Raw genomic sequence first — 72,089 nt, 5'->3', positions numbered from 1 at the left:
GTAGTAGAGTAACATGCGGTGTACCACAAGGGTCCTTGCTAGGACCGTTATTGTTCTCCTTGTTCGTCAATGATATGCCAAATAGACTGCGACGCAATGTATCGCTATATGCAGATGATACGTGCCTGTTTACGTCTTCAGAGAACATACCTGAAATTGTTACTAAACTTGATCACGATTTAAACAGTTTATCACTGTGGTTAAAGCAAAGTAAATTGTTAGTGAATGTGAAGAAATGCGAACTGATGTTCATAGGAACGCAACAACGTTTGAAATATGTTCAAAATGATCTGGCTAATTGTCATATTTATATTGATGGTAATGAAATTAAACAAGTTAAATTTTGTAAATATCTTGGGGTGGTCATTGATCACAATTTAACATGGAACAAACATATTGATCTTGTAATGAATAAGGTTGTGAAGAATATGTACCTGTTTCGAAGACTACGTCCATATATTGATAAAGATGTTGCTTTGACATTCTTTAAATCTTTAATTCAATGTCATTTTGATTACTGTAGTTCTGTATGGAGCAACGCTAGTAAATCGCTTTTGAGAAAATTGCAAGTTCTTCAAAATCGATCTTTACGAATTGTTATGAATGTTGATTATAGATATCCTTCAAATTCATTGTACACTGTACTGAAACTCGACCGTCTTGATTTACGGTGGTGGAAACAGATAGCATGTACTATGCTCAGAGCTGTGTTTAACTTTTATCCGCCATATCTATGTGAGTTATTTTTTTACCGTGAGTTAGTGTATCGTACTAGGTCAGGTGAAAAGAAACTACAACTTTTTCGACCAAAAACTAATTATGGGAAAAGATCCCTATGGTACAGAGGAGCTAAACTATGGAATGATTTAAATTATCAGGGTATAAATTCTATCCTATCCTACAAACGATTCATCCTGACATGTAATAACAATTCATTTTGAAGTGGCAGTAATTAATTATTTTGGGGTTTTGGGGTTTGGGTTTGGGTTTTGGGTTTTGGGGTTCAGAACTGATCTGGATTAAGGGTCATGGGGTAAAAGGTCATGGAACTCATTACATATAAAAACGGAAAAAATGTGTAGCGATGGAGGCATTCTTTCTTCTGTGTGAATAATGTTTTTTGTTTTTTTTTTAATAATGTAATGCATATTATATTGAAATGTATTGTGTGTATTTCTAAGCATATTGCATATATTGTACAAATATTTTTTCTATCTCTTTCTTATTCTTTTTACGTGTGTTTCAATGTTTGTACATTTTAATGATTGTATGTGTTTGTTTTTTTTTTTTTTTGTTGTTGTAATACTGTATATGGTCGGACCCCTGTGAAAAACAGCTCTTAGCTGACCAGGGCTATCCGTCCCATGAGTGGAGAATAAATAAATAAATAAATAAATGAAATGACTCATTAATTCTCTCACCAAAGGAATATTCCCCCAGCGATGACCTTTTTTGGTTTATCTTAAGCACCCATTCTCTTCTTCCTACTACAAACAAATACGAGCGGGCGATAATCGCAGCTTCCTCATCATCAAATACGGGGGCCGCCATTTCATTGTTTGTTGCCATGGTAATGGAATAGATGGTCTACAAATCGAATGACATCCGACACGACATTTATGGGCGTGTTGTGCATAGTGTGAACGGAAAATCGAATGTCGTGTCGAAGTGTCGTGTCGTTATGTCGTGTCGTGCTGTCGTGTCGAATGCAATGTGAATGCACCTTTACGCGTTGGCATCATGGGAAATAGCGTGTGTTTAGCGGCTTATCACTGACAAATGGATTTTCCGCGTACATATACACGTGGCTGGACGTGGTTAGACGTGCTTTGGAAATGCTTCAGCATTGCAACAGCCGCCAACGGCCATATCCCGTACAAAAGCACGGCCAAAACAAAATTGATTTGGCCGTGCTTTTGGACGGGAAATGGCCGTCGGCGGCTGTTCCACTGCTTTATTAAATACAGTTGTTGATTTGAGGTCATCCCAAGAGAATGACTAGCACGAGTCATACGGCCCACGATTTAAACATTGACAGAAAGTCCACGGGTTATACAGCCCATGAGCTCGACACGAGGCAAATAAGGCCCATGAGTCCGGCACTAGGCAAAAAGGCCCGCGAGATATTAAAGTGAACATCAAAATTTGGCACAGATTTATACTCTGTGTTTATGCTAGAATCTAAAATTCATACGATGTCTGCGGTAATGCAAGCACTTTTGGATGGATTTGGGAAAAATCGGCGAAGGTTTTTCTGACGTCAAACAGTAGCAAGGCCAGCGAATGCTGACAATGACCTTTGGCGAAGTGTTCGGGGCGGGTAAGTGCCTGAGAGACGTGGAATTTTACCTTCTATTTGAAGATTATTTGGTTATTGTTGATGTTTTAAAAGCAGATCATTCAAAATGAAAGATTTACTTTGCAAATGTTAGATTCACTTTGCACTGGCATGGCATTTATTCCGGCTAGATACCAATTAAACGCTCACCAAGGAAAACAGTTACCCCTTTGAGACCGGGCGTTTTCTTCTATCGCTCCTCGCCTATGGAACTTCATCCCATATTTTTTTTTTCCGTGAAATTGACATGGTAAAGCACTTCAAAACCTCACTCAAGACTCAATTTTGTTTAAGCAGGCATTTAATTGCTAACTTTCTTGTAGGAATCTGCGCCTTTGAATGTTTCTGTATACAACAGATATTTGACACTATACAAAAATCATCATCATCATCAGCTTGTGCATTATCTACATGGAGGACGTAGTCTGCTCTTGCTTGCTGATTCCATTCAGTGACGTCACAAATATCAGGCGTATTTTGCGAGATTCTTTAGGTTTTCGAAATAGACAGGAGAATGGTATTCTCCTCGATTTATGTTGCACAATTTTTTTCCGTGAGGTCAGGAATTGTAATAACTGGAGCAGGCTTTAAAACTCTATTTGCAATTTCACGAAATGTTATTCATGTTTAATATCTTTGAATGGGGGGTTTAAGCCCCGTGATGTAATGAGTGTCGAACTCGTGGGCCTTGTTTATTTAGTGTTGGACTCTAGGACTGTTTTTGCCTAGTGTTGATTCATCGGCCTTATTTGCCTCGTGTAGTGTCGAGTTCATGGGCAGCATGGCTCGTTAGGTCTATGACTCGTGGGCTGTACGACTCGTGGGTGTCGAACTCGTGACGTGCACCCGTGAATTTTCCTTTCCTTTGCAGAAAGCCTTATCATCTATCAATCCAAAGAACGAATACATTTCCTCCTTTTTTCTGTTTGACATGAATTTGTGATATTTCTAATTATTTCAAGAATAACTCTACCTTTCAATCTAATGAATCAAAAGAATAAACGTTCATTTAATGTATACAAAGCGGGGTCTCTGTTTTTCGGTCTGTTCTTTTCTTTCCCATCATCTATAAGAAACCCAATGTCTCTGTTTTAAGTTTTTGATCATAAAATACTAACATCGACTAAACTGCAAATGTATAAAGATGTATAGTCACTATCAATTAAGAAACAACGGAATATCACGACTTAATTTCGGTTAACCTACAAATGGCGATGAATGATTCATTGTGGAAAAGTGCAAACCCGGAAGCGGTTTACCACTGCAGGGACTTTTAAACTGAAGAAAACTATCATTCAGCAAAACTTTCTGTCAGGAAAATCATTGCACAATCAAACTTATCTTTTACTTGGCCACTAAGACCAGGCGTCCACTAGGGCGCGGACAAGACGTGGAAAGCAAATTTGTTAATTCCGCACTCATTCGGCAACCAAAAGTGGAAGTAGCACTCTTCGCTCCGTGTAAACTTTGTTTTTTGTTGCGTTCTTTTCAGAAATCATTTTCATTTGAGGGATTTTTAATAGTTGCTCTATACAGTGCATCGTTTTGTTCGCTTTAAATGTGACCGCCCAACTCAAAATCCACAAAAGTGGAACTAAGTCAAAATCTTATACCGTGTGTTTGTATATATATATATATATATATACATATATATATCTACATCTATATATATATATATATATATATATATATATATACATATATATATCTACATCTATATATATATATATATATATATATATATATATATATATATATATATATACATATGAAGAGTTTGTTCGCAAAAACCGATAAGTCCATTTTTGAAGATTTTGAAGTACGGTCTCTGTCATAAAGTATAAAATAATACCTTTTAAATGATATATTGGTCACCACATATAAAGGTACATTTTTGAAGTTATGGTCAAAAGAAGCAAACATTTTCTTATTATTCTCCTTTTTTTCTTGACCTTCTATCGCAAATATCTCCATTTGGCAAATATGGACTTATCGGTTTTTGCAAACAAACTCTTCATATATATATATATATATATTATATATATATATATATATATATATATATATATGTATAGCAATAATAATGTCACAACAGAGGAATACATTAAATGCCAATCTTGATTTTAATTAAAAATCCGAATTTTCGGGGGTCCTCCCCCTTCGTCAGGGATGACAGTGCGAATGAATTTTCACCCACCCGAAAATTCGGATTTTTAATTGAAATCAAGATTGGCCTTTAATGCATTCCTCTGTTGTGACATTATTATTGCTATTTCTAGTACTGCCAATACGCGGAGCAACTACAATATTGTAAATCTAAAAATTCTTGATGTTATCGCAGTTGTTTAGTTTTCTCGTAAGTTTTTTTTTTCAAGGGCATGGTTCTTTCTTATATCTAAGTTTACATAATATATACAGGCTTAGACTAACTTTTTTTCCCTCTCTCTCTCTCTCTCTCTCTCTGGTGTCCTATACGTAGGAATAAAAACACATACACGCACGAAACGTAGACTGTGCTATACAATATTTATAATTATTAGAAGATAGTTTGTTTTTTATTTTGCATATAAGCCCCTGCTTTTCTTCTTACAATTTTTTATTGCACTAGCTGTTATCACAATTACATACGCATAAATGGTATCTTATGCATTCTGTTCCATGTCGGTAAGCGTAATTGAAACTTAACTCTCTTTCCACTCCTTCAGAGACAGCTGAAAAGCTTTGTGGACAACGCCTTTTTATTCCTTGAAAAGAGAAATAATCCTCACGAACGCAAATTCACCGCACAAAGGCAATAAACAACTGCCTTAATTGATTGTTTGCTATGATAACCAATGATAATGTGATGTTAATGTTAAGTGCATCTATTTTTACATAGGAAATTAGCCTACAAATGTCCATTAAGATTACTTGCGATTCTTGAGTTCAACTGACCTCCTCTATCTTATATCTCACGCAAATGTGGACAACCAAGCAAATGATGAAAGATTCGTCACGTATATTTCTGATTCGTCACCATGTTGCAGATATTTAAACAAGCACATTTCAAATAGGTGATTTAGATGACACACAAACTGTAACTTCGGAAACCATTCATTCAAAATCTTTGTACTTCGACGTGTCATACCTGTGTTAGTTCCAAAGTCGTTCGGTATTTGAACAGCATTATTACCTTTTCTATGCTAGAATGCTAACTATCATATCATATGCTAAAATGTAGCAGAATTTTCATGTCATTTCTATTGAAACTGCGTATATGTTATTTACAATTTCTTTGCCGTTCTTGTGATGGGTTTGGGTAATGAATGGTACAAAATTTTTACCATCGACAAAAATCCAGAAACTGATTAACTCTGTCATGACTCTTTCAGAAAATATACCAAATTAAAGTCGATCACCTATTTTGAGTCCTCACGTAAAGTTGGAAGTGACAACTTTGTGTTGATATTGTGATTTTTATGCTAAAATATAGGAAAACGTTCATGTCATTTCTGTTTGAACTGTGCATATACAGTCCGACCTCTCTATCCGGACATGTAGGGACCTGAGCTAATGCGGATAAGGGATTTGAGACTCAATGTTTAATACGCGCAGCTGCCGACGAACTATCGCCTGTACCGTGCCTTGATTTAATGATAAATTTTTCTGTCCATGTTCCTACGGTGATGGGGGGGGGGGGGTAGTAAATGTCCGAATGCATGTTAGAAGAAAATTAGATGTAAATGTATCTTCATTATATTGAGAATGATATTTAATTCATGTGGGTTCGTCTAGGAATTTTGTTTGAGTTTGAAATTCCCATTTTCCCCGTAATTATTAGATTGACACACACAAAAAAAAAAAATCACGCCGAGATCGCATCCGGATAAAGGGACGCCGGATAGGAGAGGTCGGACTGTATGTAATTGACGATTTCTTTGCCGTTCTTTTAATAGGATTATGGTAATAATGGGCACAAACTTTTCATCATTGAAAAGCACTCCAAAAGCTTATCAATTATTTTATTACGGAACATATGTCAGTTAAAAACATTACACATATTAATATAGAAAAACAACCATCATACATACAAGCGTGTACATCGTTACGATAACATTATTCACTCCAGTCCAGTGATGAAGACAATACCGTGAGTGAATGGAATTCTTTAAAATCATACCCTATTCTTTTGGTCTCACGTTATAATTGTTACGGTTTTAGCATCACATACATGTATCAATTTAACATGAGTTTGATATTCATACGTTATCTATGTAATCATGAAATACATGGTTTAGTAATGGATTCATTCTCATCTCACTGCGACAATTTGGTTATCAAGTATGAGAACTTGTAAGTTTATTACACACGGATGCATGCATTTTTCCTTGTATATGGTGATTACATTAACTTCAATTTCTGTCTTGCTCGTGTCACCCATCACCCTGTAACAGATTACTATAGTGACAATATAGTCTCCAAACCGCGTTTCATTTAAAATTATTACAGACCTGTAATATACATCTCTTCAGTTTGTTTGTTTGTGTGTTTGTTTGTTTGTTTTTGGTTGTTTGTGTGTTTGTTTGTTTATTTATTTATTTTTTTTTTGGGGGGGGGGGGGTTGTCAGTTGAGCTGATAATACGCCGTAATCTTTGTACATGTACACGGATGTAAGCACAGTTATTACCATGGCTTAATCCTTGAAAGCATGAAATCTTAGAGGAAAAAGGAAAAATGTTAATAATAAGCTACTTGGTTGAATTTATACACTATATTACATCATCAAACTTTAAGATATCCATCAACACTATAATGATACATCCAAAAAAAAAAAATTAATCGCTATCTGAATCATTTTGTTTCTTTTGCAATTTTGTCTATTACTTTAGTATAACATGTCGTTCATATACTTAATTTGCATATTGATTTTAGCAATAAAGTGAAAGATTTCAAAATAACGGTCACAAATATATTATACTTTCTAAGAACTTGATGATTATTATGTGCTGTTTCGGTATATACATTCTGTGAGAACTCATAGTGTCCTCTTTCAAATAGCCACCTACATATTAGTGTAGTTCATATAGATTTCTTCCTGCATCGTTGGTTCTGACTCAACCCTAGAAGCTCCTCGTGTTTTATCCACCTGTGCATAGAGCTCCTCACACGGTGGCGGTTCTACGATCGAAATGCTACCTACTGTTTTGTTCACCGTCGCGTACATGTCCTCTCGGGTTTGGGATCTTGACGTAAAACTCTCCGGGTTCTGAATCTCAGTGTCGTGACAATCATTGAAGCTGTCCCCTTCTATCATCTTAGAACGAAGATCATTGGCGAAGTCTTTTTCATGATTCAACAGACTATAATCTCCGGAGTCGAAGGCATCAGGACATCGCGGTTGCTTGTTGGTATCAGTGTCACTTTGTTGCTCCGGATTCAGTTGATAGTAGAAGACGTCTTCAGAAGGCATGGCTTTTATGGCATCCTTGCTGGAACAGGGCTTACTATATTTTCTGTCAGGGTAGATCTTATGCTGTGAAGTTTGACCAATAGGTGACAGACCAGGGTTGTGACTTCCTGTTCTGTCGTCAGGGAAAGCATGATTGAGGCGATCGTACTCGCTTTCTGTAGGCATTTCGGATGAATCGTGAACTAACGTCAGTGAATTGTAATAACTGTCATCAAACAAGCACGCTTTACCAGTGGATCTAATGGCACCATTCATCATCCCGTCCGATTTACAAAGTTCTACATCCTGGTAGTCATTATGATCTCCATAAGCACACGCTGGTTGGTCCAGCGATGTCTCCTGCAGGCCACAATATTCATTATCAGAAGGAATATTCATTGAGGTCAAAGAAGTGCCGATGCCGGTATTTATGTGACTTTCGTCAGGAACTGTACAAGGGAAGCCACGATTTATGCTGATAAAGGTAGAAAGCCCCTCGTCTATCTCTTCAGCATCTTGGTAGATGTGACTAGTGTGCCCGAGATGGCCCCCTCTGTCTCCGACGGTGTTGTCCAGAATATGTGGCAAAAAGCTACCAGCTGTTGTAGCATTGGAATTGGTAGCGTCCGACAAAACGGTATGATCCGTCGTGATTGGCTCTTGTACAGAAGTGTCGATGGGATTCATCTGAAGCTGCCCGCCATTTGGGTGAACATTTGGCTGATGCGAGGTTTGCGATCTCCAATGTCTGCAATTTAATGGGGAAATTGAATTTATGATTTTACGCATGTGACCGTGCATCGCAAAGTCACCAAAAAGTCGCCATACATGGATTTTTAGTTAAGAGTAGATTGTGGAAGAGCAGAATCTAAGATTTAAAATGAAATATAAACGTCAGTGCAAACAGACTTGCCAAACCAATTTAAACAATGGAAAGACAGGCACACTTTGCAAAAGTGTGTACTCAAAAGAGAGGCTTTAAACTTTAGGGTCTATAGGCAAATGCGTAATTTCCCCCAGCTGTCTGCAATGAATGGAACAAAGAAAAAAAATATAAATTTCCATGAAAATCACAATTAAGTGGTTATCAAACTAAACTGAAAGTTTGCTCATCATTAAAGTACGTTATATTTATGGCCAATATAAACTTCAAATGCAACATTAGTGTGATTTCAATTATTAGAGATGAAAACTGTTTGAAGGGTTTCTAGTGTTTTAAATAGGTAAATCTGAGAAAGCCTACATCAGACCGAAACAAAGTATTTGAAAAACTGCAAAAGAATCATGGTGCGCAATCACATAGTATAGTGTCGTTGTATCGACAGCGCTTGACGCGTGACCATGTAGTTTAGCGTAATAAAGTCGGAAATCCTAGAGCTGACAAAAAAAGAGGTATATTCATTTTGCCCTTTCTTCGTGTTCACCCGTGCCACTTTACTTTTGATTAGGTTCATTTCAATTTGAAGGTCTAGTAAGCTTGACTGCCTATTGTTATATCATTCGAGGCTTTCTCCCTGCACACTATTCAGACGACTGGTGAGAATTTTCAATAATTAAAGACTCGGTAGCACTGGAAAATGTGGGTGTCCGATTGAATCGGTCTTAATTCGCTGCCCACCGAGGCATATTCGAAACAACGAATAGTGCTCGTCAGCCAGTTGTTTTAGGGACGATTCTAGTCAAGATTTTTCTTCTCCCCTCCCTCCCCCCCCCCCCTTTTTTTTTAGGCTGAGTATGTACTTGCACATCAGTGATCAGTGATAAAACTGTGCACAATTTGTTACGGGGATTTTCGAATATACCCGAACCGGGCCCGCCTTTCGAATCCATGTATCCCCACGATACGGGGTCTTTAAAAGATGTAATTTTTATTTCAAAAAAAAATAGTATTTACGAGATCAGCAAATTAAATCAAGATGAATGTCTTTTATTGTTTTAAAACAATACCACAAGGCTGACTCAATACTTGGACTTGGACTGGGAGAGATACTCATCTCGTATGATAAGCCTGCATTCACAAATTGGCAGTCTAACCACTCACACTCGCTTGACAGCCTCCAAAATTCAACTCCACATCATTTTGTCTTTGCTTGTTTTTCTGTGTTGTCCGTATCCTTTTCTCTAGTTTTTTGACTGTGTATACATAGGCGGCTCCTTGCCATTGATTTGGTGGTGGTTTTCGTAAAATATGTTGAAAAAAATACTGTATCGATTAAAGTTTTGGGCGACAGATGGAATAATAACATTATAAAATGTCTGGCGACCAGAAACTCGGGTTTTCGTGGTAACAAGTCCACCCACCAAGAGTTATGTAAAAAGAATACAAATCAGCAAACTTACTTCAATATTCATGTGCATTCAGTAATGTACACTCACTTCTGAATATGCTTTATTTGTTTCCTGGGTTGCATACAATGATTCCACACCCTAGATTTACAAACTAGTTTTCACAAAAATTCACACCCCCATTTCCTTACATCCCATATAATAGTTTGTATTATTAAAAAAAGTCACCTTTTCTTTTGATGTTTCCACAAAGCCATTATCATGGACAGTATGACAAGCACGGCGAAAACAACACCAAGAAGGGTTCCCAGGATGTAAGTAATAAAATTGATCTCATAAAGTTCGGTATCTGGTTCGGTATCTGGAAGATAAATCATTTAGTGAGTCCATCGTCACCTTAAAAATCAATGGAGGAAGAATTTGCTCTCGTAGGTTTTTTTTTTTCTTCTCTTTTATGATGACTATAGGCAGAAATTACGTTTGTTTGTTTTTATAATCAGATCAAATCATTATGAAGAGAAATAGTTCTATTCTGTAACCTGGCAAGATTTCTCATTTTGCTGAATTATCGCAGTATACTAACATTTAAAAAATTGTTTTTTGCTGTTGACGAGTGACTGTTAAGATAGCATGAGATGAGAGACTTCAGAAAATCAGATTATTCGTGCCCGGTTTGAAGTGTTGTACTCATAGAAGTTCACACACTTGAAGGAAAGAGCATAGGGGAATTATTACACAAATTCGTATAAGCAGATTCTGAAGTGATTACTGTAGTCGAAATGTTTACCACAACAGTTCCCAAGTCCCCGATTTACATTCAGGCAGAGCATTCAAACCTGACCAAAACTGTAAACGAATAAAGGATTAACAAAATTTTCTGTAAATGTTTACTTTGCATAGGCAGACGTAATGTACTTGGTCGCTTTTGTAAGCCATATTCACGATTGGAGCTTTTTCAAGAAAATGCATTTCTGTTCGACCAACGCAATGTGTTCTATGACAGTAACGATACCACGAAGACCTGATAAAGTCGTCAGACATAATATGTTTTTTTCAGTCCCTGTTGAAAAAAAAAGAAAGCACATTACAACTTGCCATTTCTTCATGGATAATGGGTATTCTGACTTTTGAATATGCATCGTCTTTCTATCTGCCTTGCTTTACTGTCTGCGGCTTTCTTCTTATAATGCGTTCATTGTTTAGATATGAACTCAACTCACAAACTTTCATATAAAAAAAGAACTGGGCAAACGCTTTATTGATTCCAATGTTATTTTAGTATCAGACTTTTTTGTCATCATAAATAAAGCAGTAGCACTTTCATACCTTGAATTTAAATTCAAATAAAATGATGTCGAATTTACCATGAATTGTCACCCGTGGTTCGCTTTTGCCATAAAAACATGTTAACAAAAGGATTACCCTAAAATGTAGATCAGTTGCAGCAAAATAGTTTTGACGAAATTACTGCCAGTGAGAAGGGGAAAATGCAGTAAAAAAAAATCCCACTTGCTATATGGGTTGAATCAATTCCTAAACTCACGTGACGAAGAAGTTACAGTAACTGTTGTCTCTCCAAATGACGTCAGAACTTGAATAGTCGGTCTATGCCCTGTGCATTTTAATCAAAACACAGGCAATACTGACAGTATATACTAGTACATGTTGATGGGAAATCTCCTAATCAGTTTGTACTTTTTGTGACAGCACTTTTCTGTGCAATATTACAGTTTTCACACTTTCCAGATCGACAATACGTACATGCATATACAGAACAATTCTTGTATCTGTCAGATATCAGACTTATTTGCATGGTGATCAAAGTACAACAGTACCTGTTTGTAGTGTATGAGTGCTCACAAAAGAGAAGTCGGCATTTTATTGAATTCATGTGATTGTCTTTGTTTTCTAACATGTCTCAAATCAACCGTTGCAGTCAAATGAAATAATACCACATTAACAACAACTGAATTTCGAGGAAGATGAACATTTCTCTCTAATATTTTTGATATTGATTGATATTATCTTTCACGTCATCTTTGCTGTTGTTGTCACGGTTTTTCAAAAGCGGTTAGAGGCTGGTCGAGATGTGCTTCATGAGCATGCTATTATTATCTATTGTAATCATCATAATCATAATCTTTAGGACATTTGTTATAACACAAAAATTTTGTTCACGCGGATATGATGAGCTATATAACTGCAAGCCTTGGTACTTACCATTAGACGTGTTTTGCATACTTTGTGTGGGCTTTATGCTGATGTTGACATCTTCCCACTCATCGTCTGTGAACAAAAGACCCACACACAAAAATAGTGACAACCACATAAACAGAATTCGTCCCATAGCGTAGCATAAAATGTCACTCGGAAACTTCACGGACTTAAAATGTTGTCTTATTGAAACGTAGTGATGAAAGCGCTGTAGTAATCTGTCATGAATCACTTGTTGATATTAAAATACATTTCACCTCTTTCTGTATGTTTTCTAATATAGGCAGAAAATATCCAGGGGCATTTTCAAAAACGCATCATTCTCATGAACATAAAAGACCGAAATAAGACTAATCTTTCCCAATGGTTTACATGTTAGGGTATAAGAATCTGTGCATTACGAGTTGTATGATTTTAATTGAATAAGTTTTGAATGATACAAACGCATTCGATTTACTTAGTTCAATTGTCCCATCAGATGTGGAAGTACTAATTCAATGTCGTCACAATCATTTGTCATTCTTCCACACTAATTGGTGGCAGATCACTTTGAAATGCTCCAGTGGTTATCAGAGATTAGGCAAGACTATACTGTAGAAGGTATTTGCACGTCACACCGTTTGTCTCCTTTCTGGCTTCACGGCAAGACGGAGTTGAAGTGTTCCAAACAGGGAAGTAGGTCGACCGCCCTGGTAGTCCCATACACTGCATTGTCGCACTCCCGTTCACGACGAACTCTCTGCCACAAGCGAGAGTTATCTTGGACCCGAAGCGTGTGATATTCGAGTCCCAAAGACCGTTAGGCACAATTCCCGGATGATCACAAAACCCAACGGAGACTTTCAATGAATAAAGAAGGCAGGGATTAACTTGCCATAATCAATTATATATATATATATATATATATATATATATATATATATATATATATATAATCATAATAATAATCAAGGAGAATATATTACAATATATCTTTTTCCTACAACATAATAATTCACTTTAATAGTCCCTTGGACCGACGCGACAATGAAGTACCCGCGGATCTCAGATCAGAAAGACCAGCACCCCCCCCCACACACACACACACTTTTATTACACGTAAAAGGAAAATGTATGACTCAATCTTATTTTTCCAAGCCATGTATAGAATCACTAAGAAATATGAATAATATACTTACCCATATATTATACATGATAATTAGTCCTTGTAGTTTCTGTAATCTTAATGTATGGTGCCATCAACGAAGATAATAAAAAATCAGTGATAATAAATTGATCAGTGAACACTTGTAAACTAATAAAAGACTCATGTATTATATATTTACCAGGGGGTTTGGAATAACTTCTTATTTCAATTAAAAGCAAATACGTGTAATAACAAAGTACATTTTATGCCATCAGTGAGAACAAATTTGTGCTTTTACAATGATCATTGAAGAAGTAGCAAATACAGCAGCTACCGAAAAAAGAATATAATGATATATAAATATACTGAAGATCATTTTTTATAAAATATAAAAGTTATAAAATTTCGAAGTAATGTGGCATTACAGATTTTAACTATCAGGACCAATTAACACCGACTACGTTGACTGATGTTTGGCTGCATTTATTTCACTCTCGGTAAAGAAAAAAAGGTACTTCTGATACTCACGGTTGAATGAATAAAATTGGTTGGATTCAAGCTGTGTCCTGAGAGGACATTGCCAATTGTGGGAAAAGCTTCCGCCAGAAAGGACGTTTGTATACACTTCTGACTGGAAACATATGCATCCCTCTTGGTGCAAGACAGCAACGCCATTATTTACGGAGTTTTCATAACAGGTAGATATACACTCTTCGTCCGAATGAACGCCAAATCCAAAGTTAGAAACGGCCTGAAATTCCTGTTCGTTATCCTTGTAGCATCCGAGAAATCCGGGTTCTACGCAGTTTCAAAATATGATGATGAAAACCAGCAAGCGCGGCTTATATAATATCATCCTTATCATTTTTCATGCAGGTGTCATTGACTTTAGATGATTAAAATAGAGATAGAAAAGATACAGTCAATGGAAATAAAGAGCATATTCAATTTAAGGAAGGGGAATCATCCAACAAAGGGGATTTTGTAACTGCATACTGGCATAATGATAAGGGTTTTTTCTCACAGTTTAAACAAAATCAAGTTCATGATATGTGTACGTAAACGTGTTTGACTATATTGCGATATATATATATATATATATATATATATTTTTTTTTTTTTGGGGGGGTGGAATAATTTCTTTATTCAATGAAATGTTTAATATACATGACCAGGTCAATTATTTAGATAATTGCAGGTATACATCGAAAGTTACAAATCACAATTGTAAGAATATATAATACAGATGACACGCGTGAAAATAATGCGCCGATTTCAAGAATATAATATTTAACACTAACTAATATACAATTATATCAATTCCATAAACCAAATATATATTCATACAAACATGTAGACTTTAAAACATTTCAAGGAGGATTAAAGATTAAGGATCTCCATTTGAGGTTTTCTTTCTCAAACAGTAACTCTAAAAATTGTGTCTCTATCTTTTCCTTCCAATATTTTGCAACATCAACTTCGAGTGCCAATGGTACCCGACAAGTCAAATCTCCTGACGTAATCATCTGAAAATCATGAATATTGTGATTCTTTTTTTTTTTATCTTTTCGATTTCTTTTTCAAAACACGAGCCAAAAGTGTGTTCACAAGTAAAGAGTGTATACGCATAATTATTCAAGGATTCTGTATACGTATGTCTTACCTCGGCATTTGAGCCTAACAGCTCTGTTTGAAGAACACTCGGTGGTTGTCGATAAGCATTCATCCAAACGTAGAGATCCTGTACATTGGTATCGAGGACAATTGAGCTATGCAATAGTTTCTTAATTTAGAGCTCACGATTTATTCATAGTAATGAAATTCTTGCGTAGAGTTGTTTTTATTGCAACTGATTGACAAATTGCCCTATAATGTACATCGACGTAAATATATGCACAGAATTAATCAGTTTTTAGTAGTAGCCACGAAAGAAATCATGGGCATACATACTTGGGCAGGATTTGAAGTTACGACCTTCTGATCACCGTACAGGCGTCTTATCCACTAGACCACTGAGCTTCCGCCCGAGATTTAGTGCTGGTTTTATTACTTATAGCATGCGGTGGGTACTGCGTATTTATTCAAATCAATAAAATTCTTGAGTTTTTGTTTGTTTTGTCTTGTTTTGCTTTGTTTTGTTTTGTTTTGTTTTGTTTTGTTTTGTTTTGGGGTTTTTTCTTGGGGGGGGGCGACTGATTGACACACATCGACGTGAATATCGTGGCTGCTACTTAACACTGATTCATTAGGTAGTTATCAACGTTTATGTCAGTCAGGTTCAAGAACTCACGATGTTACTAAGAGTCAGCAAGAAATGACCCATGTAATGGAAAATTGTAATGATGTTAACAGTAGTAACCGAATAAGACGGGAATTTTAAAAGAAATCAAGTTATGACAATGAAAATAAATTGCACTATTCGGCAACTATTGAGTGATGAATTTACCATGTGTTTTTAATCGAAATAATCTTGATCTTTCAGTGAGGTATTGTACACTCGAGTACGCATCGAGTACTACGAGTATTAATTTCATTGTCAAATTCTGTAGTCACCGTTCGAACACGATAGGCGTTCAACTCTCCTCCCTGCTGCTGTATGATTACTGGTCAAAATCTGACCAGAGAACTCCTTTGCCGCTGGAAAGCCGAGCTCCTCACAGACTAGTTTTGCAGTTGCGTTGTTAAATCCATCAAAGCAGACATAGTTGTCTGATCCGGTGACTAGTAGGCCGTCCAGGTGAGAGGGTCCGTCAACCAGCTTCACCGACGGTGTTCCTTGAAGATTGATGAACAGTAGTTTCATGCTCTATTGCTTCAGTTTATTGGTATAGTACTGAATGGAATGCTCCATTCAAACATGGTATGAGTATTGAACGAACACTATTGTATTGAATGAGCACAACGTGTTGCAGGGTATTAGAGATAACACGGAGAATGATGATTACGCGTTTTGTTATAGAAAGTCAATGAATGAAATTCTCTCTACCATGCCTACTTTGCCAAATGTTTTATTTACATCAATTCATCAAAAGAGTAGTCATTGTCAATTTTATTTTGGATATAATCAAGACCGCTGAACTTTAACCCGGGGAAGCTGCGCGTGTAACCTGATAATGCTAATCGGAAATGAAAGAACACACTAATGAATATTATGATTATATAGTGTAATAGCTGAAGACATGCCTATGGTACACAGAATGCCTATTTGTCCAGATAGAATATCAACATAAAGAATGTCTTACAGAAAACTTTTGCCAGGTCTCTAGATCTGTCAACAAAGCTATAATACAAAATTAATTCATGCAAATGACTTGTTTTGTAAGTCACACTCTATTCTTACTGCATCCACTCTACAAAGTGGCAAATGGATGCCTGAATACAAAACATTGTCCCCTTTACGCGACTTGAATTTTATAAAACCTAGGAGGATCAAGAGAAGGAGTCCAACTGTCTAATTCCCTTTGAACCCATGTCTATATGAAGGCATTAAAGTAAAAGTCTGAGTATGTTCCAAACTGGATAAACCTCAACCGGGTCTAGGGCAATTATCCCCTGGGCACTTACCCAGGACCCTTCCCCGACCCTAACCCCAATCCTAATCCTGAACCTAATCCTAACCCTAATCCAAACTCTAACCCTAAACCCTTACCCTAACCTTAATCTTTACTCTAACCATATCACTAACCAGTATTTAGCCGGGGGTAATTGCCTTTGGGGGTAATTGCCTTGATACGCCTCATCCACTATTTCTCTATGGAAGATACGTTTAATGATGGTAATAACTTTTCCTTTAACTCATCCCTTGGTATAAAAAATGAGCGACACACAATGGTATAAAGACACGGGAATGCGCTAACAGAAATTGCGCAAAGATTGATGAAATAAAAATAAACATCACTCAACTGGGCACTTCCGGGCAATTACTTAATAATAATAATAATAATAATAATAATAACAATAATATAGGTTTTCCCGGCCAATTTCGCACTTTTGTCAGTACATTTGATAAAAGGTTCATTCAATTTAGCGAAAATCCTCGTCACTGCACATTCTGTCATTCAAAATTTCAACTTGTTCGTTCAATCTAGCATTTCGATCAATGAAATTCGCAAATGTACCTTTCGAATTCGTAAAACGGGCATTCAAATTGGCACGTGCTCTTCAGTCATTCAAATTCGCCAGAACTGGCGGAAAATGGTATTTCAGTCATTCAATTTCGCGTATGGGCAGTCAACTTCCAAACATGTTCATTCACATTGGCGTAATGTTATTTCTATTTTGAAAAGGTGAGAACCGTGATTTATACGTATTTAAATGTGAATTTTTGTTTCATCCACACACTGTTAAGTATAGTAAAGGTATCCTTGACCCTAAATAACTCTGAAAGTCTGTTGTTCTGTAACGCCCCTCTTCTTTCATACATGTTATCAGAACTATACATGCACCAGCTGTACCATAGATTCACTTCACTTTCTTATGTCCAGTTATGGCAGCACGACAGGCGTATCTCTCAAGAAGACAGGGAAAGAATCATAGAAGCATTTGAGGGTAATAACCTTGACAAATCGATGGCTAATTGATGGCTAGAGCTGATCCAAGAACTTTATTCCTAATGATGATTAACGCAATACAGCACCCACCAAATGAAAATAATGAAACATCCAGATGAAAGAAATAATCACGATGTAAATTGAAACCTCCTTCTCCCGATGAATGTCAAAACAAATTTAAGATTAATGTATCTGTGAATGAAATAATGCTATCGAACATTATAAACACATACACATATTTTGAAAGTACTGTTGCAAAGGTGATATCAGAATAAAGAATGAATACGAAAATATGAAATGTTAAGCTGCTTGCAAACAATACCTATGATGAATGAAAATGGAAAAAAGGAATAAAAAACCACAAACGTGTCTGCTAAATTGACTACAGAAAATGCGAAATTGGATGCCCAAAAATGAATTCGAGTGAACGAGCACAGCGTATACGTGATCACGTGACTATATCATGCTAAATTGAATGGTGCTTGTCTTACGAATTTGAACTGAAAAAGTGCTGATTCGAATGATGTTAAAGGTAAAGTGAATGCTCCAAAATGAATTTGAATGAAAAGATTATAAAATTGAAATACCGAACATGCCATCTAGGCCAAATTGAATGCAGCAATTAGGAATTGGACTGATACAAGTGCGAAATTGGCCGGGAAAACCTATAATAATAATAATAATAATAATAATAATAATAATAATAATAATAATAATAATAATAATAATAATACAGGGTATTTATAATGCGCCAATTCCATATAACTAATGTGCTCAAGGCGCAGTAGGAAAAGTGAGTTTTACAGAAACATGCACGTGAAAATGAATGCCACAATAATAATGATGGAAAAAAAAAATCATAACATACGATTCTACTGAAAAACGGTTACGAACAAATGAGTCTTGAGTGCAACTTTATAGGAGTCGACATTCGAACGGATAGCTTGAGGCAACTGATTCCACAGGTAAGGTCCAGCATGTGCAAATGACCGATCCCCCCATGATTTCTTCGTTTTTGGAACAACGAACAATCTACAATCGGATGACCTTAAACATCTGGGAGGATTATAAAATGTCAGCAAATTAACATTGTACTCTGGGGCAGATACGTGTATGCAATGAAAAACAAACAGTAATAATTTAAATACAATGCGAGATTCAATGGGTTAACCAATGCAATGAGGACAAAACAGGGGTAATGTGAGTATTTCTTCTGGTAAGGGTAACAATACATTTTCCGACCCCTAACCTGCACTAGAGAAGAATTTGCTATATAACTGTATATTTGTACTTTTTTATTTTTATTTTCTCTTATGTTCCGGTCATTGTTGTACCCGTGCTCCCCTTCTCAATCTTAAACTCGTTTTTAACCGGGACCTACGCTCAACAAGCTCGCTTTTAAGTAGGTTCCTTCATATTTCTTTAGCATTCATTCACAGATTCCATACTTAACAGATCGACCACTGTTATGTTATACATAATTTTTGCAATATTCTATGTATGTCATGTATTTCATTTAATTTTGTTATATATGATGTAATTTTTCATCGAGAAATATGAAAATAAATTGAATTGAATTGAATTGAATTGAATACGAGCTGCTGAATTTTGCAATTTTTGTAACCGTGAAAGTTGAAATTGTGGTAGCTGAAATAGGATTGCATTACCAAAGTCAAGTCGGGACGATATAAGAGCATGAACTATTTTTTCTGTGGCTGAACAAGTTAAATACTTGCGAATAATGCCCAAATTGCGTAACTGATACCTCACGGATTTACAGACAGCAGAGATCTGAACAGACATGGACATTGTAGAATCAAATAATACTCCAAGATTTCTACACGATTTAGATGGAGCGATAACCACATCATTATCAACAGTTAAAGAAGGAAGACTGGCCTTATCAAGTAGAACTTTGGAGCCAATAGATAACAACTCCGAATTTTCCTGATTTAACTTGAAAGAATGAGAGCTCATCCACTTTTTGACATTATGGATACAAGCCTCAAGTTTCTGAAAGATGTCAACGACATTGGTTTGTGTAGGTAGAAATGATATATACTTGTATATCTGGATATCATCAGCATAGCATACTAATCTATAAAGAACTATACTGGGAGACTGCCATATTAGTTTTATTTGTCGGAATTAAGCGGAAAAGTGATGAAATCGGTTTTCCAGGAGGTTGCACTTTCAAACACTCGTCTTTCACAACACACACAGCTTTGATCCATACTTTTGCGTATATTTCTGGACGGAATTTACTTTCGTATTATACGTTTTATCATGAAGGCGAAATCTCATTTCAGTTAATGAATAATGAGCAATATATCTCCTACAATATTTTAGAGTTCGGAAAAGTGATGAAATCGGTTTTCCAGGAGGTTGCACTTTCAAACACTCGTCTTTCACAACACACACAGCTTTGATCCATACTTTTGCGTATATTTCTGGACGGAATTTACTTTCGTATTATACGTTTTATCATGAAGGCGAAATCTCATTTCAGTTGATGAATAATAAGCAATATATCTCCTACAATATTTTAGAGTTCGAGATGAATTTTAATTGAGATTGCTCAGAAAGATAATGGTTTCAAACCTATGACAGGAAAGGCATAAGCATGATTTTATTCATGTGAACTGTTCTTGTGCCTCTATTCTCGGAAACTTACAGCTGCTTTAATAACTATTAGCCAGGTGGAACTCCAACCTCCTTGGTAAAACATTGAAAGAAACTTTTTTCAAAGTCGTGAACACAGGCTGCTAACGTGGATTAAGATTGAATAATATCTATATTGCAAGCAATTCATGAGAAATATCATTCTCTCTACAGTAGTTTTCACTGAAGTAGGCACAGATACTATTGAATGCGTAAAGTCAAAATTTGTTTAGTTCACGTAGCCACCGAGGAAGAACTTTACAAAAGGAAATAGCCACTGCTATGACGGTCTTTGGTGAGTGAAAGTTCAATGTCACACACACACACACACACACACACACACACACACAAGAGAGAAAGATCACGTTCCAAGAAAAGAATAAGAATAAAGAGAAAGTAATTTGCGACAGTAGTGAAAATCATATACAGATTATATAGATATTCATATTTATATACTCATGCAAATAAACACTATAACAATATACAGTACTTACCCCCGTAACAAGTCACGTTGATCTTGAATTTAACTGGGTAGGTATATATAGTGTATCCATTGCTTCACTCGATGGGTAAGAGATAAAGTGGAGGAAGGCTGGTTTTGACCGAGAATTAGGAAATAAGTCTTCGTGTTTGATATTTCATCGATAATGTTGAATGCCGTGATTTGGTTGTTAATGGACTCCAAGGTAGAGACAATTCGCCGTCCAAGAGGTGCCCGTAGAACCCAGCTATTACCGTTTAAAACGCAGTTTCTGTCACACCATATCTCACGTTCCAACGGCTTTCCCGAACAGTTAAAAGTAAATTCAGCTGGAGATTGAAAAACAACAACGCAATGATAAACAGATCTTGTGGAATTTTGTTTCATAAAAAAAAGAGAGAGAGAGAGAGAGAGAAAGCACTATGAAAATATTTATAGGAATACGGATATTCAGCAAAAGCTTTAAAAACAATTTACCCTACGTTCTATTTCTAGTGGTTCTTTCGTCTTTTTAGATGTCATAAGACAAAAATGTTGTAGACTTTAACCAGTGTATCTCAATGAAAATTGTAGTGCTTTCAGTACTTTTGAAAGTCTGAATAAAATGTTAGGTATACATACCTGCCGTTTGTAAGTCTAGCGCTGAAGAATTCACGAAAGGACAGCAAAAGATGAAACAGACAAACCAAAACCAACCGGACTGCATTCTTCCTTCCATTGCGAGAAAAGCAATATGGAAAAACGATATCTGACTATGGTAATTCTCAGAATACTAATGCCCACGCCAAGGCAGTCTAATTTACTGCATAATGAAGGTATACGATATATTTGTTGTTCTATTATCCTTCCCTTTGTTGTAAAATGTAGAATTGAGCAGTGTTCACTTCTGCTTATTTTGTGCCTGCTGATGCCCTTCAAAAAGTAGAATCAGATTTGCTCAAGTGAGACTGCGCAACTGCACGACCACTCCCTGCGTTTACCTTTCGAAGTTGAATTGTGATATCTCTTCATGTTTCCAAGGCCTTCAAGGAAGTAGTGCATTAAGAAATGCAGTAACCACTTGAAAATGTCAATCAGATGTTCTCTTTGCATTACAACAGAAACTCCGTCCCTCGATAGATATGATTAGTTTAATTACTTTTGTTTCTGCAATTCTTTCTGCTTTATAGGGCAATAATGGCTCATGTCCTTTAACAATCTGCATGCCTGATATCTACACTCTTCACTGCGTGTGATTCAAATCATCGTGCCAGATGTTAGTTTTGAACATCAAAGCAATTTATGTAGGATGTTATGATCAGTATAACTTGGAGATGCTTGGGGTGGTTAGAACTTTAAGATGATCTTCTTCCGACCTTCTCTCAAGGCATCTTGAAGAAAGAAAGGCATTTTTAAACATTTTTAGCCCCTGTATGAAACTCAAAATTGTTAGGCAAGTGTGATTTAAAAACAATAAGTATTAATACAGTTGTTGATTTGAGGTCATCCCGAGAGAATGACACGCACGAATCATACGGCCCACGAGTTAAGCATTGAAAGAAAGTCCACGGGTTATACAGCCCATGAGCTCGACACGAGGCAAATAAGGCCCATGAGTCCGACACTGGGCAAAAAGGCCCACGAGACATTAAAGTGAACATTAAAATTTGGCACAGATTTACACTCTGTGTTTATGCTATAATGTAAAATTCATACGATGTCTGCGGTAATGCAAGCAATTTTGGGTGAATTAGGGAAAAATCAGCGAAGATTTTTCTGACCTCAAACAGTAGCAAGGCCAGCGAATGCTGACAATGACCTTTGTCGAAGTGTTCGGGGCGGGTAAGTGCCTGAGAGACATGGAATTTTACCTTCTATTTGAAGATTATTTGGTTACTGTTGATGTTTTAAAAGCAGATCATTCAAAATGAAAGATTTACTTTGCAAACGTTAGATTCACTTTGCACTGGCATGGCATTTATCCCGACTAGATACCAATTAAACGCTCACCAAGGAAAACAGTTACACCTTTGAGACCGGGCTCTTTCTTCTATCGCTCCTCGCCTATGGAACTTCATCCCATGTATTATTTTTTTTCCGTGAAATTGACATGGTAAAGCACTTCAAAACCTCACTCAAGACTCATTTGTTTAACCAGGCATTTAATTGCTAACTTTCTTGCAGGAATCTGCGCCTTTGAATGTTTCTGTATACAACAGATATTTTGACACTATACAAAATCATCATCATCATCAGCCTGTGCATTATCTATAGGACGTAGTCTGCTCTTGCTTGCTGATTCCATTCAGTGACGTCACAAGTATCAGGCGTATTTTGCGAGATTCTTTAGGTTTTCGAAAAAAACAACAACAGGAGAATGGTATTCTCCTCGCTTTATATGTTGCACAAATCATTTCCGTGAGGTCGGGAATTGTAATAACTGGAGCAAGCTTTAACACTCTATTTGTAATTTCACGAAATGTTATTCATGTTTAATATCTTTGAATGGGAGGTTTAAGCCCCGTTTTTTTATATCCAAGTGATGTTTTATTTGGTACTCAACATATAACATTCTTGAAGTAATCACAGCTGAGAGATACATGACAAAGAATAAGTTTTGTTCAGCTTCTTAATTATACATGCACATTTTTCTCTTGTGGTATGTTGTCTGTGTGGGTTTATAATGGAAAGGAATGTTAAAAGCTGACATGGTAACCGGAAGGTTGCTAACGAGATGCCGAGTGGTAAGCGCATATACACAATCTAAAATTATTGAAATCTAGGCCTATGCCGTATCGACAAAAACACAAGAACAACATGAAACATGAAAAATGACAATGCCATGGCGAAGCATTTAGTGGAAAAAACAAACTAAAGCTCAATAATACCGCTGAGTGGTTCCCATTTCCCGTTATGCACATTAATCTGTCCTTGTCTCTTTGCAATATAACACTCTTCACAATATGATTTTGTTAACATAGCCTTAAAAAAGGACAAACAGGGAATAGTGTTGTTACATCTGCTTGCATAAATACACCTTTTTCCTATAAGTAAAATATGGTTTACCAATATTTTGTTTATATCATTCTCTATAATTTCAGTTAATACCGTCTTCACATTAAGGAAAGACAAATCTATAATCGAGAGAAAAGATGTTATTATTTAAGCCCCGTGATGTAATGAGTGTCGAACTCGTGGTCCTTGTTTATTTAGTGTTGGACTCGTGGACTGTTTTTGCCTAGTGTTGATTCATCGGCCTTATTTGCCTCGTGTATAGTGTCGAGTTGATTGATTGATTGATTTTATTTCCGCAAAATAAAAAAAAAATATGTACATCACTTCTTTTTGAATAATACAAAGACATTTTCACAAAAGTACTTGAAACTGCGACTGGATAGCCCTACTCAGCTCCGCCCTCATGGTGGAGCTGTTCTACCGAGGGGTCCAGAAGAAAACACACTCGGTATATCTGAAATTAACATGCAAACTTGTATCATCAAAAACTACACTACACAGAATTAAAATAACATCCACTACTACCTTACAGTTATACGAACACTATTACCATGATGGCAATAAACCAGATCAATGAATTTAACAAATATACATCTATGCTTCAATGAAATAGAAGAAGAAAAAAAATACATCTACAAATACACTTAAATTGAAAATTTGATACTATTATATAAACACGATCCTCTATAACTAAAAGACTTGCGGCAGTATTGAGTTTCGGGTTTTGGAAGAACAAGAGTACTAACAGAACGAAAATTATATGGCGTATCAGAAAATCTAAACATCTCTTTTAAATACAGTGGAGAAAATTATTTATGGCCTTAAATGTCATGGAATACAAATGATCTTTGCGCCGGGATTCTAATGTTTGAAGGTTCATCAGTGTATGAATTTCTTGATTTGAGACATATTTATAAGGGTGTTTACTCGAAGAATTATTCTCAGTGCCCTATTTTGTAATTTTTGTAGTCTATCTGTGTGTTTTGCCGCCGATGATCCATAGATAATATCGGCATAATCAAATAATGGGAGAATGAAAATTGTATAAATCGAGTTCAAAGTTGAAGTATTTACATAACTCCGTAAACGGCCCAGAAATTTCACCAGTTTGACAATATTCTTACACATTGTATCTATATGTATATCCCATTTTAGCTGTTGATCAATCATAACACCGAGGTATTTCACAACATCCTTCTGTTCTATTATATTTCCAGAAATAAATAATTTTAATTTATTACATTTACTTAGATTATATCGAGAACCCAGTAATATGCATACTGTTTTTTTTCACAATTTACACTAATCTTATTCAAACACATCCGTTCATATATGTTCTGCAGCTCAGAATTCAATACACACTCTATTTCATTTACACTTTTTCCCGAGCAATACAACACTGTATCATCTGCATACAAATTTACTTTACATCGTTCAATATAGTCAACCAAATCATTGACATAAATGATAAACAGCAGTGGTCCGAGAATTGCTGTCTGGGGCAAATTATTTGTATAGGGCCCCATTTCTCTCTCTCTCTCTCTTCTTTCGATCTTTAAAATAATAACAACAACAACAACAGAATTGAGCCCTGAGGCACGCCGTAATCAACTTGTTGTAATCGTGATCTCGACGAGTTTATTTGAGTGCAAATATGTCGTCTCTTCAAATAACTTTCGAACCATTTTAAACTTTCCCTCGACACCCCTATTTTACAAAGCTTCTGAATAAGCAAATCTGTGTCCACAGTGTCGAATGCTTTACGTAGGTCAATAAAGACTGCACCGACATAGCAACCGTCATCTATGGCCCGATACCAGTCATCCGTGACCTTTAACAATGATGTGACAGTTGAGTGTCTTGACCTAAATCCAGACTGTTCCTGGTTCAATATGCTATTCTGTTTTAAGTAGAGAGACAGCTGTGACTGGACGATCTTTTCCAGAACCTTTGAGAGAGGTGAAAGAATTGAGATCGGCCTATAATTGTTAGGCAGGGATTTGTCTCCAGATTTAAAAACTGGTATTATTTTTGCACATTTCCACCGATGAGGAACGATGCCCTCTAACAGTGACCGATTAATAAGGTAAGTAAGTGAATGCGCTATGCCAGATGCAGATAATTGTACAATTTTAACTGATAGACCAGTTGACTTTTTCGCTTTGAGTCCTTTGATGACTTTAAGTACCTCTTCCTCATTTACTACGTGCAGAGTCAAACGTGATTGTGTTGAAACTTCATTTACAATACATCGTTGTACATGAGGAATTTGTGATGCCAGATTTACACCAATATTTGCAAAATAATCATTAAAATCATTAATTCGTGCAATATCATCATCGACTGAATCAGGCGACTTAGATCTACTGCCTGATGAGGTTAATTCCTTAAACACGTCCCATGGTTGATTTGGCCTAGATTTGTCTGACAGCCTCTTTTTATAGTAGTTCTTTTTCGATTTCCTAATCAGAGAAGTAACTTTGTTTCTTATCGTCTTGTATTCTTCCCATAATTCATCATAATTAGCTTCTGAAATATGTTTATGATTTTCATCATTTCCATCCAAAATACGCATATGTACCTTTTTAGCTTTTCCTTTTAACTTATCTCGTTTTCTTATTAATACAATAATCTCCTTAGTCATCCAAGGTGAGTATTTATTCCTGACACGTGTCTTTCTCACTGGCATGTGTTTATTCACTACCTCAAGGAAAAGCTCTTCCCACACTTTAACAGCATCATCAAGGTTTGAAGTATCTTCTACAATACTCCAGTTTTGGTTTCTTAAATAATCCAAATACAATTCAGTATCTATATTTGTCATTTTCCTGTATATTATCGTACGCGGGTTACATTTATTAGTTTTGCATCTCCATAACAAATAAGACATTGAGTGGTTGCTCAGACCATTATGGATGACACCATACGTACTAACCATCTCTGGGTTGTTTGTAAGGATATAATCTATCAAACTCATTGAGTTACTCGTGATTCGTGTAGGTTCCGTAACATTGATTTCATGTAATGCAAAAATATCATGAATTTGTTTTAAAATTCTAGTTTGTATTGACGGTGGCGTTTTTGATAGATCGCAGTTTAAGTCACCCATGATAACAATATCAGTATTAAAAGAATCAACAAAAGTCAGAAATTGTTCATACAAATCAAATGTATCATTTCCAATGTTTGGCGGTCTATACCATGTAACAAATGTAATTGCCTTTTCATAATCAAACCTTATGTGAATTGGTATTACTTCAAGGTTTGTTATGTATGGATGATTTAACAATTCATATTTCATATCGTCTCGTATATACACTGCAACGCCACCTCCATTTCTATTTCGGTCTTTGCGAATCAGATTATAGCCTTCAACTTTGAGCTCATTATCCGAGACAGAATCATCTAACCATGTTTCATTTAGAGCTAAGACTTGCACATCATTTTCGAGTAATATACGCCTTATCTCACATAAATTTCGTAGTAAGCTACGGATATTCAACTGTAAAATCTTGACACCTTTGCCCTTTAGTGCTGCAAAATGTAAGGAATTTTTCATTGGAGAATGAATTATTCCATTTTCATCATTATCAGATAGTTCAACATTATCAGATAGTTCATCATTGATACTCTGTTCTTCTACTGAAGTCTTCAACGGAAGGTAGGTAAATTGACACTTTGAACATTTCCAGTTCCAGAACTCAACATTTGGATTATCATAATCTTTAACACATATACCAGCACATTTTATGTGTAGCCACTGAGAGCATCGTGTACACTGAATTCCTTTTTGATTACTTCGAACAGATTTTTGACAACCAACACATGGATACTTGGGTCCCATAAAAATTAACAAAGGGGGCTTCTTTTCCTTAACTGCTATAAAACTGCTTTACAGAAAAAAAGTGGGGTCTTAGAGTCTATTTAGATCTTCCTTGTCATGAACCTGTCGTATCATTGTTCCACCATTCGTAGTTGGGACCAACACTAGGATGCGACCGTCTGACGACCATGCGGCTTTGACTCGTGGTACCCTTTTCGCAGATTGGAGAAGTTCGGAGTTTTGCTTCGTGAGGTTTTCGTCGATTCCGATCCCTGTCCCTTTCAAACGTCGTCGCTTTGACATGACCTCGCTACGTGTCCGGTACGTTGTGAACTTCACGATGATCGGTCTCGTAGGTGTCTTGCGACGATTGTTGCCTTCGCTTTTTTCCAGCCCTTGTCGCGTTTGGATACGGTGCGACCTGTCGATGTCATCAGCCTTCAGTTGAATGCCCAGGTGTCGGGAAAGAGTATGCCGCGGACTACCTCGGTTGTGTTCTCCGACTTTGATTCCGGTACTCCAAATACCATCAAGCAATTGCGTCTGGAGTATTGTTCCAAAGTGTTCAGATTGTCCTGCAGTTTCTTGACGACAGAAGCCTGTGTTTCAAGATTCTTTGTGAGAGAAGACACCTCATTTGTCCTCTGATCGAGCTTGGACTCCAAATCCATTATCTGCCCCTCGGTCTTTTCAAGTCGATCAACGAACTCTCCAAGCTTCTTTTCAATGGCCTTGCAAACCGCTGACTCAATTGCCTCTACGAAAGCCTTGCTCTGAAAAGATTCTTTGACTATGTCACGAGTAATCTGCTCTATTTGTTCGACCGTAGGCTTCGATGTCTTAGACATTGTTCGGTTCCCAGACAAGATGGCGTCGAAAAAAGCACACAATGTCAAAGCATATATCTCTGTGGCATATGAAACACTCAACCAAAACACGTTATGTATTCCATCATACCGACAAGAACCACAAACAAGAGTTGAAGTGTAAAATGCCACACGAAGTATATAGTAGACTTTATCGTAGCGGTATGTATCAAACTAAGTCGGGACTCAAAATTCTTGTCGCAAACTTCAATCAAGTGGCGAAGTCGAAAGACAGCAACATGTGGGACTACACATTCAGATATGTGACGCTGGACTTACTCAGTTTGTCAGCAAAACTTGCTATTTCAGGCGAAGAACATGTCTCTCGATATCCAGCTTGTAGTAGATTTGTTCACATTTTTATCCCACAAGAGCACAACGACCGTCCAGGTTGAAATGTTATAGAATAGGCGAGATTTAGATGAAAATATCACCACTTATGTCTCATCACGTCTCACCACGTCTCACCACTCCTCGAGCATGGCTCGTTAGGTCTATATAACTCCTGGGCTGTACGACTCGTGGGTGTCGAACTCGTGACGTGAATTTTCCTTTCCTTTGCAGAAAGCCTTATCATCTATCAATCCAAAGAACGAATCCATTTCCTTCTTTTTCTGTTTGATATGAATTTGTGATATTTGTTATTATTTCAAGAATAATAAATAAATCTATATGAATCAAAAGAATAAACGCTCATTTAAAGTATACAAAGCGGGGTCTCTGTTTTTCGGTCTGTTCTTTTCTTTCCCATCATCTAGAAACCCAATGTCTCTTTTTTAAGTTTTTGGTCATAAAATACTAACATCGACTAAACTGCGAATGTGTAAAGATGAATAGTCACTATCAACTAAAAAACAACAGAATATCACGACTTAATTTCGGTTGACCCCAAAATGGCGATGAATGATTCATTGTGGAAAAGTACAAACCCGGAAGCGGTTTACCACTGCAAAGACTTTTAAACTGAAGAAAACTATCATTCAGCAAAACTTTCTGTCAGGAAAATCATTGCACAATCAAACTTATCTTTTACGTGGCCACTAAGACCAGGCGTTCACTAGGGCGCGGACAAGACGTGGAAAGCAAATTTGTTAATTCCACACTCATTCGGCAACCAAAAGTGGAAGTAGCACTCTTCGCTCCGAGTAAACTTTGTTTTTTGTTGCGTTCTTTTCAGAAATCATTTTCATTTGAGGGATTTTAATAGTTGCTCTATACAGTGCATCGTTTTGTTCGCTTTAAATGTGACCGCCCAACTCAAGATCCACAAAAGTGGAACTAAGTCAAAATCTTATACTGTGTGTGTGTATCTCTCTCTCTCTCTCTCTCTCTCTCTCTCTCTCTATATATATATATATATATATATATATATATATATATATATATATATATATATATATAGCAAACAATAATGTCACAACAGAGGAATACATTAAATGCCAATCTTGATTTTGATTAAAAATCCGAATTTTCGGGGGTCCTCCCCCTTCGTCAGGGATGACAGTGCGAATGAATTTTCATTTTCTGTGAAAATTCATTCGCACTGTCATCTCTGACGAAGGGGGAGGACCCCCGAAAATTCGGATTTTTAATCAAAATCAAGATTGGCATTTAATGCATTCCTCTGTTGTGACATTATTATTGCTATTTCTAGTACTGCCAATACGCGGAGCAACTACAATATACATATTGTAAATCTAACAATTCTTGATGTTATCGCCATAATCGCAGTTGTTTAGTTTTCTCGTAAGTTTCTTTTTTCTCATGGGCATGGTTCTTTCTTATATCTAAGTTTACATATATTTGTATATACAGGGTTAGACTAACTTTTTTCCCCTCTCTCTCTCTCTCTCTCTCTCTCTCTCTCTGGTGTCCTATACGTAGGAATAAAAACACATACACGCACGAAACGTAGACTGTGCTATACAATAATTATAATTATTAGAAGATAGTTTGTTTTTTATTTTGCATATAAGCCCCTGCTTTTCTTCTTACAATTCTTTATTGCACTGTTATCACAAATACATACGCATAAATGGTATCTTATGCATTCTGTTCCATGTCGGTAAGCGTAATTGAAACTTAACTCTCTTTCCACTCCTTCAGAGACAACTGAAAAGCTTTGTAGGCAACGCATTTTTTCCTTGAAAAGAAATAATCCTCACGAACGCAAATTCACCGCACAAAGGCAATAAACAACTGCCTTAATTGATTGTTTGCTATGATAACCAATAATAATGTGATGTTAATGTTAAGTGCATCTATTTTTACATAGGAAATTAGCCTACAAATGTCCATTAAGATTACTTGCGATTCTTGAGTTCAACTGACCTCCTCTATCTTATATCTCACGCAAATGTGGACAACCAAGCAAATGATGAAAGATTCGTCACGTATATTTCTGATTCGTCACCATATTGCAGATATTTAAACAAGCACATTTCAAATAGGTGATTTAGATGACACACAAACTGTAACTTCGGAAACCATTCATTCAAAATCTGTACTTCGACGTGTCATACCTGTGTTAGTTCCAAAGTCGTTCGGTATTGAGCAGCATTATTACCTTTTCTATTTCATTTGCTAGAATGCTAACTCTCATATCTTATGCTAAAATGTAGCAAAACTTTCATATCATTTCTATTGAAACTGCGTATATGTTATTTACAATTTCTTTGCCGTTCTTGTGATGGGTTTGGGTAATGAATGGTACAAAATTTTTACCATCGACAAAAATCCAGAAACTGATTAACTCTGTCATGACTCTTTCAGAAAATATACCAAATTAAAGACTGACTATATAGGTTGAATTATGTCACCTATTTTGAGTCCTCACGTGAAGTTGGAAGTGTTGATTTTGTGAATTTTATGCTAAGATATAGGAAAACGTTCATGTCATTTCTGTTTGAACTGTGCATATACAGTCCGACCTCTCTATCCGGACATGTAGGGACCTGAGCTAATGCGGATAAGGGATTTGAGACTCAATGTTTAATACGCGCAGCTGCCGACGAACTATCGCCTGTACCGTGCCTTGATTTAATGATAAATTTTTCTGTCCATGTTCCTACGGTGATTTGGGGGGGGGGGTAGTAAATGTCCGAATGCATGTTAGAAGAAAATTAGATGTAAATGTATCTTCATTATATTGAGAATAATATTTAATTCATGTGGGTTCGTCTAGGAATTTTGTTTGAGTTTGAAATTCCCCTTTTCCCCGTAATCATTAGATTGAAAAAAAAAAAATCACGCCGAGATCGCATCCGGATAAAGGGAGGCCGGATAGGAGAGGTCGGACTGTATGTAATTGGCGATTTCTTTGCCGTTCTTTTAATAGGATTATGGTAATAATGGGCACAAACTTTTCATCATTGAAAAGCACTCCAGAAGCTTATTAATTCTTTTATTACGGAACATAAATTATATCAGTTAAAAACATTACACATATTAATATAGAAAAACAACCATCATACATACAAGCGTTTCCATCGTTACCATAACACGAGATAACATTTCACTCCAGTCCAGTGATGAAGACAATACCGTGAGTGAATGGAATTCTTTAAAATCATACCCTATTCTTTTGGTCTCACGTTATAATTGTTACGGTTTTAGCATCACATACATGTATCAATCTAACATGAGTTTGATATTCTGTGAAGTTCATACGTTTTCTATGTAATCATGAACTACATGGTTTAGTAATGGATTCATTCTGATCTCACTGCGACAATTTGGTTATCAAGTATGAGAACTTGTAAGTTTATTACACACGGATGCATCCATTTTTCCTTGTATATGGTGATTACATCAACAGCGTAATGGTTACTATTTCACCGAGTGCTATTATCATTCATTTCAATTTCTGTCTTGCTCGTGTCACCCATCACCCTGTAACAGATTACTATAGTGACAATATAGTCTCCAAACTGCGTTTCATTTAAAATTATTACAGACCTGTAATGTACAGCTCTTCAGTTTGTTTGTTTGTGTGTTTGTTTGTTTGTTTGTTTGTTTGTTTGTTTGTTTTTGGTTGTTGTTTTTTTTTTGGGGGGGAGGTTGTCAGTTGAGCTGATAATACGCCGTAATCTTTGTAAATGTACACGGATGTAAGCACAGTTATTACCATGGCTTAATCCTTGAAAGCATGAAATCTTAGAGGAAAAACGAAAAATGTTAATAATAAGCTACTTGGTTGAATTTATACACTATATTACATCATCAAAATTTAAGATATCCATCAACACTATAATGATACATCAAAAAAAAAATTAATCGCTATTTGAATCATTGTGTTTCTTTTGCAATTTTGTCTATTACTTTGTTATAGAATGTCGTTCATATACTTAATTTGCATATTGATTTTAGCAATAAAGTGAAAGATTTCAAAATAACGATCACAAGTATATTATACTTTCTAAGAACTTGATGATATGTGCTGTTTCGGTATATACATTCTGTGAGAACTCATAATGTCTTCTTTCAAATAGCCACCTACATATTAGTGTAGTTCATATAGATTTCTTCCTGCATCGTTGGCTCTGACTCAACCCTAGAAGCCCCTCGTGTTTTATCCACCTGTGCATAGAGCTCCTCACACGGTGGCTGTTCTACGATCGAAATGTTACCTACTGTTTTGTTCACCGTCGCGTACATGTCCTCTCGGGTTTGGGATCTTGACGTAAAACTCTCCGGGCTCTGAATCTCAATGTCGTGACAATCATTGAAGCTGTCCCCTTCTATCATCTTAGAACGAAGATCATTGGCGAAGTCTTTTTCAGGATTCAACAGACTATAATCTCCGGAGTCGAAGGCATCAGGACATCGCGGTTGCTTGTTGGTATCAGTGTCACTTTGTTGCTCCGGATTCAGTTGATAGTAGAAGACGTCTTCAGAAGGCATGGCTTTTATGGCATCCTTGCTGGAACAGGGCTTACTATATTTTCTGTCAGGGTAGATCTTATGCTGTGAAGTTTGGCTAATAGGTGACAGACCAGGGTTGCGACTTCCTGTTCTGTCGTCAGGGAAAGCATGATTGAGGCGATCGTACTCGCTTTCTGTGGGCATTTCGGATGAATCGTGAAATAACGTCAGTGAATTGTAATAACTGTCATCAAACAAGCACGCTTTACCAGTGGATCTAATGGCACCATTCATCCTCCCGTCCAATTTACAAAGGTCTACATCCTGGTAGTCATTATCATCTCCATAAGCACACGCTGGTGGGTCCAGAGATGTCTCCTGCAGGCCACAATATTCATTATCAGAAGGAATATTCATTGAGGTCAAAGAAGTGCCGATGCCGGTATCTATGTGACTTTCGTCAGGAACTGTACAAGGGAAGCCACGATTTATGCTGATAAAGGTAGAAAGCCCCTCGTCTATCTCTTCAGCATCTTGGTAGATGTGACTAGTGTGCCCGAGATGGCCCCCTCTGTCTCCGACGGTGTTGCCCAGAATATGAGGCAAAAAGCTACCAGCTGTTGTAGCATTGGGATTGGTAGCGTCCGACAAAACGGTATGATCCGTCGTGATTGGCTCTTGTACAGAAGTGTCGATGGGATTCATCTGAAGCTGTCCGCCATTTGGGTGAACATTTGACTGATGCGAGGTTTGGGATCTCCAATGTCTGCAATTTAATGGGGAAATTGAATTTATGATTTATGATTTATGACCGTGCATCGCAAAGCCACCAAAAAGTCGCCATACATGGATTTTTAGTTAAGAGTAGATTGTGGAAGAGCAGAATCTAAGATTTAAAATGAAATATATACCTCAGCGCAAACAGACTTGCCAAACCAATTTAAACAATGGAAAGACAGGCACACTTTGCAAAAGTGTGTACTCAAAAGAGAGGCTTTAAACTTTAGGGTCTATAGGCAAATGCGTAATTTCCCCCAGCTGTCTGCAATGAATGGAACAGAGAAAAAAGATATAAATTTCCATGAAAATCACAATTAAGTGGTTATTAAACTAAACTGAAAGTTTGCTCATCATTAAAGTACGTTATATTTATGGCCAATATAAACTTCAAATGCAACATTAGTGTGATTTCAATTACAAGAGATGAAAACTGTTTGAAGGGTTTCTAGTGTTTTAAATCGGTAAATCTGAGAAAGCCTACATCAGACCGAAACAAAGTATTTGAAAAACTGCAAAAGAATCATGGTGCGCAATCACATAGTATAGTGTCGTTGTATCGACAACGCTTGACGCGTGACCATGTAGTTTAGCGTAATAAAGTCGGAAATCCTAGAGCTGACAAAAAGAGGTATATTCATTTTGCCCTTTCTTCGTGTTCACCCGTGCCACTTTACTTTTGATTAGGTTCATTTCAATTTGAAGGTCTAGTAAGCTAGACATCCTATTGTTATATCATTCGAGGCTTTCTCCCTGCGCACTATTCAGACGACTGGTGAGAATTTTCAATAATTAAAGACTCGGTAGCACTGGAAAATATGGGTGTCCGATTGAATCGGTCTTAATTCGCTGCCCACGCCTCCGAGGCATATTCGAAACATCGAATAATGCTCGTCAGCTAGTTGTTTTAGGGACGATTCCAGTGAAGATTATTATTATTATTATTATTTTTTGTTATTTTTATTTTTTTTTTTTAGGCCGAGTATGTACTTGCACATCAGTGATCAGTGATAAAACTGTGCAAATTGTTACGGGGATTTTCGAATATACCCGAACCGGGCCCGCCTTTCGAATCCATGTATCCCAACGATATGGGGTCTTTAAAAGATACCATTTTTTATTAATAAAAATTATAAGAGTCATATTTACGAGATCAGCAAATCAAATCAAGATGAATGTCTTTCATTGTTTTAAAACAATACCACAAGGCTGACTCAATACTTGGACTTGGACTGGGAGAGATACTCATCTCGTATGATAAGCCTGCATTCACAAATTGGCAGTCTAACCACTTACACTCGCTTGACAGCCTCCAAAATTCAACTCCACATCATTTTGTCTTTGCTTGTTTTTCTATTTTTTTGACTGTGTATACATAGGCGGCTACTTGCCATTGATTTGGTGGTGGTTTTCGTAAAATGTGTTGGAAAAATACTATATCAATGAAAGTTTTGGGCGACAGATGGAATAATAACATGATAAAATGTCCGGCGACCAGAAACTGGGGTTTTCGTGATAACAAGTCCACCCACTAATTATGTATAATACAAATCAGCAAACTTACTTCAACATTCATGTGCATTCTGTAATGTACACTCACTTCTGAATATGCTTCTTTGTTTCCTGGGTTGCATACAATGATTTCACACCCTAGATTTACAAACTAGTTTTGACAAAAATTCACCTTTTCTGTTGATGCCTACACCAAGCGATGGACAGTATGCCAACCGCAGCAAAAACAACGAGAAGGGTTCCCAGGATGTACGCAATATAATTATTCTCTTGACTCTCAGGATCTGGAAGATAAGCATTAACTTCAAATTCAGTTTATAATATTGACATATTTAATATATAGATACATAATATTTGTATATGTTCCTAATGTCACATTTTATTTCGATACAATTACTATATAAGAATATGATGTAATCATAATGTCTAATAAAACATCTATATTGAAATGAATTATAGATTATGTTAACATACATACTATGAAAATATTTTGGATAGTTAAGTAGTAAAGTGTATTACATCAAAATCTGATCTATAGGCAACGAGCTGAGAATTTCCAAAATTTTAAAAGAATAACGGGGGACAAAATTATTATGGTTAATTATATTGCTTATTTTATACTACACAGTATTACTTGGCCCTTTTTTGCACAATGATATGGATGTAATTTCATTGCACTTGTAACCCATTTTCCCTCATTAAGCTTTTTTTTTTTCAGGAAAATGCCTTTTCATTAGATCAACGAATATTTGCGTTATGATAGTTACAGCACCACGAAAATCTGATAATCAATGAATACGAGTTTTCTTTTTAGTTCCTGTTGAAGAACGGCGCTTTGCAACATTTTTTTTTTCATGGACATTTTTGTTATTCTTGTATCGAAAGAATTAAACACTTCTTCTCTCTGAGACAGTAACAACTTCAAAACTTGAATCCTACTCATTGATTCATGATGAATTCACTATGAACAAACGATGAAGAACCAAATCTAGTGTGTTTCCATTTAAACAAAGTGGTGAAACAAATGATGCATTTTAGGCAATAATTGCGAAGTAGTCGTAATGTAATTATGCGTATGCAATTAATGCGTTAAGAGGTAAAAGTGGAAACACTAGAAGCAGAAATATATATATATAATTTTTTTTTTTCTCACTACGGGTCGAATCAATTGCTAAACTCACCTGATTGAGACGTTTCAGTTGTCGCTCGCAATGGCCTAATGTCTTGGGTAGTCTGCGTCTGCCCTGTACATTGAGATAAACCCACTGCAATTATTGATGGTATACATGCTGATGATTTAATGTCCTGAACTAATATTCTCAAGACGGAAAATACGTTCATCATATAATTTTATTTGTAAGATAATCTGTAAGATATCTGACTTTTTGTACGTGGTGATAATAAAAGTATGAAAATTTGTAGACCATGAATGTTCATAATGGAGATGTTGGCATTGCACAGGTCGCCGACCCTCATCCCCCCCCCCCCCCCACAAAAAAAAAAAAAAAAACTGGCTCTCCCGAAACAAAAATAAGGGGAAGAGGACTCAGAAATCCTGATAGCAAAAATCAAAAGAAAAAAATCCAAAATTCCGCCATGAGATTCTTCCCCTCAAATGGAATTATGCACTACACAGAAAATTGACCCTCGACCCTCTTTGGCGCAGTCATCGCCCTATCAAACACACACACACACACACACACACACACACACACACACGCACGCACGCACGCACACACACACAGTCACATGGCCCCTGCACTGTATTGAATTCATGTCATTGTCTTGTAATTGTATGTCCCAAATTAATTGTCACAGTAAAAAAAAAATGAAGTGATAGGCTTTGCAGATAACAGAAATTGAAGCAGCTAGTCGTCATTACTCTCGATGCCTGCGAACTTCATATTAGTGAATTACCATCTTTTTTTGTTGGTGGTGATGTTTATTCAAGCGCATAGAGGCCTTCAAGCTTATCACACTCTAGAAAAATTCCAAATATCAATTACTGTTAACATTGCGATCACTTTATTATTGCACACAAAGTTTTGCTCATATTATTATATGTTACACCGTACTTGCCAATGTAGTACATACCCTGAGCAGTGCTTTCTATACTTTGTGTAGGCATCGTGGTGATATTGCCATCTTGCCACTCTGCGTCTGTGAACAAACATTCCCATCCACAAAAACAATGACAAACTCATGACAAGATGTGTGAAAGCACAGCAAAGAAAGGGTGAATTTCAGTAACTTCATGGAGTTCAAATCAGTGGTGCCTGTGGTGTCGTAATCTCACGTGATCAGGTGGTAAAAAAATCCATCTCTTTGGTATATTTTCAAATTAAGAGAAGGAAGACATGCAGTGAGCATTTCAGAGCACGTATCATGCTCACGAAGAAGATAGACCAATTATATAAAAAAAAAAAGATTGATATTTCCCAATGAATTACTTCACGGGATACACCACTGATGTGTATAATTCCGAGAAATGGGAAATTTGTTGGTAAGCAGTGTCTCATGTCAATGCATTTGAATGACTGCTAGTAATTTCAATTTTTCTCCTATCATGCCTATCAAATATGGCAGTATTAATTCCCACTGGTGCGCTCTACGTGGTGTGTTTTAAGTGAAGGCTCAAATGGCACACATTTTTATCATCCGCACTCAGATGACGATAACTCTCAGAAAGTATAGATGCTTTAAAAAAAATCCACAAAAAAAAAGTTAGGGTATAATTTGCAGTTCCTCCCTTTCAGGTATAATGTAAAATGCTGTCTTTTTATTTCTCTTACACTATTGCACAACGCAGAGATTTTTAAGATCATAATCACTGATAATATAGTCAAATTGATTTCAGGAGATGCCGTTTGTTTTTACTTTCGACTGCTCGGCAAGAAGGGACCGAAGCGTTCCAAACCGGGAAGTAAGTCGACCATCCTGGTAGTCCCACACACTGCAGTATCGCACTCCCGTTGACGGTGTAACTTTCGTCACAGGTGAGAGTTATCTTCGACCCGAAGCTCGTGATATCCGAGTCCCAACTTCCATTGGGCACAACCCCAGGATGATCACAAAATCCGACAGAGACTTCAATAAAGGAGACATGTATGGGGAATTCCAATGAGCCATGAGGGAAAACTTGAAATAATCATATCATTGCGATATATTACATGGAATAATCATTATGAAGAAAGATACTATAGTTATGTAAACAGATTCACTTTTGTATCGCTTTTGGTAAGGTTCAGATGCCTTTTCATCTGCCAAATTAACAGACTAGCTGACTAGCACAGAACGTAAACATAATTATAAACATTGATTGTATACGATAACAGTAAATATGTAGGAGTTTAATTTTGTTATTAAACATGTCAAAGATATGAACCTGACAAAGTATATTACAGGTATTAACAGTCGCTGACAACTTATACTGTCGTCATTATCATCACTGATGCTTGCCTACATTTATTTCACTCTCTGATGTCAAGAAATCTTTGCTTGTCGGATTACTCACGGTTAAATGAATGATGTCGGTCGGAGTCAAATTCTGTCGCAAGTGGACATGTCCAATTGTGAGAAAAGTTTCCGCCAGAAATGATCTGCGCATACGTTTCGGACTGAAAGCAAATGCACAATCCTTCATGCATGACAGCAACGCCATTGCTTTCGGGCTGTCTTCTACATGTAGACATGCACTCGCTTTCCGAATCAACGCCAAATCCGGTGTTAAACTCTGTTTGAAAGTTTAGTTGGTTGTCTTTGTAGCATCCAAGAAATGCAGGCTCTACGCAGTGACAGAATATTATGATTATTTCAGCCTTCCAATACCTGATACATGTACTTTGAAGTGTGCATTATGGCCAATACATTTTAACAACAGCTATCACTAGTCACAAATCATCCCTGAAATTACAGTTTGATAAATGTTTCTGTTTGAATACAGGTATTACTTTACATCTGTAGCGCCTGAAAATATCAAACACATACATACATACATACATACATACATACATATATGTGTGTGTGTGTGTTGACAGCGGAATCTATGGTTCTTAACAGTGTCTAGTTTCATTCCACCAAACACAATTAGCGACTAAAAGAACACTATGTTCGCATACATCAAACACACTAATTCACTCTTTCCATGCGACGTATAATATGCGACGTTTAGCGTTATACATAGAACCAAACGATGATTGACCGCTATATGTTCTACATGCTTACATTAATTTACTGTACATCCAAGCCGGATATTATGATTCACTATGTTTTTATTACATTTGATGTACATTCCTGCATTGAGAAGTATGAAAATAAATTGAATTGAATTTACTTGAATTGAATAATATAGAGTCACACAAAAGCATAAGAATAGGTATCAATATGTTTGCGAACGTCTGGACTATATGAATGATAAGAATATATAAATATTTTCATAAGACATTTTGAATCTCTCACCTCGGCATTGGAGTCTAACAATCCTGTTTGAGAAACACTCGGTTGCTGTCAAGCAGTCCATTACACGCAGCGAATCTGTGTATTGATATTGTACAAATCGTTCATGAAATAGATAAAGTTTGAACGTCGCATTTCTCATAAAAGTTTGATACACAGATAACGGCTCTCATGTGTAATATGTATGTAAAAAGAAAATAGCTACATAGTAACAAAACACAACGACAATATCAGCAATGAACGCAATTGGGCATTAATAAGTTTGTGTGAAGAGAAAACGAATCTTATTCTAATGAACGTTTGATTGCTGCATTTATGCCATTAAGAACTGTCATCCAGTGTCAAAGAACGTAGTCATTTGTAAGTATTATATTTCATCGTTGTGTATGTCTGTAGCAAGAAAACTCGCAGTACAGTTTTAAAAGAGTGTTTATTATATAAGGAGTTTTGAAATATCGGGAAATTAAAACTGTTGCACGTTAAGAAAACGAATCATGGCAATGACAAAAGGCCTACCTCACTAGCTTCAGTTTATGTATTTCCATCTTCAAATATATTGCAGAGTTACGTCGGACACAAAGTGTGCTTTGTAGCGATCAAGTTTATTTGATGCGATACATGCTATTCTTTCTGGGATGTGGTATACATATACATTCACACATTCTGATCTGCATGCATATAATTCTGCGGTTACCTTTACGACATGACACCACTTGAATCTTGTGTCGTGTTGCTGTAGTCATACTGGCCAAACTTGAATGACCCGTAAAGCCCTTTGCAGCCGGGAAGCCTAGCTCTTCGCAGACCAATCCAGCAGCTTTGTCGGTAAATCCATCATAGCAGACGTATTTATCCGATTCGACAACCACCAGGCCTTCAAGAGGAGAGGGTCCGTCAGCCAACTTTACCGATGATATCTCTTGAAAATTGAATGACCAAGGTTCGAAATGTTATTTAAGGTAACTAATAATCTATAAGCAATCATTCATGTCGTAGCTCATTCGAGGTGAAGACGATTATCAGAATTATGGTCTAAATCCTTCTTCGAGTTATACACTGTATAGTTTCCCCTTAACAGTTTCTCGAAAGAAACAGAATAAACAATGCGATTTATATTTTTTGTCGTTGTTTTTAATGCAGATCGCACTCTATAACTTTAATTCTCCTCCCCACATATTTTGGGAACAATATGACGAAACTAAGTAAACTTTCGTGAGTCAACTGGCATCAATAGAATCCATAAATGCAATTCATACCTGACGTGAAGATCAATAATAACGCTTATTATTCTAGAGATTATTAGCGAATGTCGAGTTATCAATCTAACATTTGCACCAATTTGATTACAATATACGGTACAATAATACATTAAGACAGATACGGATACAGAATGATGGCTATTATGTGAATTGATTTTCACAACAACACTCATGAACAACAACACAACACATGTACAACGACATTAATGAACTCTTTCTGTTTTGCTTTGATGGGCATTTTTTAAAGAATAATGACCAGGATATCTACCAACGAAGTATTCACTCACAAAAAAAAAAAAATCAAAATGCCAAATTTGCCGGATACTCCCCATTGCAATTGCCATCGAGTATCTTCCAGGACAAATTACTGTCGCAAATTTTATTTCGTATGTTTCTCTCCCCTGAGCCATAACAATCCCATGAAATAATTCAATTCAATTTAATTCAATTCATTTTCATGTTTCTAAATGTAGGAATGTACATCAAATATAATAAAATAAAGTGAATCAAATTAGCAGGCTACGACGCACAATAAATCATTGTAAACATATAAAAAAAAACAACACGACGGTCACTCTTCGTAAATTTGGCTCTCTGTATAAATGCTAGAGAAAAATGATGGAACCTGCTTAAAAGCAAGCTTGTTAAGCGTAGGTCCCAAATTCTGAATAGAGAGTACAAAAACGCATAAGGAGCACGGTTGCAACATAGCACCAAAATATAGAAAACAAAACTAAAAGGCAAGGATATCTGGGAAATGATAGATTCTTCTCAAATATACATGGTGAAAACAAATAACCACAATTTGCAGATGTTAAGAACAGTTGTTTTAGGGATGTTAACAATATGGTGTGATAATACGATTTGAACAATACTGTAAACACTCGACATGTGGGTCCTCAGAAGAGACAAGGGAAGCCTTTATAAGGGAGAGAGAACATGCATGTACCAAGGAGATTTTATACATTGGAGTTCCAACTGGGTGTAATTATTCAAACAGTTGTCAGATTTCTATTGATGTACAAAAGAATTCCACAGGCATTACAGGTGCACTTGTTTTTTGTTTCAAACAATATTTTATTTCGATTCCATCATCCATCGTTGATTACAATTCAACAATTAGTTGTGTTGCTTGCTGCGTGACATTTCAAACGTATATCAAAATATTACAAAATAATTCTTAGGACTGTCATTGTGTCAATTTCTGATTATTCTACTATACAATACACAGCAACTGCTTCACAAATATAGTCATCCCCGCAATAATTATAAGATCAATTTTTGATAATGCCCAATGGGTCAGCAATACCATTATGTATGTACAATACACATTACAAAATATATCCATTGACTGCGTCCTGTATACTCATCACAGCAGTAATTATTAGATAATGAAATCAATATTGTTGAGAGGTCAAACAAAAGGCCTGCATACCTATGTATCAGGGGTCAACAAAAAGCCTACATAGATATGCACACACATACATACAAAAACTTTACAAATCTACATGATCAGTGTCTGTACATAATCCATACCTATAAAACATTACCCCTTCATCGCTCACCCGTATAACCTCATCAACACTTCCTCCTCTAGATAGGCATACTCCAGGTATACCTCACTCCAGCACAGATGCACACACACACACACACACACACGCCCACAAACACCGAACCTGTTCACCAAACAATCAACAACAAAAAGCACAAAGAGGTAGCAATAGATGCGGAGTCCGAATCACCGTGTCATTAATTGATTCCATTTCCTGCTGTGCAAGGCCAGCGTCCCTCGTTTCATTGCTAATTTCCTTTCTTCTTCTCGACTTTCTAACATTCTTTCTCTAATTTCTCTTATCAATGGGGGCCTGCTCTTTTCCTTCGAAAATACAAATATCATCCATTTTATCAATAATATCAAATGGTTTATGAGTTGCCCTTTTCCAATATCCTGCGTTTTAATACCGACATGAACAGATTGCCAATTTAACTTTTGCATCTGGGGTAAAACAAAAACTTCACTACACAATTTCCAAATCTGATTGACTTCCCTACAATAAAAAAACAAATGTTCATAAGTCTCAACCTCAGAATAACAGAATGTACATTGGTTATCTCCTACAAAACCAAAAGAAAATAACTTAGCTTTTGTATATATTAAACCATACGACATTTTATATTGAAATTCACGCAGCTTACAATCAAGAGTAGACTTCCGAGGTCTTAGAAAAATCAATCTAATATCTATTTCCTCAAAATTATATAAACCAACTAAATTATTATATGCTGATGATGTTCCAAATCCATCCCTCATCAATGCTTTATAAATAAGTTTTGACGTTATATCCTGTATATGATATATTTTATTCTGCAAATAAAATTCAATTTTCAATTGAGTATCCTCCATATTCATTTCTTGTTTTAATGTACCCTTCCATGATAACGGTAAAGCTAAAAATATTTCAAACATTTTTCCAATCATTTCTTCACTAAATCCTAATCTTAAAAACTCCCTTCTCCCTTTAAATTCCCCATTTACATCTACCAAATGATGAACTTTATATACATTCCTAAGAAATAACTGTTTATCAAATATTGTATGTCCATCAATCAAAATAAATTTATTATTAAAGATTACCTCATTCCTTTTTGAATCCTCTTTCAGGATCAAACTTCTACTTCCCATCCAAACCTGCAACATATCATTGTAAAATTCTGGTAAAGTTAACCTCAACAACCCTAAAATCGCCTTACTATAAAAAATCAAAATACCTCCCACCGATTTAGTGAAAAACTTAAAACATAACTTCCACTTCATACTATGATCCCCTAAAATCAAACGCTTAATCCACATAATTCTTTGTGCTTTAACAAACACTCGAAAATTAATGAACTTTAATCCTCCCCTATTATAATCTAAATACAAAATATTCCTTTTTATTTTATCTCTACCCCTCCAAATAAAATCAAACACCACCTTATCTAACTCCTCAAATACCCAATCAGGTGTTACCATGAGTGAAGAGATATAAATCAGCTTTGGTAAAACAAAAATCTTTACTTGTGCCTTTGATGATCGATGTTTCAAGCCGCCGTCTTGCTGAGCAATCTGAAGATTCATTTTGAACGTTATCATAATGTTGGTCATATTTTGCTTATTTATTTATCAAATGAAATGAAATTTCACTTATTGATAAAGCATGTAAAACAAAAGTCAATCCCTTCCAGAAATTTGTGCAAAAGTGTAAGTCAGAGCTGTATCATATGAAAATGTTTAAAACTGTAGCATCCTGGAAAGCTGGTTTTATCACTTTTCCGCATAATTTCCACAAATGAAACTAATATGGAATAATCTTCAAGTATAATTCTTTATTGATAGGTATATCAAATTAGTGCCCGGGTATGCCCAGTCGAGAAATTTTCATCTTTATTTCAGCATTTTTTGCTCAATTTCTATTCGCGCATCCTCGTGTCTGTACCACCTACCTTTTATAAGAAGGGATAGCGAAAAGTAATTACCAACACAAAGACATATCTTCCTTTGAAAGTGGCTGGTGAATATGCAATGAGACACAAGTCAATTGTCTTCCTATCTGCGCGACAGATCCTGGTTGGCACATGCTTCAAATATTTTTCTAGCGGCGGCTTCGAACATCTAGCAAAGGAAATAAGGCGGTTGTGACTCCATTTTTTAGAACCTCCTTGCATGTACTAACAAAAGATTTACCAGCTAGTAGCAATGACGTGAGTACAACCAAGGAGGTTCTAGAGAATGGAGTCACAACCGTCTTATTTCCTTTGCTAGATGTTCGAACCCGCCGCTCAAAAATATTTGAAGCATGTGCAAAACAGGATCTGCCGCGCAGATAGGAAGACAATTGACTTGTGTCTCATTGCATAATCACCAGCAACTTTCAAAGGAAGATATTTCTTTGTGATGGTAATTACTTTCCGCTATAACTTCGTATAAAAGGTATGTGGTACAGACATGAGGATGCCCGAATAGAAATTGAGCAAAAAATGCTGAAATGAAGATGAAAATTACTCGACTGGGCATATGCGGGCACTAATCTGATATATCTATCAATAAAGAATTATACTTGAAGATTATTCCATATTAGTTTCATTTGTGGAAACTAAGCGGAAAAGTGATAAAACCAGCTTTCCAGGATGGTACAGTTTTAAACATTTTCACATGATACAGCTCAGATTTACACATTTGCGCAAATTTCTGGACGGAAATGTCTTTTGTTTTACATGCTTTATCATTAATTGAAATTTCATCTCATTTAATAAATAGATAAGCAAAATATGGCCATAATTGTGATAACGTTCAAAATTAATCTTCAGAATGCTGAGCAAGACGGTGGCAAGGAACATCGATCATCAAAGGCACAAGTGCGCCTGTGGAATTCCTTTGTACATCAATAGAAATCTGACAACTGTTTGAATAATCACAGCCAGTTGGAACTCCAATGTATAAAACCTCCTTGGTACAACAAAGCCAGCTGTTAACGAGTTCCAAAGTTTGTACATTAGGAAGAAGTATACTAATGTGGAGGAATTAAAGAGCGCAAACAGCGAGGCTCAACTGATTTGAATGACAACAACCAAGCACAGCAGCAAAACGTGCATAAACAAGATAGAGAGAAATTTCAATGGACTTACGCAAATGTATTGTGTCTTAATTTGTATTGGGATATCGTTTCAGTATTTCTGTCCTGTATATATAATTGTTTGTCAATCACTGAATATTTGTATACTGTACATAAAATGACATTTTGATACATTGCAGTATGGCTTCGATGAAAATGAGGCATATGACACGGCATTCAATAACTTTGTATACTTTCACTTTACTTCTATTTTATGTCACTGTTTCATCGCGTCTTTTACGTTTTAAGACTTGAATAATTTATTGTTTTTAATAGTAATGTGTGTCAACGGAGTGCGTCCTCGCTGTAGATTTTCTTGTTTCACTCTTTTAAAAACACGATGATTAAACCACACGTCTTTTTTGCAATTATTGTCAACTCATCCCTAGATCTTATGTTCTGTCATGCAGATGGAAACATCAGGTTTCGAGTAACGGAGGGAAAACAAGTGTTGGAGTAAGTAACAGTCAGTGAACAGTTGTGTTCATGATGTGGAAACTACACTTACCTTCGTAACACTTCACGTTCATGTTGAATCTCACAGGGTAGACATATATACAATAACTGTAGCTTCGTCTGATGGGTAAGCGATAAAAAGGAAAAATACTCTGAGTCTTTCAGTATCAGGTTCCGAGATGTCTTGTTTGCTATTTCGTCAAGTCTTTCGAATCCAACCACTCCATTGTTGATGGAATTGAGGGTATAGAAGATTCTCCTTCCACGGGGTACCTGCAGAACCCAACTATCACGGTTGTCAGCGCAGGTTCGGTCACACCGTATCTCCCGTTCTGGAATCCCCGAACAATTTAGACTGAAATCTGCGTGATGATAAGGATAACAAATGGTTCACGTAAATCAATGAATTATGAGAATAGCAATAAAAGGAACAATGAAACATTCCTCATGTATTCGAGCTGATGTCAGTTCGGTGACATGATTTAAAGCACCGAATCATGTATTATTTCTTACCAAATTCTTTGAACGCATTCGTCTTCCTGGAGGTAATAGCCCATTTGTTAAGTTATATATCGTTTTTCTTTCAAAAGCGTAGCAGATAAAAAAAAAGATAAAGGTTAACTTAATAGAACCTAATTACTAGTGGGAATTTTTAGAACAGAGGTTCAAGCATATCTGATATAACATCCCATTCTTGTGTAAAGACTGACATGCTTAACCCGGTGAAGTGGTCCCACCTTACATCCAACTGGACCCCATGGAAGACCAGCTTAACGTAGCTGAATATGGGCTATCCAGCCATCTTCTCAGATGGAAAATGAACACACAAACAAACAAACAAACAAACAATAAGAACTGAGAAAGAGAGAAATGTGCGAGGTATGTCAATGATGGAATGAAAATTAAAAGGTATACCTACATGTATTAGTTCCCAATGCTGAGGACTTCATAGAAGGATTGCAAAACGTGAAATGAGCAGAAATCCATACCAGGAATATCATTCTTTCCTCCATCGCGAAAAAGGGGGAATCATAGCACAGCCACTGCAGATAACTCCGAAATACCAGCACGCTATTATACGAAGGACTGAAAGTCGGTGTAATGTTCCCTTGAAACCCTACATGCAACCGGTACGTGGAATAGGAATGACCGATAATTGCAGTTGATGGTACTGACTGATGACGTTGGAGTATTATAAAGTCTGAGTGCGCATGATAAGAATGCGTTCGAGCATAATGAAATTGCAATTATCTCATAAAGTTGCCTGGGCTTTCAAGGAAGCGATACAGGAGGATCCACAGCATACAGCCACTCGAGAATGCCAATCGTTATAGTTTCAGTAATATAACGCCCACGCTATCGTTTGAGATATTGTATTGTGTCAAGTTATTATCACAGATCTATTATCATATTTCTGTGATAGTTACTGAAATTCATGGGATACTTTCGGACTACATTTATACTGGCTAAGTGCTTCCAGCAAGCTGAACGACTCCGTAATGAATTGTGCTCTACTATTATGATGCATTTGTTTTTAACACGAAATATGTAAACCAAAGTGATAAGCAAAACTCTTGAGGGTGGAAAACTACTTTCGACCCTTAACAAATTCACAAAGCATTTTCTCTTTTTCTCTCCCTCTCTCTCTCTCTCTCTCTCTCTCTATCTATCTATCTCTTTGGCCTGTGCATTTTATATCATTTTAAATGTTTGATAGTATTGGTGCAAGAAGCTGAACCCGTCTCTTTTGCTTTTTTCTTTTGTGAGTGCTGGATTCAAATTTGGATGATGAAGCTCTTTTACAATTGAGGGCTTTGAAATATCAAAGGACCTATCCACCTTCATGTGGATTGAGTGAATGCAGTAATATTAGTACAGCATGATTATCAGTGAAAGTTTGGGGGAAATCGGACAGTCAGTTCAAAAGTTTTGATTTTTTTAAGTTTCTGCTCTGTCACTGCAGGGTGAGAAGACTATTACAGCTAGTGATGTTACATGTATAGAACAATGTTAAGAAAATAAAGACATTTCAACATATTTTCACTTTTCTCGCATCATTAAAAAGACCACATATATATATATATATATATTGCACCCATATATCTTCAAAACCTAGTCTCTCTCCGCTCCTCCTCTTCTGCCAGACCCCTCCGTTCATCTTCCTCTCTCCAATTACTTCATGGCCCACGTACAAAAACCCATTATGGTGACCGAGCCTACTCTTCCATTGCTCCCACTCTATGGAATAAACTCCCTCTTTATATTCAGAATGCCTCATCTGTCGAATCATTTAAAATTCTTCTCAAAACTCACCTGTTTAATCAGTTGTATTTTTTTTTTCTGGAGGCGCACACAGTTATCAATTATTGTACCATTGCATCACATGTATTTTTCTTTTCTCTTCTTTTTTTTTCTTCTTCTTTTGTTACTGTTAACGCTGATTTTGTTAATGCTATTGTGTTTTCTAGTCTATTTGTATGAGTAGCAAAGTGCGCTTAGAAACGTCAGTATGAAGCGCCATATAAATGCAATTATCATTATTATTATTATTACTATTATTATTCAATTTGATTTCATCAACATACAATTTCATGAGTTTCTCAAATAAACATGTGAAAAGGGCGTTAGAAGAATGTTAAGGAATTCAAATTCACGATAAGCAATAAGGCAAACATTTGCAACATACCGACAGTCTTTTTCGTTGTTTCTTATATTCCTTGTAGTTACTCATCTATTTGAATATGCACACTTAATGTATTCTGAAATGAGACTTTTGCCTTGCATAGGGCCTATGAAAGCTCGTATAACTCTTCTTTGAAACGCTTATTATGTACATTACATTTATACACGACCCTAACGCTGCTAGAGAAGAGTACACGTATACATGAATATCTCGAATACGGACAGAATTTATGGGCGAAGCTTTTGACAAATATAGCAAGACTATATCACTGGAGAAACAATTGGGTGAAACAGGTCTACAGTTGAACTGGAAGCTGTGAACTGGAAGGTGTGAATGGAATCAAAATGTAAATTTGAATGTAGACAAATTTTGAGATATAGCCATTCTCTTAATGTTACATCGATACTGTAAGGAAGTAATTTGAACGTGGAAGACAAAATTATTCACAAAATACAGTAGACTATGAAATTAAAATGTATTATTGTGTACAGCAATCCAATGTATTGCAGAGAGAAACAAGAAAGGACCCATAGAAACGCATGGGAACTTCTTATGTTGATTGAATTTGAAATTTCAAAGTGCGAAGTTGTATTCCTACAAATGAAATTGAAACTGGTAATTCTTAACTTTTAAACGAATTGCCCGATTTTCCCCAAATTTTCAGATGCTCTCTACTAATATTGCTGCATTCACCCGATTCACACAGTGGCGAATCCAGAGGGGGTTGCACCGGGCGCGCGCTACCTCTTCATTTGTTGTTAAAACAAAAGAAATAAAAAGGAAAAATGAGATGAAACCCGGAAGTAGCACCAAAAATATTGTTTGCGCCCCCTCCCCCTTTACAGAATTCCTGGATACGCCCCTGTCACATGCCTATGAAGGTGGACTTGTCCTTTAAAGATGGTAGCCAAAATTGCCGCATAAAATGACGTCTTGCCACATTTTCTTTTAAATTGTTGAAAAGGGAGAAACAAACATTAAAGATTTTCTTTACATTTTTTATCTCGAGTTAGCTGAACCTGCATCTGGATGTAGCAACTTTTGCATCCTTGACAATTATGAGATATTCAAGATTCAGAATGAATGTAGTACCAGTTTGTTTGAAGTTATTTTATTTTTAGCATGATTATGTTGAATTTATGATGATATATGGATACTCAGGCCCGTTCCCCCTCGAAATGGAAAATGTCTGCAGAACGGATGACGTTTCCAGATCTTTCCTGCTCTGTAGAGTTATGTGAACACATATAATATTCCTGCTCTGTCATTGTCGAGGAAGATAAGGGCTCTAGTATGCGTCATGAGACCTCTTCAGCTAATCGGCCACTCCCTGCGCGTGCGTAGATGTCCAATCGAAAGCGTACTAGCCGATTCCCAAGGCTTTTAGGAAAGTGGCACGAGCGAGTACTTACATTGTCGATCATCTTTCAATTCGTTTTTACCACGACTCACACACACACACACACACAAACACACACACCCTCGTCCTGTACCTATCAATGCACACATGTACACACGTACATGTATTACACTTCAGTTAATACTTGATATTTATCAAACCTTCCTGCTTACATTGAGATTATCACAGCTATATTCACACACACACACAAACACACATATGTATATATATATGTATATATATATATATATACATATATATATATGTGTGTATATATATATATACATATATATATATATATATATATATATATAAATGTATATTGTCTTTAGAATCTGAAGGAAAATATGGTATATGCCCCCTTATGTAAGTTGTGAGGTGACACGAAATTCGCTTCTGCAACAATTGTTCCCGTCTCATTATCTCCTAGGACTTAGGGTTCGGGTTTGGGTTGTGATAGTATTTTAGGTTTAGTTTGATTAGGATTAGGGTTAGGGTTATGTTTGTGGGTAGAATTTATGTTTGGCTTACCGTGCAAATATGTCATGGCAGCAATTGTCTCAGGAGCAAATGTCAATGAACCAAATAATAAACCTTCCCATTTCCTCATTTCCTACTTTTTGTGACAGCATTGTTTCTTTTTTCTTTTCCCTGTGATATAATTGCTGTTCTAACCTCTTGCAATAACTCAACAGCTGATTCTGACCTTGCCTGACAAACAATAATATTTAATTATAAAAATTGCTGTTATTGCATAAACCAATGTTAATTATTTGAAAGGTCCCTTCAATACCATGTACAGTGTATGTGTACATACATTCAAACACTCGCACACAAACTCTCTCACACACAGACATAGCATGCATATACACATCCATACAATCACAAATATTGCACATCCATACATTGTCTAAGTGCAAATGAAAACAGATGATATCAGTCACAAGTCAAGAGGAATTAAGACACACATTTGATAAACTTAAAAGATTCACCAGTACACCATGGCTGTGGATTTAAAGACACATAGTTTTTAATAGAAGCAGGAAGCTTGTAGCAGTCCTCTGACCATAAGTTCATTTGGATATCATGTTCCAATATATCAAAAATAAGTTAGTTCGGAATACTGTTCAGTGTTGCACATTCAATAACCTTTAAAGTCCAAGCATTTGCTAGACAACTTCTCACACTTGAGATTAGAGGAGGAAAAAATCTACACTACATCATCTGTACAACTATTGATGAAACACTATCAGACGGGCTAATTTTGGCACAAATTACTTTACGCGCACAGACAACACTATGAAAACTGACAATGTCAACAACTCAAAAAATACCACTAAGTTACACTAAGAAGTTACACACTAAACTGCACTATTTTCTTCTTCTTCTTGATACAGTGTACTTCCACTAACGGCATCAGTAACTAATGTTTCTTGTTATTAAGCTTCTTGTAATTGTACGAATATGATACAATGTATTTTCAGTATCTTTATAGGACATTAAGAAGTAGCACTGCAGACACTAATTATCTTTGTTACAATATCATCTAATGATTACTTATTACCAGCGTTGCTTTCATTATTCAAAGTCCGGAATTTTAGCTCTGGATGTCTTCTGGTCATGAATGAAATTGTGCCAGAAATTTCCTGATAACACGAATTCCGGTACTGCATAACATCAGACAAACTATTATTTCCTCTGTTTTCAATCTAAAGAACGATGACTTCTTTGCCCTTAATTCAGTTTGACAATATTACATGTGAAATCCATACCAGAAATTACTTTATACAATGTCCCATTGAGATTACCAATTACCATAGTTATGAACATTGTGTATACAACATTCTGGGTTATAGTTGAGTTATCAAACGTCCCTCGCAGGTCCTTTTAAAAGGGCATTGTACCGGTTTTTTATTTTTTTATATGTTGTTCTTTTAATTCTAAAAGACCCAGCGGTGCAAACAGAATCAAAATTTCATAACGATTTAGCCCGTAATTTCATGTTAAATATTGAACTTTTTGGGTGAGAATTATGCTAATGAACTGACGAGCCCGGATGTCGTGACGTCACAGGTGCCAACTATATCACTGATTACAAGCTCTCGCATATGCGTGCGTTAAATCGTACCGACTAGCAGACGACGCTTAGGCCCAATTTAGCTAGCAGGCGGCACTTGTGTACTGTCCTATTCATGCAGCTGTCTCAAATTTCGCTGAACCAAATCGCCCCAAAATTACAGGATATACTTCTAAGCATATTTCAAAATACAGTCTTATATTTGAACGAAATCGGTAATCGAGAAGTATCAATATTGACGCCGACTTTCAAGTCGTCACTCAAAAACACTCCCGCTTCGCGAGAGATCATGGTAAACGCGACATGCACAATCTACAACTGAAGTACTAGTACTTTGCGAACGGGGAATTTACGCGGGAACTAAACGAAAAAAAAAATGTCATGATTTTGGCGATTTGTGTGATTTACGATCTATATTTTTCATTTGACTCAGCTCAAATAATTTATAAATTGATTTTTTGCTTCCGATTACTTGAAAGATTTGTCTCATCATATTACATGGCTAACTTCAGTCTGTGCGTCCGCAGGCAGGTAGGGCCTATACCGCGATCACTCTTGTTTAGTCGTACAGAGCAGATTATTTTTAGCGACGACAGGAAAGTCGACAACTTCACTTACGCTTCCCGACTTGCGATTTGGTTCCAATTAGCGTGAGCAAGTGGACATGAGTCATAAAGTATTTCCTGTGATTTTGGTGCAATTTGGTTGAGTGAATTTTGAGATATCTACATGGATATGGAAGTACGCTAGCACTATACCTACAACAGCGCTTGGATCGCGAAGCGGCGGCACTGTTAGTATCTACGTGGTCAGGCCACTCTTCCGAGGTATGGGTCCTACTAAAACTAAACTAGATCTTGATCTAGTCCTTGGTGTTAATACGACCACCATGAGATTTATCTCGACTACAAAAACATTGAAAATCCATAAAGCAGATACCTTACCTGCAAAATTCAGCACAGAAACAACAGGGCCTGCAGCACAAGGGCCTAGATCTAACGGCAACGCTAGACCTTGGAGTCTGGACTTTCGTCTGGACTTTCTTCAAGTTCTGGCAGCAGGGATATGTATACTATATAACGTTTACGCTGTGCCTATTAGCGCTGTGCACGTACAGCTGTCGACGGGGCGGCGAGTGAGTACAGGGGCCTACTCATCAAGACTTGAACTGCCACGTAACGTTAGAATCTACTCGGTCCTTGACTGCTCACTAGTCCTAGTCCTAGTTCTAGTCTAGAGTCTATGTGTACTGGGTGCCGTTTTCTTCTAACTAGGCGTAAACCGTGATTGCCGTTGACTCAGTCCTCATCTTCGTTAGATAAGTTTGAACTGTCGAACCATTATCGCTCATCATCAATGCATAGTATAGTTAGTGCAACGTTACTTACACACAGTTTTCTATGGGCAGCACGGTACGTTCGTACAATGATGCCAATTTCATCATTGCATATCTGGAATATTCCCCACAAATTTTATCTAAATAAAAAGCTTTTGAAGAGATTCCTTTTAAAAATTAATTAATATTATTTAATAATAATAATAATAATAATAATAATAATAATAATAATAACACAGGGTACTTATAATGCGCCAGTTCCACATAGTTAACGTGCTCAAGGCGCAGTAGAAGAAGTAAGTTATGAAATACAAAAATCCTTACACAAACATGCACATGAAAATGAATGACACAATAATGATAATGAAAAAAAAATGTACATCATAATATACAATTCTACTGGAAAATGGTCATGAACAAATGAGTCTTGAGGGCAGCTTTAAAGGAGTCAACATTCGAAATGTGACGGATAGCTTGAGGCAAGTGATTCCACAGGTAAGGTCCAGTATTATCTAACATGTTTATTTCAGCTCCATAATGCAATTTTATTAAATAACAGTTTTTGCAGTGCTTCATGTGAGATTTCATCAGTAAATTGACATGTGTAGTTCGTTTTCCTAAAGTCGGAGGGTGGCACCTGTGACGTATGCCAAATTGTGTGGATCGTTCCTTGGCTTGCTCGTTTTCATTTTTTTTTTCAAAAAATCATTACAAGCTTATCCTGGGTTTTAAAATCCTCTCTTTCCAGTTGTAGTCATCAAAAAATGTAGATTAGAATTATCAGACAATTAGAAAATGTCAGTACAGTTTTCTTTTAAAGCTCTCAATAGTGTTCGTTGCTTAATTCTCGTATTTCTTATGTTAGCTCACTTGCTCCCTTTCACCGTATCTTGTTAACTTGTAACTTGTTTCACAGATATCACCGTAATGATGATAACTTATAGTAAACATTAACAAACATTGGAATTATCCGAAAGATCATGCATTATTATAAAATACTATGACACATTTTATGTTCTTAAGCATATTTCTCATTTTTGGTTGTTTGTTGTTGTTGGGTTTTTGTTTTGTTTTTTGGGTTTTTTATTTTAATACACAAAACCAGCTTCTTCAGAAATATAGCAAGGCACTTGCGATATCTGATTAATCCAGCCTGGCACGAAAAACAAAATGCCAGAAAACCTTTTTATAATTCACTAGCAAATACGTGTGACGTCTACATTGGTACCACTGAAGTCTGACGACGTATTTACCTTAGATTATATTATATATATTTTTTAATAGTAGGGTGGAAAAATGAGACTATTTAAATGATGACATGTCCTAGTCCAAGCTAGAAACATGATGAAGTTCGTGCGTTATAATTTTGAATTGCATTCATTTACCAATGTACTTCGGTAATTATAACCCAACACACCTGATCATCGTGCATACACAAACGTCATGGTAGGAAACAGGTATCTTCAATGAGGTATACAGATAGAACATGTACATTTACAGCGTATCGAGAAAACACTCCAAAATAACATCCATTATTACAGTGTATAAACATGAATGTGATTTGTCCTGTCAAGGATTCCACTTGTTGCTATAAGTCCTAAGTGTATTTACAAATCAAGTTTATCTTACACATCTTATAGTAACTCAACCAATATGAGTTTTCACAAAATGGAGTTAATGTGTCACTAACACGAATATTGCAAAGAATGAGTTTTGAATGATGACAATGATGCTTCATGTATAATTTTCATTAGTGGATTATGATAAACATCACAGGTTGTAATTATTTTGCTTTGCGTTCGATCATGAATATTACTTCTGCTTTTCACTTGAATCCAACCTGTTAAGGACGAAGGTCGAATCCTCTTTGAAGGCTCTCTTCAAAAAAGTCATTTGTTCTCATACTTCCGGGTTATACTGAAAGGTTGTAATTAGGTTTATAAAGCTTAAATGATTCCCTAACGCTCCATGACGAATAGCTCCCAGATAATTTAGCCAAAATATAAGCTGATATATTGGAAGGTTTGTTAATGCGCACCTTCTTATTATTTTCGGATTAACAAACCTTCGGAATAACAAACCTTATATCATTTTTGGATTAAAGAACCTTTGGAATATCGAACTGTATTTCATTTTCAGATTGACGAATTTCCGGACGAACGAATCTTATGATCAACAAACCTTCGGAAATTTGAACTTTATTTAATTTTTGGATATTCGAATCTATTATATGTAGGATAAACGAACCTTCCAAATTCCAAATTTTGTAAACGGAATAACGAACATCCGGAATGACGAACACTGCCCATCGTATATTCGTCGTTGTTGTGAAATTATTTACCAGTTTGCAAAATAAGTATAAAGGCATCTTTACAGTTCTGGTTCGCGAGGAATACTCTCATACACTTTTGAATTGAAGTGATCTTCTGTTTGGGAGGAAATTTCGTTTTCGTACAAATCTATCTTTGTGGAAGACAAGCTGTTGTGGCTCTCACAACCATCATTGACGCTTTCACCAGGATCTGTTTCTAAAACGAGATAGCCATGTTCATCCACCTCATGCTCCACTCGTGACCTGCTAGGATAGATAGATACCGCATATAAAGGATCGTTTCGGGTCATTGCATAAGGGCCAAATTCGGCATTTCCTTCGATATTCCAGTAGGTAGGACAGTACTGCGGTTCTGGAATAGGCGCGGATTGTTCGGAAGCTGAGGGAATTTCGTGGTAAATTGACGATTGGCATTTCCCATATTGACTAGCGTCATCTACACCTCTGGACTGAATAGATGACGCTATGCTGATTTCTTTACCACATGGTGAGACACTTGCTTCAGGTCGAAATCTAGTAGCTCTGTGCAGACTGACATTGGAAAGGAGGTAGCCGTCTTCATCAACATTTTCTTCCTCTTTATCAAAATGCCTGTATTGAAGAAATATAACCTTGTTCTTCCCTTTCTTCCCTGAGCCTGACATATCCATGTATAGTGCTTTCGTGTTATCCGCTGCCTCATTATTACACTCGTGTTTACCACCCTGGTGTATGACGTCATGAGGACATGATCTAGTGTATGCTGAACCTCTCCCGCTCCTCTGTCTAGTTTCACGAGATCGGTCCGTTGAAGATGACGTATGACCCTGTATAAGGAAACCCACAAAAATCGCCAGGAGGCATATATATATGAGGATAGCTTCTGAAAAGGGAAATATCATTACTCAGCAAACTTTCATGTTTCCTCATCATCAAAATACATAATGGGAAATCAAAACAAACAGGAATGATGTTATAGAGAAAAGGAGATCCAAAAAATACCGTCTATTCTAGTGCAATGAGTCAACTTATGTCGACGATTTGTGTGTGGACTAAGTTGACATTCAAAACTAAAAAGCAACTACAGGTACAGATTGTCAGATAGACGTAGATCTCGGGGCACTTAGTTGCATTAGTTTAGCATGATCATATCAAAATATCAAAGGTACCGCTGACTGAAATATACAGTGGACTCCCGTTATAACGAAGTCCTCGGGACCGGCAGTTTTCTTTCGTAATATCGAAATTTCGTTGTAAACGAACAGTTAAACAATAAAAAAAAAAAAACATATAGTGGATAATTTTGCGGAATTGTATCATAACCGTGTTCGATATAACGAGAATGCAGTGCACTGTAATCACCTACGTTTGCTCGATGGACTTGAGATAAAAGAATTTGCTCTATACCAAAGCCCGCAACACGCTCTGAATTGAAACACACTCACACTCACACACACACGCACACACACTTACACACACACACGTTGAGGGGTTTCTTGCTTTCTGTTCCTTTTTGAAGCCTGCTCACCCGTTATATATATATATATATATAAAACACTTTCACATGTAAAACCACAACCTGCGAACCCGAATTTATGTGTCGTTAATCACCTCAGCTGAGTTCTCATACGTGTTCTCTCGGTGACCGATAGCGCCTCCAGATTTGTTGCCTGGATGTTGAGGCAAAATCCGACCTGCTGAATAAGTGTCGATACTGGTAGAGTGCAATGAAACAACACCGTCTGTTGAGCCTTGAGTCGAAGTGTTTAGAGGATTCAGCTGCGACTGCTCTTCACTTGAGCTGACATTTGACTGACTCGAAGCCTCTGGATGCCTATATGTATCACATCGCATAAAATAAAGAGGAAAAACGTTAAGAAGTGAATGCATTCTGTCAAACTGGATGAGATGTAATTATAGACCGCTTAAAATAAAATAAAAATAAAAAAAAAGTTATGAGACATTATTACTACGTAACCATAAATTAGCTAGTATAGTTTAATACAAAAGAACGTTGTAACTTTTTGTTGAAAGTTTTGATATAAGTAGAATGCCATCGAGATGTAGCTTTCCTCTTTTTATTTTCAGTTTAGATTTGATTATTGTCATTATCAGTATGTTACAAAACATCATCAGAAGAATGCACCGATAGGTAAAACAGCAATTTCTAGCTGAGATGTTTTCCCCGATATTTGACATCTTGATTTTCCTATTGTGATCTTCTCAAAGGTATGTTTGTTAAGTGTTCACCGTTGTAATCAATTGGTGGTGAGATTTTGCGAAATAAGTAACAAAAATATCGTTATAATGACAGAATTACCAAAATCAGAAATTCGATTCTCGGCGACTTTAATCATATTTTCGTGATGACCTGTTACCACTAAATAAATAAATCACACCCCATTCCCTTTCCCCATATAATAGTTTGTATTAAAACAAAAAAGTCACCTTTTCTGTTGATGTTTCCACCAAGCCATTATCATGGACAGTATGAAAAACACGGCGAAAACAACACCGAGAAGGGTTCCCAGGATGAACGTAATAAGATTCATCTCATAAAGTTTGGTATCTGGTTCGGTATCTGGAAGATAAATCATTTAGTTAGTCCATCGTCACCTTAAAAATCAATGGAGGAAGAATTTGCTCTCGTAGTTTTTTTTTTTCCTCTCTTTTATGATGACTATAGGCAGAAATTACGTTGTTTTTTTTTTTGTTTTTTTTTACAATCAGATCAAATCATTATGAAGAGAAATAGTTCTATTCCGTAACCTGGCAAGATTTCTCACTTTGCTGAATTATCGCAGTATACTAACATAAAAAAAATAAATAAAGTGTTTTTGCTGTTGACGAGTGACTGCTAAGATAGCATGAGATGAGAGACTTCAGAAAATCAGATTATTCGTGCCCGGTTTGAAGTGTTGTACTCATAGAAGTTCACGCACTTGACGGAAAGAGCATATGGGAATTATTACACAAATTCGTTAGCAGATTTTGTAGTGATTACTGTAGTACAAAATAATATAATGTTTATCACAACAGTTCCTAAGTCCCTGATTTACATTAAGGCAGAGCATTCAGACCTGACCAAAACTGTAAACGAATAAGGGATTAACAAAACGTTATATTAAATGGGTTAGTCAAATACCGGTTAGTGATTGGCTAAACACAGTCACGTGATGGAGGCACATTGGTTATGTTCGCCCATGGGCAGAACATTTTTGTAATGTTCTCCCATGGGAAAACATTTTCACGTAACAAATGACAAACGATACCAAACGATTGAACGATCATATTTTAAACGCCATCTATAGGATAAATTTGCCTATTCCATACAATGTGAAAAAGCAGATGGCGGATTATTGTAATACGTACGAAAGTGTGATTTGAAGGACCCGCGCACAGTGAATTTGGCTCTGCACGAGCAGGGAGGTGTGAGAGAAGGAGATGTAACTCCCGCTCTCCTTTGAAGTCTGAGAGCATGCAATAATCGGAACTAGGGTTCTCACACCAGGAAAGACTTCCCCCTACTGCAGTTCGCTCTCTCTTTCAATGTGATGGCATCAATGAATTTGTGTGCCTTGAATTGGAGCAGCGATTCAAAATGCAGCGTAAAGGGACAATTTTAACAGTAAGAAGTTTAAAAGCACGCTGGAACACGCTTTAGCAGAGGACCTTATTTGAAAGATCAAAATATCCCAGATTGAAAGATTAAAAAATAGAATGCGCAAATGTGCGCATCATAGGTTTTGAAGAGGACCTAATTTTCATTTCATGTCGATTTGCACATCACGAAGAAACTAGAAATATATGTTTATAATATCGAATTCTTTCCTAAGCTCTTCTCAGTCAATTCGAGCATTTCATATTAGATTTATATGAAATATAGCTCGTAATTCGATGAAAAGTGAAATGCGTTCGTTGTCTCCAAACTTCGTCTTGCAGCTAGAGCGGTGCTGAACATGACTTAAAAACGTAGTGGAATGTTAGACATCCCATCGTCAACGCTTTGAACCCGAGCTTACATACTTGGCTGAGTGATGCACTGTCCCTGTATAGCCCAATGTGATTGGTGGTTATTTTTTGGTAGGAAGTTTATGCACATAGTTAGGCAGTGAGTCAGCTAGGATTTCTGGAACAGTCTTGGACTTGCTAGTTATACAAGTGTGTAGCCCCGGGTTGGAGCAAATTACAGAATATTCAAGAAAGGGGTGAATGGACATACTAAGCCGGAGAAATTCTGCAGGAGGCAGAGTACCCAACACCTCTGCTCTAAGAGTTACGTCACTCCTGGCTCTGAAGCGACTTGTTATAGTCAGTCCTGTGTTACCTGCTGACCTGCTATGTTTGTGGAGATAAGGCCTTGGAGACATTTTGCCTGCAGAGAATTAATTTGCCAGATTGGAGATAGACTCCATATTCTATATGTCAATGGACATTGCTATACGGCAAAGCTGTGACGGGCTGGATTTCTAGCTGGACATTATTTAGTGAATCATCATTCAACGCATCGGCTGGACGCAGTCGTCATAACATTTGTATTCTGCACGTTTCGCTGTGGACATATACCCTGGATCTTTGCCCTGGATCTCTATCGTGGATTATTGTAACAGGTGCCTCTCGATTTACGTCGGAGGAATCATTCATCGGTGCATCAAGGATCATTCATCTGTGCATCAAACATCGTATTTGGACATTTCCAGGGGATTACATGGACATTGTGATTTAAGATTTGGCTGTAATGCGTGTAAGTGATTCTATTACTGATTTATGATTGTTTCTATTGATCATTATTGAACTGATGTGAAAACCGATTACGAGTCTGTACCCACAATATCACTGTTAATAAACCGCCTGAACATTAGTTGATTGTTTCTTTTGTGCGATCATTCTCAGTGTGATTTTGGTGGTAACAACATGAACGCAACTCACAAACTTTCATTAGAAAGGAACTGGGCAAACGCTTTATTGATTCCCATGTTATTTTAATATCAGACTTTTTTGTCATCATAAAGCAGTAGCACTTTCATACCTTGAATTCAATTTCAAATAAAATGATTTTAAATTTACCACGAATAGTCACCTATGGTTTGCTTTTGCCATAAAAAACGTTAACAAAAGGGTTACCCTAAAATGTAGATCAATTAATTGCAGCAAAATAGTTTTGACGTAATTACTGCCAGTGAGAAGGGGAAAATGCAGTAAAAAAAAAAAAAGCACCTGCTATATGGGTTGAATCAATTACTAAACGCAAGTGACGAAGAATTTACAGTAACTGTTGTCTCTCCAAATGACGTCAGAACTTGAATATTCCGTCTGTGCCCTGAGTATTTTAATCAAAACACAGGCAATACTGACAGTATACTAGTAGACCTACATGTGGATGGAAAATCTCCTAATCAGTTTGTACTTTTTGTGACAGCACTTTTCTGTGCAATATTACAGTTTTCACACTATCCAGATCGACAATACGTACATGCATATGCAGAAAAATTATTGTATCTGTCAGACTTATTTGCATAGTGATTAAAGTACAACAGTAACTGTTTGTAGAGTATGAGTGCTCACAACTACACAAAATTTATATGTATATTCCTAATGTCACATTTTATTTCAATACAATTACTAAAGAACATGATGTAATTATAATGTTTGATAAAACATCTATATTGAATTGAATTACATATTATGTAAACATACATATACTATGAAAAATATTTTTGATAGTAAAGTAGTAATGTAAGTGTATTACATCAAAATCTGTTGTTGTTTTGTTCCAGTGTTCCACGTTTTACAAGCGTGGCTTTTTTAGTGGAACACTGTTTTCCATCATTGTGATTATTTACTATTTTTGTTGCCATAACAAAGTGCATTGTTTCTTTTTTACGACATCATTCGTGTATAATATACTTTATATTGTATTGAAAAAATCCTTTATCGGACGAGTGTAAGAGAAATGAAAAAAAAAATTGTATCACTTTGGATTATGTCAACTTTTTCTTTTCTTTTCTTTGTGATGATGGAAATAAATAAACTATTGAAAACTAAAATCTGATCTATAGGCAGCGGGTTAAGAATTTCCAAAATAATGATAGAATAACGGGGGAACAAAATAAAAAATAGTCAATGATATTGCTTACTTTATACTTCACAGTATCACTTGGCCCTTTTGCACAATGACAAAGATGTAATTTCATTGCACTTGTAACCTATTTTCCCTCATTAAGTTTTTTTTTTCAGGAAAATGTCTTTGGATCATGTCATTGGATCAACGAATATTTGCGTTATGATAGTTACATCACCACGAAAAACTGATAATCAATGAATAACAGTTTTCTATTTAGTTCCTGTTGAAGAACGGTGCTTTGCAACATTTCTTCATGGACATTTTTGTTATTCTTGTATAAGAATTAAACACTTCTTCTCTCTGAGACAATAACAACTTCAAAACTTGAATCCAGTTCATTGATTCATGATGATTTCATTATGAAAAACGATGAAGAACCACATCTAGTGTGTTTCCATCTAAACAAAGTGATGAAAAAATAATGTATTTTAGGCAGTAGTAGCGAAGTAGTCCTAATGTAATTATGCGTATGCAATTAATGCGTTAAGAGGTAAAAGTGGAAACATTAGAAGCAAAAATATTTTTTACTACGGGTCGAATCAATTACTAAACTCACCTGACTGAGACGTTTCAGTTGTCGCTCGCAATGGCGTAATGGCTTGGGTAGTCTGCGTCTGCCCTGTACATTGAGATAAACCCACCGCAATTATTGATGGTATACATGCTGATGATATAATGTCCTGAACTCCTATTCTCAAGACAGAAAATACGTTCATCATATAATTTTATTTATCTGTAAGATATCTGACTTTTTGTACGTGGTGATAATAAAAGTATGAAAATTTGTGGACCATGAATGTTCATAATGGAGATGTTGGCATTGCACAGGCCGCCGACCCTCATCCCCCCCCCCCCCCCAAAAAAAAAAAAGAATTCTGGCTCTCCCGAAACAAAAATAAGGGGAAGAGGACTCAGAAATCCTGATAGCAAAAATCAAGAGAAAAAAATCCAAAATTCCGCCATGAGATTCTTCCCCTCAAAGGGAATTATACACTACACAGAAAATTGACCCTCGACCCTCTTTGGCGCAGTCATCGCCCTATCAAACACACACACACACACACACACACGCACACACACAGTCACATGGCCCCTGCACTGTATTGAATTCATGTCATTGTCTTGTATTTGTATGTCCCAAATTAATTGTAATAGAAAAAAAATGAAGTGATAGGCTTTGTAGATAACAGAAGTTTAAGCAGCTAGTCGTCAATACTCTCGATGCCTGCGAACTTCATTTCAGTAAATTACCATCTTTTTTTGTTGGTGGTAATGTTTATTCAAGCGCATGTATAGGGGCCTCCAAGCTTATCACACTCTAGAAAAATTCCAAATATCAATTACTGTTAACATTGCGATCACTTTATTATTGCACACAAAGTTTTGCTCATATTATGTTACACCGTACTTGCCAATGTAGTACATACCCTGAGCAGTGCTTTCTATACTTTGTGTAGGCATCGTGGTGATATTGCCATCTTGCCACTCTGCGTCTGTGAACAAACATTCCCATCCACAAAAACAATGACAAACTCATGAAAAGATGTGTGAAAGCACAGCAAAGAAAGGATGAATTTCAGTAACTTCATGGAGTTCAAAACAGTGGTGCCTGTGGTGTCGTAATCGTACGTGATCAGGTGGTAAAAATGCCCATCTCTTTGGCATATTTTCAAATTAAGAGTAGGAAAAATGGAGTGAGCATTTCAGAGCACGTATCATGCTCATGAAGTAGATATACCGATTATTAAAAGAAAAAAAAATTGATATTTCCCAATGAATTACTTCACAGAATACAACACTATTGTGTATAATTCCGAGAAATGGGAAATTTGTTGGTAAGTATTGTCTCATGTCAATGCATTTGAATGACTGCTAGTAATTTCAATTTTTCTCCTATCATGCCTATCAAATATGCCAGTATTAATTGCCACTGGTGCGCTCTACGTGATGTGTTTTAGGTGAAGGCTCAAATGGCACACATTTTTATCATCCGCACTCAGATGACGATAACTCTCGGAAAGTATAATGCTTACAACAACAACAAAAAAATTAACAAAAAATCCGCAAAAAAAAAATAAATTAAAATATCATTTGCAGTTCCTCCCTTTCAGGTATAATGTAAAATGCTGTTTTTTTTATTTCTCTTACACTATTGCACAAAGCAGAGATTTTTAAGATCATAATCGCTGATAATAATTATAGTCAAATTGATTTCAGGAGATGCCGTTTGTTTTACTTTCGACTGCTTGGCAAGAAGGGACTGAAGCGTTCCAAACCGGGAAGTAAGTCGACCATCCTGGTAGTCCCACACACTGCAGTATCGCACTCCCGTGGACGGTGTAACCTTCGTCACAGGTGAGAGTTATCTTCGACCCGAAGCTCGTGATATCCGAGTCCCAACTCCCATTGGGCACAACCCCAGGATGATCACAAAATCCGACAGAGACTTTCAGTAAAGGAGACATGTATAGGGAATTCCCATGAGCCATGAGGGAAAACTTGAAATAATCATATCATTGCGATATATTGCATGGAATAATCATTATGAAGAAAGATACTATAGTTATGTAAACAGATTCACTTTTGTATCGCTTTTGGTAAGGTTCAGATGCCTGTTCATCTGCAAAATTAAAAGACTAGCTGACTAGCACAGAACGTAAACATAATTAGAAGCATTGATTGTATACGATAACAGTAAAACATAGGAGTTTAATTTCTTATGAAACATGTCAAAGATATGAACCTGACAAAGCATATTACAGGTATTAACAGTCGCTGACAAATTATACTGTCGTCATTATCATCACCGATGCTTGCCTACATTTATTTCACTCTCTGATGTCAAGAAATCTTTGCTTGTCGGATTACTCACGGTTAAATGAATGATGTCGGTCGGAGTCAAATTCTGTCGCAAGTGGACATGTCCAATTGTGAGAGAAGTTTCCGCCAGAAATGATCTGCGCATACGTTTCGAGATGAAAGCAAATGCACAATCCTTCATACATGACAGCAACGCCATTGCTTTCGGGCTGTCTTCTACATGTAGACATGCACTCGCTTTCCGAATCAACGCCAAATCCGGTGTTAAACTCTGTTTGAAAGTTTAGTTGGTTGTCTTTGTAGCATCCAAGAAATGCAGGCTCTACGCAGTAACAGAATATTATGATTATTTCAGCCTTCCAATACCTGATACATGTACAGTACTTTGGAGTGTGCATTATGGCCAATACATTTTAACAACAGCTATCACTAGTCATAAATCATCCCTGAAATTACAGTTTGATAAGTGTTTCTGTTTGAATACAGGTTAATTACTTTGCAACTGATTGACAAATTGCCCTACATCGACGTAAATAATTAATTACTTTACATCTGTAGCGCCTGAAAATATCAAACACATACATACATGCATACATACATACATACATAATGTGTGTGTGTTGACAGCGGAATCTATGGTTCTTAACAGTGTCTAGTTTCATTCCATCATACACAATTAGCGACTAAAAGAACACATGTTCGCATACATCAAACACACTAATTCACTCTTTCCATGCGACGTATATAATATAGAGTCACACAAAAGCATAAGAATAGGTATCAATATGTTTGCGAACGTCTGGACTTTATGAATGATAAGAATATATAAATGTTTTCATAAGACATTTTGAATCTCTTACCTCGGCATTGGAGTCTAACAATCATGTTTGAGAAACACTCGGTTGCTGTCAAGCAGTCCATTACACGGAGCGAATCTGTGTATTGATATTGTACAAATCGTTCATGAAAAAGATAAAGTTTGAACGCCGCATTTCTCATAAAAGTTTGATACACAGATAACGGCTCTCATGTTTAATATGTATGTAAAAAGAAAATAGCTACATAGTAACAAAACACAACGACAATATCAGCAATGAACACATTTCGGCATTAATAAGTCTGTGTGAAGAGAAAACGAATCTTATTCTAATGAACGTTTGATTGCTGCATTTATACCATTAAGTACTGTCATCCAGCGTCAAAGAACGTAGTCATTGTAAGTATTATTGTTCATCATTGTGTATGTCTGTAGCAAGAAAACTGGCAGTACAGTTTAAAAAGAGAGTTTATTATATAAAGAGTTTTGAAATATCGGGAAATTAAAACTGTTGCACGTTAAGAAAACGAATCATGGCAATGGAATAAGGCCTACCTCATTAGCTTTAGTTTATGTATTTCATCTTTAGTTATCTTGCAGAGTTACGTCGGACGCAAAGTGTGCTTTTTAGCGATCAAGTTTATTTGATGCGATATACATGCTATTATTTCTGGGATGGATTATGCATTCACAGGTTCTGATCTGCATGCATGTAATTCTGCGGTTACCTTTACGACATGACACCACTGTAGTCATATTTGCCAAACTTGACTGACCCGTAAAGTCCTTTGCAGCCGGGAAGCCGAGCTCTTCGCAGACCAATTCAGCAACTTTGTCGGTAAATCCATCCCAGCAGACGTATTTATCTGATTCGATAACCACTAGGCCTTCAAGGGGAGAGGGTCCGTCAACCAACTTTACCGATGATATCCCTTGAAAATAATGACCAAGGTTCGAAATACTATTTAAGGTAACTAATAATCTATAAGCAATCATTCACGTCGTAGCTCATTCGAGGTGAAGACGATTATCAGAATTATGGTCTAAATCCTTCTTCGAGTTATACACTGTATAGTTTCCCCTTAACACTGTAACAGTTTCTCAAAAGGAACAGAAGAAGCAATGCGATTTATAATTTTTTGTCGTTGGTTTTAACGCAGATCACACTCTACTTTAATTCTCCTCCCCACATTATTTTGGGAACAATATGACGAAATTGAATAACCTTTGTGAGTCAACTGGCAGTAATAGAATCCATAAATGCAATTCATACGTGACGTAAAGATCAATAATAGCGCTTATTATTCTAGAGATTATTAGCGAATGTCGAGATATCAATCTATTAACTAATAGTCGGTAAGCCTACTTGACGGCTTTGTGTTCATCCGGTATTGGAATAAACATTTGCACCAATTTGAGTACAATATACAGTACAATAATACATTATGACAGATACGGATACAGAATGATGGCTATTATGTGAATTGACTTTCACAACACTCATGGGCAACGACACAACGCAATCATGCAAAACGACATTGATAAACTCTTTCTGTTTTGCATTTTGGGGTTTTTTTTTAGTTTTTTTAAAAGAATAATGGCCAGGATATTTGTACCAACGAAGTAGGCCTATTAAAAAAAATGTCAAATTTGCCGATTACTCCCCATGCACTTACTGTCGCAAATTTTATATCGCATGATTCTCTCCCCTGAGCCATAACAACCCCATGAAATAATTCAATTTAATTTAATTCAATTCATTTTCATATTTCTCAATGTAGGAATGTACATCAAATATAATAAAATAAAGTGAATCAAATTACCAGGCTAGGATGCACAGTAAATTATTGTAAACATATTAAAAAAACATGGCGGTCACTCTTCGTAAATTTAGCTCTCTGTATAAATGCTAGAGAAATAATGATGGAACCTACTTAAAAGCAAGCGTTATAGGTCCCAAATTCTGAACAGAGGGTACAAAAACGCATAAGGAGCACGGCTGCAACATAGCACCAAAATATAGAAAACAAAACTAAAAGACAAGGATATCGGGGAAATAACAGATTCTTCTCAAATACGTAATAGTGAAAACAAACAAACAAACAACCACATTCTACAGACGTGTGAACAGCTGTTTTAGAGATGTTAACAATATGGTGTGATAATAGGATTTGAACAATACTGCAAACACTCGACATGTGGGTCCTCAGAAGAGACATGGGAAGCCTTAATAAGGGAGAGAGAACATGCATGTATGGTAGCCCAACTACATATCGACCACCCTTTTTGAAACCGACCGCGGTAGTTTTGGCGCACAGAACGCTAGTACGCACTGCACTGCGTGCAGAGCACATAAAAATGTATTGGCTTTGACCGTTGATGAGGATGTGCGGGAAAACGCGAAAATTCACTGTTCATTAATGGTTTTAATCAAGGACAAAATTTCGAATGAAAATTTCAACCGAATCGCCATGTTATGTCAATGCATTTTCTAAAAAGCTTCATACAACACGGTGTTCAATGCAACTCGGTTTGCGTGCATTGTCAATGCAAAAACAGCGGTCGATCTCAATAAGGAGCGGCACCGCGGGGAGCTGAAACGAGGCCACGCAAGTTCGACGGCGATATTTTTGCACTGAAACTTCGAATTGAAAAGGGAACAACAGCATTTGATAGTGCTGGATTTTCTCAATCAAGTAGGTCAAGTTTTTACGGGAATTTCAGTGTTAAATATTCTTATCAAGCAAATGAAAATTAGGCGGTCAATGAGCAGTAGGTCCAACCATACCAACAATTCAAAAAAGATTTACCAGCTAGTAGCAATAACGTGAGTACAATAAAGCCAGCAGATAACGAGTTCCAAAGTCTGTACACTAGGAAGAAGTATACTGATGCGGAGGAATTAAAGAGCGCAAACAGCGAGGCTCAACTGATTTGAATGACAACAACCAAGCACAGCAGCAAAACGCGAATAAACAAGTTAGAAAGAAATTTCAATGAACATACGCAATGTAATTATTCAATAAATTGTGCCTTGATTTGTACTGGGAGATCGTTCCAGTATTTTGGTTGTATACATTATTGTTTGTCAATCACTGAATATTTGTATACTGTACATAAAATGACATTTTGATACATTGTAGTATGGCTTCGATGAAAATGAGGCATATGACACGACATTCAATTACTTTGTATACTTTCACTTTACTTTATTTTATGTCACTGTTTCATCGCGTCTTTTACGTTTTAAGACTTGAATAATGTATTGTTTTTAATAGTAATGTGTGTCAACGGAGTGCGTCCTCGCTGTAGATTTTCATGTTTCACTCTTTGAAAAACACGATGATTAAACCACACGTCTTTTTTACAATTATTGTCAACTCATTCCTAGATTTTATGTTCTGTCATGCAGATGGAAACATCAGGTTTCGAATAACGGAGGGAAAACAAGTGTTGGAGTAAGTAACAGTCAGTGAACAGTTGTATTCATGCTGTGTAAACTACACTTACCTTCGTAACACTTCACGCTTATGTTGAATCTCACAGGGTAGACATATATACAATAACTGTAGCTTCGTCTGATGGGTGAGCGATAAAAAGGGAGAATACTCTGAGTCTTTCACTATCAGATTCCAAGATTTCTTGTTTGCTATTTCGTCAAGTCTGTCGAATCCCACCACTCCATTTTTGTTGGGAATAAGGGTATAGAGGATTCTCCTTCCACGGGGTGCCTGCAGAACCCAACTATCACGGTTGTCAGCGCAGGTTCGGTCACACCGTATCTCCCGTTCTGGAATCCACGAACAATTTAGACTGAAATCTGCGTGATGATAAGGATAACAAAGGGTTCACGTAAATCAATGAATTATGAGAATAGTAATAAAAGGAACAATGAAACATTCCTCAAGTATTCGAGCTGATGTCAGTTCGGTGACATGATTTAAAGCACCGAATCATGTACTATTTCTTACCAAATTCTTTGAACGCATCCGTCTTCCTGCAGGTAATAGCCCATTAGTTAAGTTATATATCGTTTTTCTTTCAAAAGCGTAGCAGATTAAAAAAATGATGAAGGTTAACTTCATAGAACCTAATTACTCGTGGGAATTTTTAGAACAGAGGTTCAAGCATATCTGATATAACATTCCATTCTTGTGTAAAGACTGACATGCTTAACCCGGTGAAGTGGTCCCACCTCACATCCAACTGGACCCCATGGAAGACCAGCTTAACGTAGCTGAATATGGGCTATCCAGCCATCTTCTCAGATGGAAAATGAACAAACAAACAAACAAACAATAAGAACTGAGAAAGAGAGAAATGTGCGAGGTATGTCAATGATGGAATGAAAATTGAAAGGTATACCTACATGTATTAGTTCCCAATGCTGAGGACCTCATAGAAGGATTGCAAAACGTGAAATGAGCAGAAATCCATACAAGGAATATCATTCTTTCCTCCATCGCGAAAAAGGGGGATCATAGCACAGCCACTGCAGATAACTCCGAAATACCAGCACGTTATTATACGAAAGACTGAAAGTCGGTGTAATGTTCCCTTGAAACCCTACATGATAAGAATGCGTTTGAGCATAATGAAATTGCAATTATCTCATAAAGCTGCCTGGGCTTTCAAGGAAGCGAACAGGAGGATCCACAGTTTGCAGCCACTCGTGATTGCCAATCATTAGTTTCAGTAATATAACGCCCACGCTGTCGTTTGAGATATTGTATTGTGTCACGTTATTATCACAGATCTATTATCATATTTCTGTGATAGTTACTGAAATTCATGGGATACTTTCGGACTACATTATTACTGGCTAAGTGCTTCCAGCAAGCTGAACGACTCCATAAAGAATTGTGCATGTTTTGAACATGAAATATGTAAACCAAAGTGATAAACAAAACTCTTGAAGGTGGAAAACTACTTTCGACACTTAACAAATTCACAAAGCATTATCTCTTTTTCTCTCCCTCTCTCTCTCTCTTTCTATCTCTTTGGCCTATGCATTTTATATCATTTTAAATGTATGATAGTCTTGGTGCAAGAAGCTGAACCCGCCTGTTTTGCTTTTTTCTTTTGTGAGTGCTGGATTCAAATCTGGATGATGAAGCTCTTTTACAATTGAGGGCTTTGAAATATCAAAGGACAAGTCCACCTTCATGTGGATTGAGTGAATGCAGTAATATTACATCAGTGAAAGTTTTGGGAAAATCGGACAGTCAGTTCAAAAGTTTTGATTTTTTAAAGTTTCTGCTCTGTCACTGCAGGATGAGAAGGCTATTACAGCTTGTGATGTCACATGTATAGAACAATGTGAAGAATATATAAAGACATTTCAACATATTTTCACTTATCTCGCATCGTTAAAAAAAAAAACCCATAACACTTGACTTGCCTCTTTCAGAAGGCAGGGGGATAATACAGGTTTTCCCGCCTAATTTCATCAGATTTTCATTCCATTTAAAAATGTGATCATTCAAGTTCGAGTGAATGAATGATCACGGAGATCAGCATTCAAGAAAGTAACTGGTTTATTCAATCTAATTTAATCAGCATACAATTTCATGAGTTTCTCAAATAAACATGTAAAAAGGGTGTGAGAAGAAAGTTCAGGAATTCAAATTTACGATAAGCAATAAGGCAAAATCTTTACAACATATGGACAGTCTTTTTCGTTGTTTCTTATATTCTTTGTAGTTACTCGTCTATTTGAATATGCACACTTAATGTATTCTGAAATGGGACTTTTGCCTTGTGTAGGGCCTATGAAAGCT

At 36.5% G+C, this 72,089-nt stretch overlaps 2 protein-coding genes across 2 annotated transcripts; both read right to left on the bottom strand.

The window, feature by feature from the left end:
- Positions 1–7,380: 7,380 nt before the first annotated feature.
- On the bottom strand, positions 7,381–12,978 carry LOC140240855 (uncharacterized). Its single transcript, XM_072320629.1, has 5 exons — positions 12,885–12,978; positions 12,274–12,339; positions 11,597–11,665; positions 10,282–10,414; positions 7,381–8,515 (listed from the first exon to the last, which is right to left on the bottom strand). Exons 1-5 carry the CDS (start codon positions 12,976–12,978, stop codon positions 7,381–7,383), a joined length of 1,497 nt encoding a protein of 498 aa, XP_072176730.1.
- Positions 12,979–33,262: 20,284 nt separating this feature from the next.
- LOC140240559 (uncharacterized) lies at positions 33,263–66,413 on the bottom strand. Its single transcript, XM_072320322.1, has 7 exons — positions 66,353–66,413; positions 65,545–65,814; positions 64,897–65,118; positions 64,100–64,165; positions 61,800–61,868; positions 58,997–59,129; positions 33,263–34,397 (listed from the first exon to the last, which is right to left on the bottom strand). Exons 1-7 carry the CDS (start codon positions 66,411–66,413, stop codon positions 33,263–33,265), a joined length of 1,956 nt encoding a protein of 651 aa, XP_072176423.1.
- Positions 66,414–72,089: the final 5,676 nt, after the last annotated feature.

The sequence above is a fragment of the Diadema setosum genome, chromosome 17 (genome assembly GCF_964275005.1).
Source record: "Diadema setosum chromosome 17, eeDiaSeto1, whole genome shotgun sequence".
In the NCBI taxonomy this organism is placed as follows: domain Eukaryota; kingdom Metazoa; phylum Echinodermata; class Echinoidea; order Diadematoida; family Diadematidae; genus Diadema; species Diadema setosum.
Note: the sequence above shows the minus strand (reverse complement) of the source record. Positions and strands in the feature narration are given on the sequence as shown.

What these genes read in the sequence shown, in the direction of transcription:
- LOC140240559 (XM_072320322.1), bottom strand. Translation starts at nt 66,413, where the DNA reads ATGGACTGCTTGACAGCAACCGAGTGTTTCTCAAACATGATTGTTAGA. An exon ending in CCGACATCATTCATTTAACC is followed by an intron (nt 65,119 to 65,544) that starts GTGAGTAATCCG and finishes CTTTACTGAAAG; the next exon opens with TCTCTGTCGGATTTTGTGAT. An exon ending in TACTGTAAATTCTTCGTCAC is followed by an intron (nt 59,130 to 61,799) that starts TTGCGTTTAGTA and finishes TTTATCTTCCAG; the next exon opens with ATACCGAACCAGATACCAAA.
- LOC140240855 (XM_072320629.1), bottom strand. Translation starts at nt 12,978, where the DNA reads ATGCAGTGTATGGGACTACCAGGGCGGTCGACCTACTTCCCTGTTTGG. An exon ending in TATGCAAAACACGTCTAATG is followed by an intron (nt 11,666 to 12,273) that starts GTAAGTACCAAG and finishes TAAAATGCACAG; the next exon opens with GGCATAGACCGACTATTCAA. An exon ending in TGGAAACATCAAAAGAAAAG is followed by an intron (nt 8,516 to 10,281) that starts GTGACTTTTTTT and finishes ATTAAATTGCAG; the next exon opens with ACATTGGAGATCGCAAACCT.